Source organism: Motacilla alba, chromosome 7 (genome assembly GCF_015832195.1).
Source record: "Motacilla alba alba isolate MOTALB_02 chromosome 7, Motacilla_alba_V1.0_pri, whole genome shotgun sequence".
NCBI classification, from domain to species: Eukaryota; Metazoa; Chordata; class Aves; order Passeriformes; family Motacillidae; genus Motacilla; species Motacilla alba.
Genome location: NC_052022.1, coordinates 28,825,739 through 28,897,827, shown reverse-complemented (window position 1 = coordinate 28,897,827; position 72,089 = coordinate 28,825,739). Strand labels below are relative to the sequence as shown.

General features: G+C 39.5%; 1 long non-coding RNA gene across 2 annotated transcripts; it reads left to right on the top strand.

Moving 5' to 3' along the window:
• The first annotated feature begins 31,047 nt into the window (after positions 1-31,047).
• On the top strand, positions 31,048-63,839 carry LOC119703149. 2 transcript variants are annotated; one of them, XR_005257563.1, is made up of 3 exons: positions 31,048-31,259; positions 47,822-47,913; positions 63,413-63,839. It is a non-coding gene; the product is annotated as an uncharacterized LOC119703149 (long non-coding RNA). The 2 variants fall into 2 exon arrangements; XR_005257562.1 differs by lacking the exon at positions 31,048-31,259 and adding an exon at positions 47,226-47,338.
• The last annotated feature ends 8,250 nt before the right edge of the window (positions 63,840-72,089 follow it).

The following is a 72,089-nucleotide window of genomic DNA, read 5'->3' as shown; positions in this document are numbered from 1 at the left end:
GTCTCTGCAGAGTTAAATTAAATGCCAGGTTTAGGATGCGTCTTCAGAGCAATTGATCATTCTTTAGAGATATGGCAAAGGCAATATCCAGGACCGTGCAAGCTCAACGCAGTTTTCCTGCATGTTAGGCTTGTGTGGGGCCCCTCAGCTGAAAACAGCATTTCTTGGGCATATCTTGCTGCCAAGCAAATCTGCCTTTTGCAGTTGAGCCTTGTTTTCCCTGCCCACTGTATTGCCCCTGGCAGCCACAGCAATCAGGCACCAGCAGAAATCTCCTCACTGAGGGGAAAATAATTAACAGAACAAGCAGAACCATCCATGCACATGGCTGCACCCTAGGAAGATGCTCACAAAGGTGATTCACAATAATGTTCTTAAAACAAAACAGGCACTCTAACAGTAGCCAAAACCAGTGTAAGCACAGGATACTTTCCAGCATTAGCCTAACCCTGTGGTGATAGCGATAAACGATGCTCCATGTTTTTAATCAAGAGACAATATTCTTGCTGGCTGATTGAAGTGTTTTTATTGGAAATAGCTTCCAAGAAGAACCTGTCTTGTTAGTACTCTAAATTCTGCAGGCTAAAATCCTTTGATTCTCATTAAATTAACTAATTACTGTCTCGCTGGATCAATGGATTTAGGAGCACTGACATAATCTTGCTAGGAAAGGAAAGCTGCCAAATTCCATGACTTTGCTTAAACCTATTACCCTGGTATCTGTGCACTGAAAGAAATTTATCACCATGTAATTAATGGTCTTAGTTGGTTGATTGTCATATCAAAAGGAGGCAAAGATTTAAGGTTTAAGCTAAGCAAACAAAAGAAAAGGCTTTTTTTTCTTTCCCAGAAGAACTGCATTTGCAGTTTGCTTATTTAGGGTGCTTTTTTTTACAAATATTAAAAATTATTTATGGGGAACAAACTACCTACATAGGGTTCTGCCCAGCACTGGAAGGCAGATGCTGTTCAGGGTGCTCAGCAGCACTGTTGAGCTGGCTGTGGGCAGCAAAGACTGGGTGGGAGCTGCTGGGGTGTGGGTGCTGGCTGGCAGCCACCAGCTCTGGAGAGCAGGGATTTGCACCCTTGGCACTATCCTAGGGATGCCTCTGCTTGGCACAGCCAGGCCTATGACAGGGGAGGACCCCGTGCATCAGGATAGGGCTTAGCCAATGCTCGGGGCCTTCAGCCCCACAGCTATTGTCTGTGGCACTATTAAAATTCCATTTATGTGCTTTTTTTTGCCTAGCTTTGCAGTGGACTATTTAGGCTCTTGTCCTATGTGAGAAATAAAAAATAGGATTTTATGGCATTAGCAAGCCAATTAATCTCTAAAACAGTTGATCCATAAGGTAGGAGGACTAAATTTTAGAAAGTTAATGGTGCAAATAGGCAAAGCCCTTTCTCAGCTGCAAGCGCTGCATTCTATCCAACTCCTAGCTTAGCTGTCCAAGTGGGTTTATTATGTTTGCTCAGCTTTAATCTATACATGTTTTAACATACTCTAAGCTGTTTTTAATTTTAAACTAAGAAACCCTGGCAAATCTCTTTCAATATAATTAGAATTTTTCCTTTAGTTTGCTGTTTAGCCATTATTTTCTTATTTCCGCTTTATTTTCTGGTAGATAAATCCTCTTATTCATTTGTTTCAATGAAGCTTGAGTAAAGGTCATTTAAATTGATTCACCTTTCTTATCTCCCTTGCATTTATTCTATAATCCTGCTTTCCATTGTGTGGAGGAGAATAGCTTTCTTTTCTCTGATTGTTTCTGCTAGAAGAAAAATGGTAACCCTTTATTAAATAAATCTGGGAAAGCTGTGCTCTAAATCCATATTATCACTAGCTTGGGGAAACAAATTATTTCACAAACTTAAAAAAAGAAAACATACAGCACTTTTAGCAGTTTGCTGTTAGATGGCCTGAGTTTATTACCTCAAGCCTTCTAAGTGAACGAGGGTAACACTTTGGTATAATTTGCAAAAGCAAAAAGAAAATCTCAGGCAGCCAAATTCAATTTTGAAGCCTTGTGGGGGTGCAGAGCACCAGGGACCTGGGTGGTGTGGGTGCTGGGGCACAGAGCCACTCAGCCTTTTCCCATTTGTCCCAGGTATCTCCATGTTTAGAAGCACTGTCCAGGCTCACCAGCTTGTATCTTAGCACACAGCTTTTCTTCTGGAGCTACCCGAGGCTTCAGCTTTGAAGGGAATGTTCCTCTTTTGATTCCTACCCTGAAATGCATGCCTTTGCAGGGGATAGAGCAAGTTTAGAGATTCTCTAAAAGCTAAGATATGAAAATAAAATGAGTGACTACTCAGTTTGCCTTGAAAAATCACCTGAGTGCATACTGTTATTTTCTGTTTGTAGTCAGTTGACAAGAATGTCTGTGGGCTCCTGCACCATTTTCTGAAGCTGTTCCAGAGAGATGTTTGTTGTTTTTTGGGTTTTTTTCCTGATCAGGTGATGTTCTGTAATGTAGGACAAATTTTAGATGAATAAAATGTGGTGTTTCCTAATACTGGAATGTTTAAGGAAGCCATACAATTAAAAAAATAGGAACATAAACCAATCTGTTAACAATATGTTCACAAATGTAAGGGTGTATGTTCCCCATTTTAAACAACTAAATCAGAATTTCTTTTTATTTTGTTGCCAAGGTTACTGAATTTTGAATAGTCTCTAGAGAGTGGTAGTTTTAACTCGTTGAATGGCATCATTGTTTAATATTAAGGATATTCTGATAAAAGCTATCTGAGCTGTGGAAAATCACTTCTTCCTTCAAAAACACCTAAAATTAAGTTGCCACAAGGCTGGTAGGGATGCCCCAGATGCAGTTCAGGTAACTCTGAAGTGAGCTGGTCAGTGCCTGGCATGGGTTCAAGCCATGTCAGACACAGTCACTTGGCACAGTCAAGAGCGGGGAAGGAGATGTCCAGAGGAGAAGAAACAATCTTTCTGATCAGTGTCACAGGAAGAATACAGGTAAGGTACAGAAACTGTCTCCAGGACCACAGCAGTGATAGGGATACGATAAAATCTTACCTTGGAATTGCTGCGATAAAAGGTGAGGGACCCTGACTGCAGTACAGAGGCAGCCAATCCCACAGAGCAGAGAAGATAAAAGCTGACAAGAAAGAGAGGAAAAAACACTCAGGACCCAGACTTGATCCTCCATTCCAAAATGAGAGCTAGATACCAACATGGGGCAGGATTCCTCCAGAAGCTGCCAGGTCCTAGAAGGGCAGTGGGAATGAGATGCCCACTCACACCCTAGTAGTCCCAGACTGCATACAAGGGACCCACTGCCATTTTTTTTTCCTGTTTTCACTTGCTTCTGTAGCTACCTGCAGGAAAATGTGTTGCAGCATTAGATGTTACTCCTCTTGAGGCACAAATATGTGAGAATGGGAGGAAATGGGCTTCTCTGTACTGGGGGATAGGAATGCTCTCCTTTGTCTCAGCGTATTGTTCTTGACTCTCATACATTCATGGACATTTGAATCTAATGAGTCAAACTAATGCTTTGGCAAAACAGTTGATAAGAAATTGATATTCAGTTTGTGGCACTGAAATCCACTGGTTATACATTTACTGCCACTCACTCATCCAAACACACCTTACAGTTATATACATTGATGTAAGTAAAGCTAAAGTAATTTGAATTAAATGCTTAATTGAAATATTTTAAAGTATGCCTGTTTGAATGCTAGAAACATTTTATGTAACATGTATTAGTCTTTAACTAATCTGCATATGGTTTTACTATCATAAAACTATAAATCACTTGAAAAATTGTTTTATACTGCACTGAGAGTACAAATAGAGTGATGTGAGGTAGGGAACTGAAAGGTAGCTGGGTTTTTTTTGGTATTTGAGAAAGGTCATTTACAGGAGGGATGCTGTAATTTTGCATTTGGATGTGCTTGCCTTTGGGGCCAGTGGACAGGTTGGGGTAACTCCAGTACATGCAGAGTTCCTTCAAGCTCAGGTGCCCTGAGGAAGTCTCCAAGAGCTTCCTCTAAAATCTCAGCTCTGCATCTAATTGTTACTCAAAGATCATTTAGCTGCTAGTTTGTCTTAGGCCAAATTTTTTTTGATGTCATCAAGTTTGTTACTAACATCTGGAGTGGTCACAGACCACAGCTGTAGAAGAACAAACCTGATCCTTGCACCGTTTTTCAGCCCACTCTTCTCTGAAATTTGGTGACCAGGCTCTTTGAATCCTTGAGATCTGTCCCACTGTCCCTACTTGCCCTGTGCAGCACTCTTCTAGCAGTTGAAAAACACAGGTATGCAACACCTGCCAGAGCACTCTCCAGGCAAAACCTTTTTAAAATCTCTAGGAAGACAGACACAAATAAGTTCAAAAGCTCTTTTCCCCCTGGTAGTCCAATAATGTAGGTGAAAACTTTTTTGGTTTCATTAGGTTTCAGGCTATTGCTTTCTCCTGCCTGCTGAGCTTCTGTGGGTTTGGTTGTTGAGCGCCGAGTGCCGCTGCTCTAAACTAGAGCCACACTACTGGGTGCTGCTATAATGACCTTTCTCATGAATATGTATTGCCAGATAAGTGAAGCAGAATAAAAGATTAGAAACTTTTAACACTCAAGACTCTCCAGAGCTTCAGCCCTGGAGATTGCAAAGGTATTCTGCTTCTTCAAGAGCACAGCAGTGAGAGAGCTTAGGGAATCTTTGTGGTCCATTGTTGTGGTTTCTTGGCCTCTAACAAAAAAAGGTAGAATAGAGGATCCATTTGTTGCTCTGTTAAATATTTTCCATGCAAAAAAGCAGTAATGTAAAATGCAATAAGAGTTTTGTACAAAATTTACAAAATTAACCATCAAGGAGTCATGGACTAATTACCAAGAAAAATCTGATTCCAGGATGCACCTGGGTATTAGGAGTTTGAATTCATTTCAGAATTAGATCAAATTTAATTCTGCACAAAATGGATAGTATTTGATATAATCATAATGAACATTATTATATACTGTGCAGTGAGGGAACTCAGCTGAGCTTGCCAAAATTCACTCCTGAAATCACCGCCAACACACAAAAAATAGCTTCCCCCCACAGGCACAATATTGAGGAGTTTTAAAAATACTTCAGGGTGATTTTAGAGTTATGCTTCAAAAGTACCTATTTAAGTTTGGGAAACTATGCCATGTTACTCGTTGCCTGGACCAGAGTCCTTTCCAGGATCTCTGATGTTATGACTTTGTGTGGTCATTCAGTGACCATCTGTCACTTATCTTGTTTGGCTCCAAATGCCCTCTGCTCTGCTCATCATTGATTTTATTTTACTTTTTTTGAAAAAGGGAATCATAAAATAAATGTAGCAATTACTGCATTCAGGTCAGGGAAAAAAAAAAAAAGCCTTTTGTTGCTGTCAAGTGTTTATGTTTTTCTAAGCTGTTGGTTAGAAGCAGCCAACAAAAGGAGAAATCATTTTATAGGTGCCCTTTCACACTGGGATCATTAAATTCAACTCCACAGTTTCATTATCAGCTTCTATTTTCAGAGAGGTAAAAGTCATCTGCAAAAATTTCCATGTAAAGTTTTAGTACCACAGAGAAGGGTTGACTTTGCTGCCTTAAGTTCCTCGACTTTTCTGAGCTCCCTTTGGCTCTCACAAAACCTGCACATTTCCCCTGAAAACCACATTGTCAGCAAGTCAGCTGCTCTTCTCTCCCTTTCAAGACTGACTTAATCCCCTGTCATTGGTCACATTCCAGGATTTGGGCTCCCAGTCCCATCCCCGGGCTCTCAGGGAGTGCACCCCAACCCCTGCCCCAGGCTCTGTGCATGGCCCCACACCAGGCTGATCAAACAGCCTGTTTGCCGTGCTACTTCTCCCTGTATTCCAACCAAATAAAGAATTTGGAACAATACAGTGTTAAAAATGGCAGCCTTGGATTTTCATCTACTATTTGACAAAAAAAATATCTTCAAGTGCTTTGTAAAACCACCTTGAGCAATTTACTTTTTACATCATCCAGTAAATTTCAGGCATAGAAATGTTTCTGTTCATTAACAGCTCAGCTACCTCTTGAATAAATTACATTTAGCATGGTATTAGCATTTCATCAGTAATCAATAATTCCCTTCATCAGGCTAGTTCTAAATCTGGGAGGAAATTTACCTTTATGCAGTTGCCTTCATCTTAAAAAGATTGTACTAAATCCTACCCTGAGGCAAAAAGTTTCAATAAATACCCTAGGTGCAGCGTGTCTTCACCTTGGGGAAATCAGGAACTGACATCAGTCTCAATGGGATTCTTGAGATATTGCCCTCAATATTGTGGCACCTAAGATCCATAAAAGTGAGATTTGTGCCTTGCTTTCTCTGCACGTTGAAGAGGGAGGAACCTGTTAATACACCAAGAGATTTCTTCAAGGCCAGGTTGGATGAGGCCCTGAGTAACTTGGTCTAGAGGGTGGCATCCCTGCCCATGGCAGGAGTTAGAATTGCATGGAATTAGATGTCGTTTAAGGTCCCGTCCAACCCAGGCAATTCTGGAATTCTATGTTTTGCAACATTCAGGACCATGTGCAGACAACTAGGTTTGGAAAGCAACATCAAGGGCACCTATGCAGTGCCAACAGCTATCTGATCCACAAAATATTTTACTGTACCACCTGCTTTTATTTTTTCAGCTTTTGTGTGCTAATGGAAGTAGTAGCTCCAAGCACTTCTAAAGCGCAGTGGAAAAATCCTAAATTCATTTTGGTTTTGCGAAGACATTTTCCTAAGATAAGAGTGTCTCTGGAAAATGCATGCAAAAATTACACTCATCTACAGAATCCAGCTATTTTTTGCCTCTTGAAGTCCCCAAACCATTGTGATCCTACTATTTTTTCTGAGGAAGCCTGTATTTTCTGATGGTTTTAGATTATCACGTCAAAGATTTCAAAACACCCAATTAGTACCCTAGCTGAACTAGTTCTTTTGAATCCATCATTTCTCTAAGAAAACAGAAGAATGAATTCTTGGCTGATCTGTATGAAGTTTTACTGTGAGGGTAGCTAGAAGAATCTCAAGGTACATCTTGTGTGAAGTATGCTGCTTTTCCTCTACTATGCTTGAACTACTATTCATGCTTAACTGTGAAAGCAGGCTTGGAGGAGATAACCCTATCAGTTGTGGGAACTTATGAAAAATAAATGCTCACTGGCAATGCTTTTTGCAATATTTATGATTTACCAAACTAGTAGCTTCTGTGTTGCTGACTGATCTCCTGGAAAGATCTTGCTGCTGCAAGATCACACAGCAATTGAGGACAAAATGGGGCCTGACCACTTTTTTTCCAAAAGTCAGTGTGTCTGCCCTAATTAAAGGGCTTTCCTCCACCCCCCTTGCAGACTGTTCTTTAGACTAGCTCTCTCATATTTTCAGATGCCATCTTCTCACTGCCGACTGGCCAGACATACACATATTTTGCTGGACATTCTTCCTTTCACCAATGACTTTAAACCCAAGAGATAGTTAACTTTGTTCTGCCAACTGTCACATTGAGAAACAGAACTGGTCTCAGTGCACTTCTGTGATTTTTCCTAATATTTTTCAAGACAAGACCTTGCTCAGGTCATCTGCAATTACCTTTGTGTGAAGTGAGTCAGCAGCTGCAGGATTTCCTTAATTTGTCACCCAAACTCTTGAACTCCCAGACCGCTGCTACTGAGACTGCTTGGGTGGTGACTCCCCAGAGGAGGTCGAGTTTCTTTTAAGAAAAATTATATGCACAGGTTTACAACTGTGAAGTAATGTGGTAATGGAAGTCTTTATTGGTTTTCTATTGGTAGCACTTCGAAATGTTTTGCTTGAAACATACTTTCAAAGTGTTTTCCTTTCTCTTTATTTATCTCTGCTCTGCCAGCTTTAAAATGTTCTCTCTCAAACTTCTGGGAATTATAGCTTAGTGTCATTTGTTTCTTTTTTTTCTGCCCTAGTAAAAGTTTGCACTAAGAATTCTATTTGCTTTCCAATATTAGAATGTGTTGAATCCCTAATTACAGCAATTGGACTAGCACCTTGTTACCAGAGTAAAAGATAAAAACAGCCTTGTGTGAGGCTGCCCTGGTATCCGTGCAGTCAAAACCTCATTTTAAGGGAAATGTTGTTCTACACCATCATGCCCAAGCACTTTTGGAGAGGGAAAGTTGTAGGAGACATTTTAATGTGTCAAATTAATTTGAGCTGCAGCTTTTCACATGAAAATCTCCACTGCTCCTAAACTACATGGATTTTTGAAGCACATATACATTTATTTGGTTGTTTCCTATTAATTTCTTGGAAAGCACAAAGTACAGGCACAAATTCTGAGCCAGAATCCTTAATTTGGAAACAGTTTCTGAATAAAAAATCAGCAAAATGTGTTGAGGCTTCCAATCACCACAGAAAAACAATTAATTGCATGGCTAGAAGTTTGAGGCTAGACTTCTTCCAAGGATTGTTTGAGTTTGTGGGAATAAGAAACTATTTATAAATGTGAATTTCATGTGTCAGCTATGTCCTTGTGTTTAATAGAAATTTATATTCAAGAAAAAATAATCAAGAACTCTCCTACAGACACACTGAAACTAAGATCAAATCTAAGAGTATAAACTACTGTACTATTGTTTTCTACATCAAAGTTATTATAAGAGTTATTGTCTTTGAAGGTAATTTAGCAAGAAGATAGTTTGGTTTTGGATTTATGGTGTTAGATAGAGAATATCCTTTCAGCTTGCACATTGCTCAAACAACAATTACTTGCTGCTTTTGTACACTCTTTCCTTAATGTAGGGTCTTCCAGCTGCGCATGTTTTGCTACTGTTTTCCTTGGTAACCCTATAATCATTTTTCCTTTATTTAAATACCTTGCTAATTCCAGCCCTAGCAGTTAAAGCAAGTTCTAACTCTTGGCTTACACAGATGGAGTGTACTCAGGTTCATAATCTGGTATTTAGATTTAAAATATATTCAGTGTACTTGATGCCAATAAGAGTAGTTTGAGAAAACACAAAATTAAGTAAATGACAGGAAAAACACTCCACTATCTCTTCTTCAATATGTTGAATAATCTCTGGGCCTGATTCTGACCTAATTTGGGATAATTTAATGTTGGTTAAGCTTAACTGACAGGATGGGAGTTATTTTTCATTTACTAGAAATAACGTGACACCAGAGATTCATTTTTATAAATCATGTCTTTACATTTCCTAATACAGGCTAATGAAGCTGAGCACCTGCTCAGAAAGTGATTGCTCCTTATGATGATTCCCATTATGTTAAACTATCACCTGGGAAAAAAAAAAAAAAGTCATTGTTTCCTTTTAAAAAGCAAGTTTAGAAAGCAAATGTCTGTTAAAACATGCCTTTAATCTTTGTTACATAAACAGGCACGTGGCATTATGAAAACCAAGCTCGTATCTGCAAGGATGAGCAGAGTTTACCAGGAATAGCTGCAAAGTGGCTGCAGTGACCAGCCCTTTCCCTTCTCCTTTTCTTAGGGCCTCACTCATTCTCATGCTATGAGACAGAATGGAATTAGAGAATGCCAATGCATTCACCTCCTTAGGTTGGATAATGAACCCCATATCCAAGTTTTTAAATGTTACCACCAGCAGAGAGGAAGCAGAAGTGAACATGCAGATTCTACCTGCTTATCACACCAAGTCTCTGGTGGGTGCTCTCAGTTTCAAGATCTGTGGGTCCTGGAAACTTGATTCTGCTGTAACTCTGTAAGACTGAAAGGACAAGATAAAAAATTCAGTCTAGTCACAATGTACACTGACAGTAATATTTTTCGTGACCTTCATGAGCTATGTAGAGAAAATAACATTTTTAAAGTGGAAAACAAGAGAATTATGTGGGAAATAAGGGAATCAAGAAAAATGAAGTAATAATCGCAGGTTTGGCACGCTACTCAACGGTTCAATATGGGCATGACTTGCCTCATTGTGTAGTTTATATATAGCTTCATTACAAGCAAAAGTACATTTTAGTGTAGAATTATTTTCTGGAAGGCCTGTTTTATGCATCATCTACTTTCCTGGCACCTTACAACCATGCTTAACCTGTATAAAATTAACTATATTTATAGGGGGTATCTGAGTGAGCCAAACATGATTTTTTTTTCTCCAGCTCATTTCCTAAATCAGATACAGTAGCTTAACTCAGAATAGAAGAAACATGATGAATTTTAGCTTTGGTGAGATGTCTGCAGCCCAGCTCAGTTTCTCTCAAGTTATAAGATAGATCACCCACAGAAATTTCCTTTCGACTTGAAAGTGAGCCCTATGGCTCAGCTGGGATGTGATCCATACCTCAGACTGAAAGGATTTTGTATGAGAGGAGAGTATAAGGACAAATAGCTTTTACTTATAAAAAAAGAAAGAGTGAGTAATTTTGAGGGTATTTTACCTCCACTGGAACTCCTTTTCTGTATAATGCAAAAGATGAATGATAATAATCAAACAAGTAATGTTATTGTAAAGTGGTTAAGGTGGGGAGAGTTTTCTGCTGTGTAGGAAATCAGAAATCTTAGCTGTTGTCAAAGTCCGTGTGCATTTATCTTGTAGAATTATGCCTTCAGGTGGTAGCTAACCATCCCAGTGTTCAGTAATTACTCTTTGGCTTATTTATCAGAATGATTGTGTTACTGCCAGCATTTGAAGAGTTCTGTGTAAAAGAAATTCACCCAGGTGAAGGTATAGCTCACCTTCAGTCTTCTATGCCATCTATTACCTGGCATTTCTTAACACCACAGAGCCTCTTCTTCAGGACACATATTGCCCTGAAGAATAAATAAATAGGTAATTTAACTTTTTCTTATCCTTAAATAGAAGCTATTTTACCTACATCAAATACTGAAAAACTTCAATCAATATACAATATAGGCCCCTGGCTTACCAAGATTCACTTTAATTTTCATTTCAATTCAAGTCAGACATCTTATACACTAAGTATCCATTTATACTTTGAAAGGGAGACATGGGGTACACAAAGTTGTCAGTTAGGGGCCATTATATACAGCTTAGAACAACCATATTTGGTTGTTCTTTATCATTGTTACATAATCTATTTTAGGGGGGGAAAAGCAAAAAAAAAAAAAAACCTGTTTCTCTCTTAAATCACTTTTACCCAGATAGCGTCCATATAGGGTGCTCGTTAAAAAGTAAATAAACTTTTGAGGATGTGGGAAGGAGAGTATCTCAAAAAAAAATTAAAGAGGAAGATGTGAGAGTTTAAATGTCACCCTTCTCAATGAAGTCAGCACTAGAAAGTCACAGGGAAAGGACGCAGTGTTGCAGTCTATTGTGTGATAAAGATGCAGCACGGCTGATAAAGGGAAGGTTCCCTGGCTGCCCATGCTCACAGTACACAGCCCCTCACTGAAATGCTGCCCCCAGCCTCTCCCTGCAGATCCTTGGTGATGGCACTGCAGTCTGAGAGAGCTGCTGGGCTCCAGTTCAGGATCAGAAAAGCTGGTAATTCATTACCATTTAATGACCTTCCAGAGTGGGAGCTCATCTCAATAGCATATTAAAGCAATCCATTCAGGTATAACAGAACAGATAGGCCAAACTAGATCAAAAATCCCTGAGCCATACACTATTTATTCCCAACTGAAAGATAAGCTTCACAGGAGAAGCTACTGTATATTTGCCTTCTGGTATAAAACTATTTTTAAATCTGCAAAGATATATTTAAAAACCCATTCAAAGCTACCTGTCACTCTAAGGTCTGTGGGAAGAATGGACTTCTAGCTCAAATTTTCAAACACTCTGGATAGCATTAGTTCTCAGCATAACATTTTAGGTTTTCATATATTTAATTTTTATATATGTATAAATATAGATAGAAGATATATAATGTATAGATATATATAGAAGAAATATATAGATAGATATATACATATATAGACATTGGCATGGCAAGAGAACTCATTGATAATAAAATTAAGGAAATTAGGGAACATTTCCCAAAGCAACAAGTAAATAATTCTCTACCTTATTTATGAGTATGGTTTGCTCATAAATAGACCTGAGACATATTTTGGACATATGCCACCTTCCTGTTACCACCTTGGGAAAGCAATAGTTAAATTTAGGACCTGAAGCTATGGTCAGAGGTGAGCAATAAGTCAGGGACAAACAGGCATGTATTATTATAATCCCAATATATGTTAAAAAAAAAAGCATTTGTGCTGTCTCGTGGAGCAAGAGAAAGAACAAATTGCAGAGCAGTACTAGTGGCTCTGCTTATTCACTTGCACGCAGCTGAATGCAAACCAACCTTCACCTTTGTTCAGAAAAATTATGTATCTGCAAAACACTGGCTAGAGCTCTCCTGTGTTCCTTCAGCTGAGCCTGCTGCTGGAGATGAGTTACAGAATTTAAAACCAGCTTTTGCATATCCAGTCATTATAAAGAGAACTGGAGAGCATTGTTTGAATTTGTTTTTTACTGAAACAAAACAGAGATTTCTCTCTCATTATATTTTAAAAAACAATTCCACAGGTCTTGTAAAATGTCTTTAGAATTTAAGCACTAAATGACTGGGTGGCATAGAGAAGAACAGGTTGATTAAATGCAGAAATGTCTAGGAATGAATGTAGAAATCCATATTTGTTACAGCTTATATTTTGGGAGACATCCTGCAATTTGCCCATATTGTGTTTGAATGAATAGTCTTGAGGTATAGCATAAATTTTAGGAATATGTAGTAGAAATCTTTCTTCATACAAATCCCCAGCACTTTGAGGCAACACTGCTATCTACTGGGACGCTTGTTCAAACCACACTGAAGCCCTTAGAAATGTCAGGGAATAAAAGTGTCTTGGCAGCAAACCTGGCAACAACTCCAAGGTAATGCCTGGATGGGTGAGAGCCTGACCCCACAGAGGGCTGTGTACCAGAACCCCCCAAAAATTGTGTAAAAAACCAAACCCTGCACTTGCAGCCAACCAACAGGTGAAAAACTGCTTGAAGGCAATGGGAACAAATACTTTGAAGTAAGGAGGTTTTTCCAAGTTCTATCAACAGTGATAGGTGACTGGACCAGCACAAGGGCACAACCAGTGACAAAAGTTGTAAAACTCATCTGAACTGAAAAACTTAAATGCTCATGGTTTTGAGTGAAATGAAATCACTTCAACAGCAGAGCCAGATTCAGGATATCTAGGAGGTAATTCAGTCTTTCTAGGAGGTAGTTTTTTTCTGCAAGCCCAAACTTGCTCAAGATACCTTAGATGGGGTTTGTTTTGTAAAAATCAGTTACCTGCAGAAGTAAATCCACTGTTATGAAAAGCTGGACATCTTTTCAAGATCCCACCTTACAAGTGCTTTCAGAATAATTTTATTCACTTTACAGACAATCATAAAAGCTGGAAGCGTTAAAAGTAGGACCCTTTAAAGAGAATATTGATTTAAATGAAAGCTACAAATTCTGTAAAGTAAGAGTATGCTATCCATGCTTAAAAGCACTTTAAATTGCAAACTTAATCTAACTTACAGAGAGAAAGACCTTGTTCCCTTTCATTTGGGGCTGGGAAGAAGAGTGGGCTTGAGCTGCAGAGCTTGCACATACATTTTCAATTACTCTAATGGGTAAACACTAGTACTAGACTGCCTATATCAAATCAGCTGCACAACAGTGGCTATAAAAGCAGCATTCTCTTGCCTAGATGATTATACCTGTTAACACAAAAACTTGTTTGATGTATATGTGAAGAATTCCAGCAGTTGTCTTTTTGATGTTGAGTATGAAAGGGAATATACCTCATTAAATGGCACATCAAAAGGATGAAAATGCAATCATTAATCTATGTTTTATGACATTCTCCTAACAATGTGTTGTAGAAACCTATATTGCATCAAATAGCAGAAGGGTCCTGAAAAATTCCTGGAGTGATGGAAGGACTCTCATACTCTTAATTTTTTCTGTCTTTTAAATTTCCCGAGCCCTCAATTTTTTTACCTGAAGATAGCCCTACTCAACCTCTTCTCACTGATGCAATTTTAAAGTCTGCACAACAGAGGCAAGGTTAGAGGTGTAAAACATAAACACATATCCACCGTGCTTAAATCCTGCATCTTGGCAATAAATTGCTGCATTTAATCTATTTGGCTCTGAGCATACTAAGCTGTTGGTGCAGTGTGAATACCCAGCCCTAATTTAAAGCAGGCTAATTTCTTCTCTGGCTCACCCAACTCCTCCTTCTAATGTACTAAGGAATGCCTCTCTGTCTGGTGACACCACCCCAATGTCAGATTTAAATTGCATTAGATATTGTTTCTAATCAGGGAGGAAATCCATAGCTGGCAAGTAGGGCACAACTCCATCCTCACTAGGAAGAGAGAAATGAGCTGGAGCTTTGGGTCAAGATCTCCAGCCCTGACTTGAGCAAGAAGTGGTGTAGTTGTGGGTAATTTACCTGACAGGACTAAGCCCTGTAGCACTCAGCTGATCATCTCTGCTGCTTGTGGAAAGGAAAAGGAGTTATCTGAAGCTTGAAGGTATTTGGAAAAAATCTGCCAAAACAGGAAAAAATTCCCCCCAGGTAATACCAATGCAGGCAGTTAAAGCTCTGAGTTAATGCAGTGCTGGATCCCTCACCTGCTTTCCTTGCTCCATCTTTGTGTCAGGTCCAGATGAGACACTGGGGGCCCTCACTCCCCTGTGCCAACCTGCTGTATGTGCCCACAGACATCCAACCTCCTTTGCAGTATCTGAGCATTGCAGTGCCTGGAGAACAGCAAATTAGGTGGGGTTTGTTTTTAAGGAAATCCCCTATTCTTTGAGGGGTTGCTCTTTAAAGTTCAGAAGCAAGAATTTTATTTTCATATGGTTCAATAGACTAGAGCAAATAAAACTTCCCTGAATATTTTATTGACAAGTTTTCTAGCAAGGATTTTCACTTAAACAGAAGCTGAAAACAAATTTTGCAGGAAGTTCACAGAAGATTCCTCCTTCTCTAACCTGTAAATGAGAATATAAAGACTGGAAATACACTTCCACAGTATAATATTTATCCAGTAACAATAATGTTACCTATTTATGCTACTAAAACCAATAAATACCGTTGTAAATAAACATGTAGATGTTCATTAGACTAGAGAAGATGCTCTTCTGAAAATATTTTCTTGCTAGCTACTGAAAGTAAATACAAAAGATGAAAAACAAGTCTTAAATATGTGCTGCCATAGGGGAATTAGGAGAATTTAAGGTTTCAGGCTGCAGGAATTGTCAAAGCAAATTTTGTCATTTAGAAATACTCCTGTATTACCTACTTACAGGGATATACATCATTCAGTCATGACACAAAAGTGATATCACATGATTTAACAGGATAATTAGCTATCCATATATCCATTAGCAGATGCTAAGAATAATCATGCAATATTTCTGAGATACCTGTCGTAGTTGAAAACTTAAAAAGAAAAATGTTAGTAATTCTGGATGAAGGATAAATTCAACATTTATCTAGTTTTTATGAGAGCTTTTGAAGAAGCAAAACACAGTTTTCTATGTAATATATGCTCTTGCTAGCAACCATTTACATATCCTTACTACAAATAAAAAGTAGAGGGCATCAAGGTCTTTCCAGGCCCACGTGGGCTCCTCCTGGTGAGCCTGGGGTTGCTTGACACTGAACTGTCCCTGAGACACAGAGATTCCTTTCCCTCATGCTTTCAAGGTTTTGCTACCCAGCAGGTCACTATAATCTTGCCTTCTGCATTGACTTTGACACAAGCCAGAGCCCCGTGATGTGTTTAAACCTGCAGCTGGCTGCACACCCCCACAGAACAGTGGGGTGGCAGGAGGGATGTCTAGAGATGAGAGGAAAGACTTGCACTGTCAAGGATCCAGAGGCTTTTGTGATTTAAAAAAGTGCAAAGCAAAGATAAGGGAGAGCCTCAAAATGATGGACTTTTTTGGGAAATGAAATCCCATGGCAACAACTCAAGAATACACTTTGAGTTCTATTAAGGGTTGGTCTCCAGGCCAAATGTTCACCTATATTTGGAACCTCAAAGTGTTAATTGTATTAATTGATTGTGGGGAAATAATGCAAGTGGGTTTTGTTTGCTTGCTAGGCTGGCAATGAGAGGTGACTTCCTGCTTGCTCTTTTTAATCTGACAGGGCATAGGCAGAGGTGTTTGTCCCAGGGCTGTCCTCAGGTGTGCTTCACACACAAGCACCCCAGGAAGCTTTCTCTAGCAGTCAACAAGTCAGAAAAGCACCAGCACGTTGGCTTTTGCCAGGGCAGTGGACATGGCTTCCGGTCTTAGCATTTTTCCACACAAGTCTCAGTGCTCTGTGGAACAGACCTCACTCCTCATGCAGAAGAATGAGTTGAATTAAACCCTGACATACGTACATGTAACGGCAATTTTGTTTATTAAACTCAAGCTGAATTCATCCTACACTGCTTTAGGAGAGCAGCTGATGTTAAATCATGTGTGCAGGCGTGCAGCAGCTCCTGTATGAGCCCACTGCTGTGTGTGTGAACTATTGCTCCCTTCACTGTCACAGCAAACATGAGCTACCAATGGCCAGGTGCCTTGAGCCGTGTCCAGCCCTTGCAGCTTGCTCAGCTTTGCTCCTGCTGCACCCCTGACTACTGTTTATTTGCATTCAAAAGCCATGCACATCAGATTATGCATTAAAACAGGCTTTGGCTCAACTAAGACCTGTTTGAAAGCCTGAGAAGGAGGTTCTATCCAGTTCTTTCACAGGCAGGGAAGGATAAGCTTTAATATCCTCTGCCAAGCTTCACAAAGGTGAGATTTTGTCTGCCATCACCATAAACTGCTTCCAATCTTTATCTCTCCTCCACGTAGGAAATAGCACAAACAGTAATATAGCTGTCAACAAACCAGCTGAATCAAAACAGAATTGTTCTGAGTCACTTCTTAAATAATGGTAATAGAAGAGAAAAGAGTACTTCAAAGTTTGTGCTCAGACTTCTCAGCATTCAGCTAGGAAAACATCTCTGAACATCCCCCTTTTCACTCAGGTTTTTTTTCCTTTTACTCTGAAGGTCAAAGGTTTAATTTGTATGCTCGTCGCTCTCTTTCACTTTCCAGCATATCCCTAATTGAAATTTGACACATATACCCATTAGCTGAATTTATTCTTTTTCCATGCTTCATTAACAATGCTCTTTGCTATATTACAACACTAATGCTCATCATAAAATGCTCTCCTATGCAATGTGGCTTACAAAGGATGGTGATTGATGGTATCGCAGGTAACATGGAACCTAGAAGGTATAACTTTAGGCGCTGAAATTGCAAGCTGTGGCAGGAATCTCAACAGCTATGGATGGATCCTGACTTTGCAAAGTCTATTAGAGGTGTAAAATGTCAATAACTTCTCTGATGCTGCAGCATAAGCCCAGCTAAAGCAGAATCCGTCCACACCTGTGTTCTCTGAACCTGAGTCTGCCACCACAAACTTCTGGCTGAGCTAGATTGTAATCTACATTATTCCCCTGAAATGTTGAATATAATTTTTACTACTAAATTGTCTACAATTGGGTCTTGTAACTAGAAAATGAAACTGAAAACCATAAATGCAAATGAGTTTTTCACTTAAATCTGCAATTTCCTTTCTGATGTACTGTACCTCTTGTCCATGAAGTTCTGTCTTTTTTGGAAAATGACATTTTCCTACGGTGTATAAGTTTCATTGGGTTGTCATGGAAACTGGCTCTCTCTTTTTCTTTCTTTCTCTCTGTCTCCAAGTCTTTCACCTTGAGAGTAAAATGGTTGTCATTTACAGCGCATAATTTTGCGGGTTAAACTTTCTATGATCACTCAGATAGTGATGAAATACCATCCCAGAGCTCGAGGAGAGGGGAAATGGGGAGAGTTCTCCTGTGTTTCCAAAGGGGATAGTCCAATCCTTCAGTGTTTTTACCCCCACTTCAGCAGCAGGGGCAAAGGGTGCAACAGGCTGGGTGTGCTCCAGGCTCTGTGCTTTGTGTTCACACGGCTGGCAAACAGGCACTGGCTCCTCCTGCCCTTGCTCCAACAGGGGATGGGCTGGGCTACACCTGCCCCAGGAGCCTGGCTTGGTGCCCCTCAGCAAACCCACACATCTCCCCAGGAGCCAGCCTGGCCCTGCACACGTGGGAGGTTGTCCTGAGGGAGGAAAAGGTGACTGCTGGCCACAGTGACCCTGAGGGCTGAGGAAAACACGAGGGCAGGGAGCACACAAAGAGGCTCAGAGAGCAGAGAAATGCCTTTTAGCTCAGGAAACTGGGCTCAGTTTTACTTCATGGTGGCTGAGGTGAAAGCAAACTGTTGTAAGGCAAGGAGAGAACACCATCTCAGGAAACAAAACATGGTTTGGAATGATTTTCTGGGTATTCAGTCCAGCCAAAGGAATATGCAGGAGGAAATGGGGGCTTGTTCTTTTGTTCAAATCTTTAGAACCTTCCCTTGCCTAAGACTGGCTTGGTTTAGTCCCCATGCAGGGCTTGTGTGTCACAAGCTGTATCCTGCAAGGAAAATATCCATAAGCCCAGGACCAACACTGAGTGATGCTTTTGCAGTGGCTACACTCAGAGGATCAGGATCTAGTGGCAGTGTGCACACCCAGGGGTGCCTTGCCATGGCCACATCACATGGCTGCATAAACAAGTCCAGAAGATGATGCCCTAAGCCCAGGACCCAAAGCCATTCCCAGTCTGCCATCCATTTAGGTAGATTCTTCACCCACATAATCTGAAATGTGTGAAAGAAACATTTGTCTGTATAGAAAGGGTCTTAAGGAAAACTGGAAGGCAGCAGCTCGAGCAAAAGACTCGCTGCTTTTTATGGCCAACCTGAAACAATAAAAAATGGCAATCCTCACTGAGCTTTTAGCCAGAGGAGGCTGAGATGAGTTTGGGTAAATTTTGGATAATCATCTGAATCTCTGAATGATGCCAGCATTATCTGAGGTTTACCAACCACTTGCTTTAACCCCTGCAAACCAATTAGCTAATGTGTTTGAATGCTTGAGGAATGATTAGTCAGGTGGAGTCATTATAGTAGCACATATTTAGCAGGGTGAAAAATGGATGCTAAAAAGGAGGTTATTTAGCAAATGAGTGCTTGAAAGCTAAAAGTAGTAGAAAAAAAAAGGTTCATTGGGTGTTTTCTTTTTCTTTTTTGCACTACTAATTTCACCTATGGGCACCTTATGTTCTATGTTAGAATAGTCAGGCCAATAGAGGATTTTTTTTTCAGCTTTTAATGAATAGCACTTCTGTGTGATGCATGATGTGAAAAGAAGGGGTTTGAAAAAAGCTTTGCAGGAGCGCTACTCTGTACTTTTACCTGAAGAAGCATGTGATAGGTTTTCCAGCTGTTTCCTACAGATGTTGTGCATATGCTTAAAGGTCAGTGTTCTTTTGAGAGCATTCATAGCCCCACTTGCGTTTAGATAACAAACAAACACCTGGTGCCAAGAAAAAGTGTTTAAATAAATAACGTTAAAAAAAATTCTAATCGTCAGATGAGGAATGAAAATCAGACCTCTGAAGGAAAACTTGACTAATATTTTGGCTGCTCTCTCAGATTTAGAATGCTGGGGCTGGTTCCACAGGAAAAGACCTCGGAGATGGCACATTAGGAGCAGGAGAAGCTGCACTGCCACATGATTCTTGCTTCTCCAGCCACCCTGTCACTGACAAAGTTACCTAAATTTGTTGTCCTGCCAAGGCTGAATGCCTGGTCCCACGCAGCCTGCTCCAAGAAAACAATCAGCCTTGTAAGCTACCATGAAATGGGAAAACAGTCACTCTCTCAGAAGAATAATGACACTTTGAGACATCAAATTTTAGGATTGCTATGATCTTGGGGGAGGTGGGTGGGAGGAGAGTGGAGAGGAGATGAAGAAAAAAAATCAGATTGGGATCATTATCGAATTTCTGAGAAACCTAGAATGCAACAGGTGCTCGATTCAGTGCTGGTTCCTTTAGGAGACAGGGAGGAGAAATACAGCATGGTCTGGCTCTAACATGCTGTCTGCTCTGAGAATTACTACAAATGATTACAAGTTATAGGTTTCACTGTGGGATATTTTTTTAATTATGAAATTTGTCCTAATTGATAGCAGTATCTTTTAAAACATAATCATGTAAAACTGAATAGTAAGACTTTCACATTTAGATGTTTGAGTTAGCAACAAATAGTTCTTCAGGTCGGCCTCTAAATTACCTCTAAGAAAATTGGTGAGGAAAGTTATAGCTTTAGTAGTCCTGGATTAATTACTGAAAAATTGCAACTCACAGGGTTTTACCTTGGCATATTTGGCATATTTGATCTTCATATTCTGGTGCAGCCTACGTAAACTTCTGTCATGAAACTAAGTGCAGTTTTCCTTGAGCCTCTGTGTCTGCCTGTGATCTCTGATCAGGTCACCTACAGGCCTGCTCAGGAACAGCTTGTACAAAGACAAACCTGAGCAAGTTAAATACCCCTTACCCACCTGCCAGTTTGAGAAGTTTCATCAACGTATTTACTTCAGGTATTTATTCGAATACTAGGGGTACATTAGCAAGCTGTTGCAGTACTTAAAGGTATCTATCAGCTGCATATAAAGGAAGTGCACATAATTACCATTCCTTTCTTTATGGTGTCTTATTACAAGAAAGTAGCACAAATTGTCCTGGGTTCTGTTGCAGAATACAAATTCTTCTCAATATCCTGGTGAGTTAGTCAGAAATGTTTTATAAGTCCGGTCTCTCGGTGTGCCCATTAAACATTTTCAGGAATGTTTTTCTTCCCTAATGAAGATATCTAGTTCTCTTTAACGCCTCCTGCTCTTTAGATTAAGTACATTCATTTTTCTGCCCAAATTTGTCCACATATGCACAGACTTGTCTGACCATCACATCTAGGTTATTCTTTTAGCCTGCTTTCTACAGGCTCAGGGTGACTTTGGGTTTGTCCTTTCATCTTTCCCTGTCTCCTGCAGAGACTCAGGTTGTCCAGGCTTCTTGTCACTAATGAGGTGTCACTCTACTGTATTTGCAATACAACTTTCCTTCCTGGATGTGTTGGTACAGAAAAATGAGGCCATCCTCTTAGTTAAGATTTCTCAGAACTAGCAGGATATCAAGAAAGGAACAAACTGCTGTGTGTTGCTCCAAGGGGGTCTAATTGACAAGACTTCTGCATTTGAATTCTGGTGCTCCCTCAAACGAGGCTGTGTTGTTTTGTTTTGCCTTTCAAAACAACAACAATGACAACAAACCACAGGCAAGCTCCCCTCCCCCAAAGGAGCAAGCTGCATTTGTGTATTAGTGGAGTTTTCTGCAGTCCTCCTTTCCCTGAGCTGAAAGATGAGGGCATGGGAAGTGGTGGGTGCATCCTACCAGACCAGAGAGATCCCTCGTGTTGCTGATCTGCTGCTGCCCCAGCAGGGCTCCATCCTTCGATAAAAGTGAATGGAAAGCCATCTCACACAATTACTATGAGCTGAAACAGAAGGGATCTTAGACTGGGAGTGAAGTGATAAAATGTCCGAACCTTCTAGTAGTCGTAAAGAAAAGCAGCTAAATGCAGTCAGCCAAGAGCAGATAGTAAAAAGGACTCTGAATGTCATGCAAAAGCCTGTGGTTTTGCAATATATCTCACATGGAGAAGCATTCTTTCAGGTTTTAAGACAAGATAATTTAGGAAAAATGCTGTAAAATTTCCTATTAGCTTCCGACTTTAAATACATATTCAAAAGAACAGGGAATATTCACTGGACAGAGGAAATTTTCATAGCTACTTCTGGGTCATCATTTCTCAGAGAAATACAACAAAAAAGAGTTTGTGGACATTGATGTTCTAGTGCAGTACCTGCTACTAGCTCTTTGGGACCCTGAAGCAACCTGGAGCTTCAGTCTGCCTGAAGAATGAGCACAGGGTACTGGGGCAGTAGAGTTCCCTTTGTCTGCTGCATTGATACTGAGCCTGCATCAGGGGAAAGGAAATTGAGTAGACCATTGCTTCAGGCTGCCTGCAGACCATATAAATCAGTCTTGTTCACATGAAGCGCACTAAATATTGTGATAATTGCCAAAGTCACTGCACTGATTTCTGCTGTTCTTCCATACTGAGCTGCAACATCCCAAGATGAAAGGATAAATGAATGGAGACATTAGCTCTGCTCAAGCTATCAACCCCATGTACAGGGTGATTAAATTTTCAATGAGAAGGCACTGTCCATTTGCAAAATTCCCTTGACTTGTATTTTAAAAATGCACTCTAGTGGCACAGTTGTAATTCTTGCCTTCCCTTCAAAAGCACCTCTCTGTGGGCATGGTGAGTTAATGAACCATAAAACAAAGGTTTAATTACAGGGAAAAAAATAAAAGTTGGCTGTGATTGGGAGGCTTATATACCTAACGTGTTCATTTTGGTGTTGTCCATGTACTACTGATCCTAAAACTCCCTCCATCTTAATTCAGTTTTGTTTGTAGATTTAGGCAGTGGTGCCCAGGCCACTGGGTTTAGCTTCACTCCAAATCAAACCCAAATCCATTCCCAGTTTTGGTCAGTGTAAATTGATGCTGAAAGCTCCCCTTCTCTTGTCAATATTTTATCCATACCAGTATTACTGTGATCATGACTCTCTCCATCTGTAGATGGGGAAAATGGAACATACCAATTGCAATTCTATGAATAACAGTAAATCTTCATTTTCTCTGAGTTTTTAGAATGCTTTTGGAAGCATTTTGTTTACTGCCTTCAAAAACATTTTTAATATGGCAAGAAGTTACTATCTTGGGAAGAATATTTCCAAGCCTCAAAGTTCTTGCTAAATACTCAGTGTAGGGATAAAACAATGACTGAAATTATGATTATTTGATTACCTCTAGCTCCGTTTTTAAGGTTACACAGCAGTTTAGCAGAAGTGTTCCCCTTCTGCTAGCAGTAAAGACATTTGCTTGGGGTGTAGGCAAGCAAACTTTGGGACTCATCAGAGGATGAGGCAAGGCACAAAAGCTAAGCCACCGCAGCAGGGAGCTGACAAGCCAGGACTGTACATGCTTAAACAAGTTTGACTTATTAAAAGAAAAATGTAAGCTCCTTTCCTGTGACTTGTACTGCACAGACAGAGCCCTGTGATTACGTGGTGTGCCAGTGTACCCTAATCTCCTCCAGCAAAAGGGAACAGGTCAGCAGAACAAGTGGCACCAAAGCAGTGTGCAGCCTCCTCAGCTGGAATTCCTCACGTGACACCGGCAGATTGCTTGAGCTTCAGGCACAGGGAGGGCAGGCTCTCACCACAGTGCAAGGAAAGGTGGATCTGAGATACTTCCCAACAAAATTCCAAGCTACTACCTGCCAGTTTGCAGCATTTTACTGACTGTGACATTCTTGGCTATTGCTCAGAAAAGAAAACAACTTGCTCTTTTTTCACTGGCCATAGCCTATAGCTATCAGCATGGTTATGGAGATGCTTATTTGGCCTTCATCTCCACTGAAGAACAAATATTTGACTTTTCGTACACTCCTGATTTTAATACTCAAAGGAAATCACATATGTAGTTTATAATATGACATATTAATATATAGACAAGGAGAAAGCCAGGTGAATTTTCTTGTATTGAAGATATGACAGTTGAGAAACCACAGGAGTGCAAGTATGGACTGATGACATGAAAGCAGGGAATAATATGAAGGTGCAAACTAGCAGATAGAGTTAAATAGCTAAACCAGATTGTTCAATAGCTAAAAGCCACCAATGATATGATAATTTGAGTGGGAAAGGAGACTTTGATGATCTCTTAATTTAAAAAAAATGAATTTTCTTTACATGGCAAAAACTGATAAGGGGGAAAAGGGGAAAAGGAAATTTTAGGAGTTCTATTTAGACTTTTATTGCAACTTTGTGTATATGTATAATCCTCCTAATCCTCCTCTTCTAACTTCTTACAGGGTAATTCTGTTAACTAAAGATCCCTATCTCTGTTAGCCTTGAGATAACAATCTGTCTTCTATTAAGCAAATATTCCAGCAGAAACGTTGGTGCTTTCTGGATGGCCCCTCCCACTAAAGGCAGAATATTAAATATTTTAGTAACTTTTGTTATGCTGAAAGAGTTGGTCATGGTTGCTGTCAAATGGATATTCGTACAGAAGCTGAGTTCACTGAGGCTGATAAGCATACTGGCTGCCTATCAGTCATGCTAAAATAAAAAAGGCCATTCTGCTCCTAGAATGGCAATGACAGGTTAAACAAAAAGAGCTACTCACCAAGGCATGAGACCTCTGCAGACAATGACTCGGGGTTTGGAGTGTTGGGTGCTCCCAACCATACGAGGAGGAAAACATTTTTCTTGTCTGAGCTAGTTTCTGGTGTAGGGGCCTGACAATCATACTTGTAAAAGGTGCAGCTGAGAGGTGCTTCTGTGTGCAGTGCTGAGAAGTGGCACACACCCCTTGAGGCTGATGATGAGTGGGCTGCAGGGAGCACCAGCCAGGCCCTGAAGGCTGGAGCTGCACGGAAGGGAAAGCCAGGGTTACTGCTGCACTATTGATGTACTCCTGACAGAGACCATCTAAAATGCTTTGAAAACAGGGAGGCATAAAGGGAAGATATGTCTGAAATAACAACGAGAAGAAATATAAAATGGGAGAATAGTGAAAGTGTGTGAGCAAACAAAACAAGTGGAATTATCAGAGTAAAAGGAGACCAACCAGAACTTTCCTTTGGAAGCTGTGCCATCAGGATCTCCTTATACCCTCCAATGACAAAATGGAGTCCAGCTGCTTAATTATCTCTTATGATCTGGATGCAAACCATTCCTAATTCTTTCCTTTTTGATCTGGCACCTTTATTACTTCTGTATTTATTATTATTATTATTATTATTATTATTATTATTATTATTACTAGAACTTTAAGCTCCTTGGCAATGAAAGGTAAATATTTGCCACCACCCAGAAAGGCTTCCTTACCTTGCAGAATTAGTCCCTCTTTAATTGCTAAGAGGCAGAAGGTTGGAGAAGTTAACTACTAATGCTTTCTCAGTCTGCTTAATCAGGAAAGGGTCATATTACAGCTGAAATAAGATGTCCTTCTCATTAAGGCAATAAATTTCAGACTGAGATTAAACTATTGATCCAGGCACAGATTTGTCACAGAGGGCAAATCAATTAAAATTTTTGTTACCCACCAGAAAATGAGATAATTATTTGTTCTCCAGACCTTTTTGTATTTGCCAATTAACCCATGTTTATTTAGCCTACAAAACTCTTGAGGAGAATGCTTGTGCTTAGCCTGAGCACATCTAGGATGCTGGGGCCTTTGTGCCATTCAAGATTAAACTATAGTTAATGCTTTTAGAATGTGCCAGACAGCAGCAGAATATTTGAGCAAAATTAATGTCCTCAGCTATTCCTCATTATATTTATAACAGCCAAAGAACAGAAATCAGGCTAATTACAGGGAAAAGCAAATCAGAAATAAAGGTAATATTCTGCTGATGACTCATGTCAGTGCTCTAGATTATAACTGCAACTATAACAGGCAGTACATGAAAAGAACAGAAACCAATTAATTTTTAATCTATTTCGTCTTAAATTGTTAAACTATTTCATAAAAGCAGATTTCATTATTGAATTAGAGCAGGAAAAGGATAATGACAAGATAAAACAAATACAGAGTCTCTAATTTGAGTTCAATAATCTGACATCATCTGAGTAGCAAAAACATGGAAGAGTTTTTAAAAAGGATGTCACAAAACTACTGAGTTTAGTACAGAAGGCAAAATCTTTCACTGCAGATCCAGGTTCTGTGACAAAGCTGAAAGAAGGTAAATTCTCCTAATCAAAGGTAAAAAATTGATCTAATTAATTTTATCATTAACCTTTATAATTGAAAGGAAAAGGGTCACCTTCACTGAGTTTGTTCAGTGTTTACTTTCAGACTATAAGCAAACTCATTCCTGTTAATAAAGCAACTACTCCCAAATGTTGATGCAATAAAATAGAAATTAATTAGCACATGCAAATGAAGATTACTTTTATTATAATGTACCATAGTTATTAATTTATTATTCCAAAACACACAGCTATTTTAATATTAATTTTTGAAAATTCTGTGTCTTAGTCACGTGCAAGAAGTAGACTTCTATGAGAAAGCCTAAATAAAGACATTTCTAATAAGATTAGTATTTAGTTGGAACGTGTTTCATACAAAATTAGGGTTACTCTGTTTTTATTTGCCAAAGCTGTGAATAATTATTACTCAAAACACACTATGTTATATACTTTGGCTTTCCTGAAAGGTGGGGAACAGCTTCAGCTTTCGTGCTAAACCCACTGGAACGGGAGAAGCTGGCACCTTACTTGTTTAAATCCTTAAACTACAAAGGCGGTAGCTTATTTACTTTATCAGCAAAATTGTATTCACAACACTTCCATGTCACTCACCTGGGTAAGGTTCTGTCAGTTAGTAACACCCCTGGGAGTTGGAAGTTAGGTTTTATTCTTAAGATTGCATAATACTATTTTGACTTCCTACAATAACTAGTTTCACACAAAGACCTCAAAGTCTCTGAGCAACCTTTAATGTAGACAAATACAACCGTACCTATAAAGTAGAAGCTCAGAGGGATTTGCTCAACACGCAGGGAGAACTTGCCTGTGATCACATAAGATGTATTTTATCATTACGATGGCCAGCTGCAGTAGAGCACCTTTACAGGCTCTATAAACCAGGGAGGTTTTACTGTTTCCTGGGACTGTAACTAAACATATTCTATATCTTTTTTTTCCTTCACACCCTGCGTACCAATTACAATACCCACACAGAATCCATTACATTTTCTTTAATTCTCCAGTACAAGGGATCTCAGAGAAAAGCTATATCAAATCTGGTAGTATTGTGTCAAGGACCTGTGCAATTTTCTTGGTTAGACTGCTCAGGGAATTATCTTGGCTTGTGCTATAGAAATTTAGAATTATCCTCTACCTTTTTCAAAAATACTTTAAAATTATCTACCTGCAGCCAACAGCTGCTTCCCAATGTGACTGCCAGTTTCAATGAAGAATCTCTTCAACAGCCTGCAGAACCCATTTGTGCTATCACTACATCCAGCTTTACTGAAGCAAATGCAATAGTTTTAAGATCTATGTCTGTTCATCACTGAAGGCTCATGGAACGAGAAAAGGGAAAGTACAGTGCATTCTACCCCATGCACGACAGCAATACCTATCCTATGAGGAATCTGGAGACCTGCTCCTTATTTCAATTTATGGTGTATTTTAGCTCTTCCCCTGTTACCTTTGACAGAAAAGAAACTAAAGCTCATGATTATCTGTAATAGGGAGAAACTTTACAAGTCACAAACCCCATCCTTTGAAAACTGACTGCCCCGTTCCTTCCAATGGCTCCTTCCCAACACTCTTGGCAAACTCAGTCCCTTCAGACAACATCTGGGTGTCAGCCCAGGACCCAGGAGCAGAGCACAGGCTCGTGGTCTGACAGCTGTGGCTGGCCAGGAGCTGTCTGCAGCCTGTGTCTGCCCCAGCAGCACAGCTGGCAAGGAGGCAGAATCATCCTGACTTACCCTGCTGGCAGAGTAACAAGTCACAGCGAGTAAAATTCCCCAAAAAGAAGCAGAAGCTTAGGAGGGTTTGATGCTGTTTTACTTTATTTCTACTTTATTTCACCCCTTTTGCATGATCCTTATTTTACTCTTTGGTTTGGCAAGGAGCTGGTGTGGCCAACTGTGCTGTGTTTTCTTTGATAGGGACTTGTGATGACAACAGGGCTCACCTCTGAGGGAGCCAGTCCTTCAAGCATTCATCTGATGGGTTGCTGCAGAGCTGGTATGACTCCTGAGTTCAAAATTACCCTGAGCAATGGCTTAAAATATGGCTTAAAATGGTTTAAATCACGACACAGAAATTATTTGATAACACTCATTAAGTAACAGTTGGAGATTACTGAGGAAGCAGAATTAATGAAAATAGGAAGCTGGTTCTTTTATTTATCACACAAGAGTGAGAAGTAAATGTTTTAACTCTATCCAGAAGCAAAATACGGTGATCTATAAAAAGGGAAACAGAAAGAATGCAGTCTGTTCACAAAGCAGCTTGGTATGAAAGACTAAAATTTGAATATTTCCAAAGATTTATTTTTTATTTTCTGGGATAGTATGTAGGCTTCTCATCTGCTTCCCCAAGATTTATTTTCAAATAAACGAAAATATTCCTGATGGAAAACCGAATTTCGGTGAACCAAAATTTTCCTAAGTTACTTGGAAACACCAGCAAAAATGGTTGTACAACATCCAGCCTCTTGTAATCAGAACGTGTCAGGTTTTTTAACCTCTCTGCTTATGTTATGCATTCATTTGAGGAAATTGTTATGAGCTTGAGAAACCCTTAGAAATGTATTATTCTTTGATCCAGGTCAGCCTGTGTTTTTCTGAGTTTGAATTATATATGTACCTAACTTTAAAGTATTCAGAAAGTCAAGAAAATACAAGAATATGCTTCAAGAACAATGGTCAAAAATACAAACAAATACCAAAGATGGGAGCCACTGATCAACCTACTCTGATATTTAGCTGTAGAATTGAATACTGTGCTCTTTGGATTGAGGGCATTAAAAGTATATTCACAGATTCCTGCCAGATTTTTGTAAAGCTTTGTTTCATCCAAGACTGGCTGTGTGTCCCACTAAAGAGGAACAGCAGATTTGCTTGCAATAGCACAGATGTATGGAAATGGAAAGCTGGAATAGGTGCACTGTGTTATGAATGGGATTGCTCTTCTTTACCACAAATCCCACTCTGAAGGAAAGGGTGCAGATCTTCAGTAAACCTGCAATGGGACTTGCTGTGTTCCAGAAGACAGTGTCACTGCATGGGACTGGGACTTATTTCTACAACCCATTAGCAAGTTAAAATCCTCTGCCAGACTTGTTGCTTCATTTAGAACTATGTCTACAGGATTGCAATGTCAACACAGTTCATGAGTTGACATTGAAATTATATAAAAATACATTAATTTATTACTATCTCTTAATTACTTAACAAAGATGTCCAGGACATTTGCAAACATTTTCTTTTATTAAAAATAACTTTTTAAGTGTAGGAAAACTGGAGGATGCAATGGGAGATGAATAGGGGAACGTGACAACTTTTAGAAAATGGTTGCATGAAGAATACATTTTAATTGAAGAAACATGACTCATCTATAGCGGATGTATCTGCAGAAATTTTGATATATTTTAATCTATATATCATAGGAATTGCCTTGAGGCAAAATTATATAAATCATCATTTATGGAAAACCCTAGAAGGAATTACTTCCTTCTTAAAATTCATCTCAAGAGCAAAGAAATGCCATAAAAAAATTGCCCAAGATTTTCTCTCCTGTACATATGCAAATATTCATACACTCATTTTTCTCCCTTTACTTGACATTTACTTTGTTCACATCAATAGTATGCCCTCTCTTCTCTGTTGGAGAGGGGAGACATGAAGCCCAACACATTAACAGTTTATGTTCCTAATCTGTAGTTCTTGCATCTTTTTCCATTTATAATCATTGTTTATATTGACATGGGAAGGAAATGGCCTGTCAAGCTCAGCACAGTACTACTAATAATCCCAAATCTTTCAAAACAATTGTTTTGGCTATTCTCTTCCCTTTGGACAAACAGAGGGAGCACAACTCTGGGTGTGAGTCTCCTTTTGCAGAGTTTGGGTCTTTACTGCTAAACAATCGTGTCCCTGGCTGAGAATCATCCAGAAAAGTCCTGGGAAATAAAAATTCCCAACCTTAGAAGGCAGCCTTACACCCATTAATGCAAAGAGTGCCCCAGCTTGGTATTATCTCCCCCAACATCAGCTTTCACTCCAGAGAGTTAGTGCTAGTCTTGAAGGCAGCCACCAGGATAACAAAGTGTTGTGAGTCCCAGCAGTAAAAAGGAAATGCTGCCCCAAATCTATCTCATATAATTTTGCACACACTCAGAAGCAGCACACACCCCCTGCAAACCCCTTCAAGTGGCTCATAATCCTCATAACATGCTGGTTAGGAGAGGCAGACTTTCCAATACTTGATGAATTGGTATTTAAAACACCAATTTTAACACCTGCAAAGGTGTTTAGAACAAAATTTGAATTTCTGTTTTAAGATAAATGCAAATTCCTGACACAGTAAAAGGAAGCAGTAGTGTCTTACTGTGGATAAGTATCCAGGATTAAAATGAGATTGCATGGTTATGCAACTTAAAACAACTACAAAACTGTGATGGAAGCACAGACTACACAGATAATGTAACTTTGCCCTTCCCCTGCCTGCATCTTGTATAAAAATGATCTGATAGCAGTGGCTGGGTTCCTTACTAGACAGCTGCTGAGGGAAGGGGAGCGTCTTTGTTTGCATGCAGACACACAGACACACAGCCCCGTCCAACCCAACGCACCCTCAGCCCTGGGCAGCACCATCCCTCCAAAGCAGCCCATTCATGCAGGGCTTCAAAAGGAGGAGAAAATTCCCACCTTGCTTCCCTGTCCCCTTTTTCACTGTCTTTCACAGCACATGCAGGCTGTGGTTAAAAGCACAGGTAAAAGTCCCTGGTTAAAAGCATACTTTTAGCATATGTGTAAAAGTCCTTCCAAGAATTGTGATTTTTGGCTCACAGTTTAAAAGAAAATGGAGAGCAACTGAAGGGAAACAGGAGATATATTGTGGATTGAAGCTGCATCAGACACAATTCACTGCAGGAGGCTGGAGGCTATGCCAAAGCGCCAGCAATGGAACACAGAATTTTTAGTGTGAGCTGTAGCAAAATACTCTTTAAAAAAAAAAAAAAAAAAAAAAGAAAAAAAAAAAAGAAAAATAAGAAGAACAAGAAGAAAAAGACCTGAAAGTGAATAGGCACAGAACTGATGTAAAAACCTGATTCACCAAGGGCACAGGCTCAGAAGCAGCACTTTGGTTTATATTCCCACCACTTGCTGCTCACAAAGAGCAGGGAACATACCAACACAATGACTGATAACTGAGAACATAAAAAGGAATCCAGGAACTGGATGTTGTTAAGGAATTGCTTCAGCAAAATGGCTGACCAAAAGGCTTACTGCTGTCAATGCTCCTTTTACACTTGCAGGTTGGTCTCTCCAATGCCAGCAGATGAAAGGACGTTCAGTTCCTGCTCTGAGCAGCATTTCCATTTCCTCTGGGTCTTGTGGAGCTCCTGCAGCTGACCAAATCACTCTGCAGCCATGCTGCCTCGTCTTTTGGCCTCTCAGACACCCACAGGTCAGTGGATTGTGGAGTATTCTTTGAGAAAAGTTGTTGTTGGTTTTCTATCATACAGCAGGCTTTTGTCTAGATGGTGGGGATTACAGCATTCCTTACATCCCCTTTAGGGTCTGTGAAATGGGTCTCAAAGAGTGGGACTGTAGGCAAGAAGTAAAATGTACAGCAGCTACTGCAGCCATCCCATAGTATTTTGCATCAGCACTTTACCAAAATTCCCTGCTCTCTTTGGCATGCTAGGGCAATGATGAACCCTATGATGTTTCAGAGACCTTTTAGGACATTTGCACAGGCAAGGTAGACCTCCCCTGTGTCAGGTTTGCATGGCCTGGTTCTTTGTATTGGGGAGGGCCACAGAGGTGTTATTCTCCCCTTTGGTAACATTTTTTTTCTGAGATCATGTCAGAGTTACTTGGAAATACAGCTGCACATTACCAAAAAACATGCCATCACTCCTTCTTTTTCCCTTTGGTACAGAAAAGGAAACACATTAACATTTTACAAAGTCACTGGCTCTCAGCAGTGTTTCCCATCTGATTACAAAAGCCAGTGTTTGTTACTCGAGAACTCCTAGACTGATAAGTGGTCAATTGGGAATTAACTTTTTCTGATAGAAGAAGCTGGTGCCAAACTAAAGGCTTTTGAGTTTCCTTATCATTAGAATCAGAGCTACCTCAGTTGCTATTTTGCTTGCAACCTTTATCATTTTACTAGGCAGATCAAGATAGCCTGAACTCTGTAGAGCTTAAAATCCAAGCCCAAATCCAAATACCACAGCTTCTGCTTGTCTCTGTTTCTTGTGAGTTTGAAGTCATCAACGTTTGAGATAATTTTTCATGGCAGAGGCAAAGTGAAGCATCAGAGCTGGCCTTTGCAGGAAAGCAGAACAGATCTGACTGGAGCCAGTAGAGACTGGCAGAAGTGCTAAGGAGAGCCTGTCACAGCTCACAGCATCTGCTGGGACAGATAAAGCAAACCCACTTGCATGAAAAGGTGGGGAGGGAGGGAGGAAGACATAAGAAAAGGATTAAAAACTAAGCAGAAGTATATTTATACATGTAAGAATAATGCTGGTGTGTGCAATGCACATATGAAAGCTAACAATACAGCATTTAATCATTTTGTTAAAAGCTTTGGGGAGGTCAGCTCAGGTCACAGAGCAAAGATATCGTGAGCACAGAATGGAGAAGAAAAGCTTGTAGGAAAGGGAAATGAGAAAGTCAAGTGAAAAGAGGGCATTTAACTTTTGGGGGAGGAATTCTTAAAAGAGATGGATAAGATAAGAAAACTAATGCAACCTGACTTCTTCATTTCTTATTAATGTGGAGCAAAAAGTGTAATGAGGATATGTGAGAGATTACAACAAACATATTGCAGGGGCACCTAGGAGAGAGAGAAAATCCCTGAATCACTTGCCAAGTAGATAAGGAAGCTTTGATATAAAAATAGCAATGACTATCAGCTACAGATTCTTAGTACCTTTATTCCTCTACCAAAGAAAAGCCCATCAAGTGAGAGCTGGTATTTCCAGTTTCATGTCTGATAAAAGATCTACCTTAAAATGAGACCTCAGGCTCTGGGGCACAGCTCACTGTACAGGATTTTTCCCGCACTCCCAGCCTTCATTTTAATACCCTACACTTTAACAGCTGCAGAATAAAATAAAAACCTATCAAATGGAAAGTTAACAAAAGAAACTCAGTCAAAAACTCTGGTTTTGGCAATGTACTTCAGCTGTGGCCACATGCCAAAAGGATTAATACCTGGGATGCTGTGCCCTGCGCTGGGGTGGCACTGCTTGGCAGGAGCAGAGGGCAGAGCAGGACTGCTCTGTTTCTGACAGCCTGGGACACCCAGGGCTTCATCCCAGCTCACAGGGAAACCCAGAAAAGACCAAGAGAGAAACTGCCAGCAGACAGAAAAGGAAAGCTCTTGGAGGTTTTTTCAGTAGCAGCAATCTCCTCTGGACTGTCCCAGGGGCACTAACCTGACCTCCAGCTTTCCCCATATTTAGCTGTGCCAGCCTGTCCCCTCCAGGAATCTCCATGGCTGACGAAGAGGAGGTAGCACATGGTGCTCCAGCAGCCCTGTGGTGTCTCTGACCTCTCTGACAGCCAACACTGAAGAATTCCATTTTCCCCATTGTGCTATCATGTCAAAATGAGAGAGAATCATGTGTGGAACTGCTCCTGCAGCCATGTTACCCTGGCAAAAGTCAACAAAAAGCTTCTTCTGAGTGTTCAACACAACAGGGCTGAGCTTTAAGATTATAAGTAATATGGTATTAACATTTCCATGATGTGTTTTCAGAACTTTCACTTTAATAAAACAATATGTTCCCCAGAGCACAAGACAACAGTTTTTAAGCCAAATAGAATTAATGAGGCTGAGTGATGTTTGCATCTTTCAATATTCTCAATCCTGTGAGCAGATATGTTTATGTTCAGCAATCTGAATACTACACAAAACATTCATTTTTACCATACCACTTCAGCTGAGCTTGAGTTAAAGACTAAAAAATTTAGTGCTTTGCTTTATTATAACTAATATTACAGCTGGAAAAGGACTTTACAGGAAAAGAACTTTAGTTTCGTGTTCCCAGTTTCTTCATTTTTGTGCACTTTTAAACACATATACATGTGCCAGCATATTTCACAGGCTTTTTGATGTTTTATTATCTCTGTATGTGGGTGGTTTGTTTCCAGCTATAGTTTGAAGTGCAAATTTCCCTCTCCGTTTTCCTATGTGAAGGTTAAAAATACAGTCATGAAATATCTGCACATGTTTTCTTTCCTGGATTTCTGAAGTAGACATCTAAAATAGGGTACTTCTCTTCAAATAATTGCATTATTAAAAAGAAATACTCCAACAAATAATTAAATAACAACCAGCTGTTAAATAAACAGAAAGACATTTGAGGCCCACTGTCCCTAGATATTTCTCCATATCCCTGAAGAATTAACTGTAATGTCTGCCCTGATAAAAATCTCTTGGGACCAACAAGCATAGCAGCAAAAGGAATCACAACGGGTTGGAGATTAACTCAGCATCTGCTGTTTGCAGCCCACTGTGTGCTTCTGGGGCTTTGCATCTTATTGTGACTCATATGGAAATGAGTAGAAGGATTTGCTTTCAAAATCAGACATAAAATCATCTCTTTCTCAAATGAGCATTTCTCTCTGTCATACTGAAAATGAACATGAAAGTGTTAGCTATGAGTTATTCTTCATTTTTTTATTCAGTGTGCTTGCAAAGCAGGACAGCATTTTCCCAAATCTGTTGGTCCATTGGTCAATGGCAGAAGCAAAACACTATAACATGGCTCCTTGGAATTTTGCTGTCTAGAGGACTTTCTAAATCATATCAGCTGTGCTGTACATGCCCGTGAAGAAAGGAGGAGGCAGCAGGTTAAGCATTATGTTCTGTATGTCTGAAAAACAGGAGTGTTTTCTGTGGAAATTAATGTTTAAAAGTAATCCCAGTGCCCTTAAGCTTTAAGTACTGTCACAAAGATTAGAAAGGGCCAACTGGGGCTCGCTGACTTTTGAAATTAGCACTTTTTCAAAAGACAAAAAGTTGCATAAGGGTCTTTTCAGCAAGCAGGTGTGAGCAGGGTGGTGCTGCCCCTGGGCCAGCCAGGCTGAGCCAGCTCGGGGCAGCCTGGCAAACATTGCTGCTGGTGCAGGGCAGCTGTCAGTGACCACTTCTGCCTAGCAAAGGGAGCAGGGACAAAAGTGGGGTTTGCTTGGTCCGATTTTCTCCCTGTAACAATCTTGAGGCACTTTGTGCCCTTTATTGCTGCAGTAGCCTTGTGAAGGAATTGTGCCTCTCATTGAAACAGTCAGACATTGAGAGAAAACAACTAAGAGGTAGATTTTTATTCTCAATTTCTTTAACTTCTCGACTATGAAGGTGATCCCTTTTAAGTTTCATGAGAACAGAGAGAAATATGACTTTCAGGTTGTAAATGCTCCTTTTAATGCTGCCAGCAGAACAGAGCTGCAGCAGCAGCTGCAGAGGGCTGGTTCTGAGTGACCTGACCCAGCACTCCTGATGTGCTGCTCCTTCTCCAGGAGGTGGCTGCTCTGCTGCTGCCAAGCATAAGCAAAAGAGGTGCAACACTGATGATGATAAGGTGGGGTTTTTTAAATCCATGCTGGCCAATGGTAACAGGATTCTTAATCCAGCAAATGCTAAGATGACAGAAGTGAATTCAATCTGAAGATTAGTCTTTCCTCTACACCTTTGGATTCCTTTTGCTTTGCTAATAATCGTAACACTTTCCCCACTGACAGACTTTCTTTTCCAGTTTTGTGACTGCTTTTCCTTTCCTTACCTATGACTTTCAATATCCTTTAGCCACTGTTCTGTAGCTAATTTATTGACACCTTTCTCTCTCCCTTCTCTACCATCTCTTCCAGCATGATGTGAACTGTGCATTTTCCAGCTAGGCCAAACTGTAAGAGTGTGTCTTTTCATTTGTGGGAGACATGAAATATTAAAACAAACATTTCCCTGCTTCACTCTCAGTAAGAGCTTAAAGGAGCTATTACAGGGATTATTTTTCCTCTACTTACTGGAAAACAAAGATAAAAATGTAGCTTTCAAGTAGGTCATTTAATCTTGGAACATTTAATTGTGAGGTTGCCAGCCATGATTTGATTTCTCATCTTCTATTATTCCAAGGTTGCAAACCTTCCAATTCATTTATATTTATAAACAATGTTCCCACTATATTACATGCATGGATTATTAGGAACACCTCCCAGTGGAGTACTGTCAACTTTTTGTACATAATTAATTAGAAGCCTCAAAGCTACCTTTTATCAAACTTTCACAGAGATTTAGCATATCAGAGATCTCAAAATGAAAGAACTCTGTTTAGACCAAAGGGCTATCCAGCTTACCCAAGTAAGGAAATATTTTATATTTCATGAGACTTTAAAAAAAATTTAAAAATAATTAAAGCCAAAGTGGAAATCACCTAGGGAAGAATGTGGTTGCAGTGATAACAGAATTGTATTTCACAGTAAAGGGAGCCAAACCCTGCCTCCAATTAACAGTCCAGTTCTGATAAAATAAGTCAAAGGAGAAAACAGCCTGACCAAAATTATGATCCCGCCTGCAAAAGAATTGAGATGGGAGTAAGAACTGACCCCTAACAGTTAAACTGCTTATAAATCATCCACAAGGTGGGAAAAGACAGCAAATGCAGCACTCTGCCTACTTGCATGGCTTCTGATTTTTACAGTAGCTCCTCAGAAGCAAATCGAACCTTTCAGCGTCAAATTAACTTGCAAAACTTTGGCTGGGAGGCCAGGCCAACCTCACACAGACCCCTTGCACATGGGAGCCCACACACTATCATCATCCTCCTTTGGTACTTGCCACATGCAGCCCGTGTGAGCAGGTCTGGGATAGCTCTGCAGCACCAGGGGTGAGCTGGCTAAGAGGAGAAACACTCATTTTTCTTTGCATGCCCATTTCCTTGCCATCCTAACATATTCTGGATCACTAACTGTGAGCTCCCTGCCAGGGGAAGTGCCATGGTGAACATGATTTATAGGCAGCAAACATCCCTTTGATTTGGACATCACTGGCGTGTAAAAATCAAATGCAAATTTCTCAAGAGCCAGTTCTAATTAGCATTTTACTGGGAATTTTGGGGCAGGACTTATCACCTGTAAGAGCAGTTAATACTTTACATAAATTTTGCTATGAAAGATAAAATACCTGTAGAATTTAAAGACTTATTCCTCTTCTTTCCCTTACACAAATTACCCTGGGAACCAAGGTGGCATTGCAACAGGGGATACTGCTCATGATTTCACAAATTAGTGGCCTGGGCCCTCTCACAGAGCTGGATTATCTGGAATACAATGGTTACATTCCTGCCATCAGAGTGATGGCCAGGAGATAACATGAGCTCTGTATGTGAGACAAGCAAATCTTTCAGCCACACTGAAAGATCATAATTATATCATATAATTGTTAACAGCAGATTGGAACCATTTCCCAGGATCAACAACAACTTTGTGTTTTTGAAATGCTATATAAAGCAGCTTGGCAGCAAGGCTAAGAGCTGAGTTTTCCTTCTCCTGGTAGGTCACTGCTGATGCAGCAGCACTTGAACTGAACAGACAGCTTCTCTCTAGAGAAAGTCGTATATTTAGTGTTCCAAATGGTAGGTTAGATGTCAGATTTAATTTGAAACCTGAGATATTGTAATTCCAGAGAAACTGTTGGCAAAATGTTTGTGTTTAAACAAGAGGACATAGGTTTAATTGAGTTAACTCTTTCTTCTTGGTATTAATGATATTTAATGAATAATGATTTACCTAAAAAAAAATAAATTACGGAGTCAAAGACTAGCAGGCTGAAGAGAAAGTTCCCTGTGGTACTAAAAGACAGTAAAATTCAAAGATCCTGCTGATAGAATCTTAATTCTTATCTGTCCTCTAAACACTACCCAGGGTGCCATTACACTGTCCACAACAAAGAAAATTTCCTCTTCCCAGGGACTGAAACTGGAATTTTGATTTAATAAGATAGGAATGCAAACAACACACCTTGCAGCATTCTGAATGAGTAATTTACTGCATGAACCTTGGACACAGTGATGCATTTTATATTGCACCTATCCTAAAATGCATCTCTGCATCTCTTCTACACACAAAAGCCAAAATCCACGTGACTGTTCTAAAAGAAATATCTTGGCCAGCTTAGAATCTTATGCTTGTTTTACATCAGTGAATCAGCTCACTATATTTTATGCATTCCCATCATACATTTCTACAACTAGAGTCCTCATCCTGGGCTTCATTTATATTCAGTGGAGATCTAGTAAATGAGTCTAGAACACAGGCTAAAATCCTTTGACTGTTAGTGATCTATAGCCTTCCATCAAAGCGGTGAAAATTTTCTATCTTTGTAAGTAGCAGAAGTAGGTAGAAAAGGCTTGGACATTGCCAACTTCTTTAATAATTTTCATAAAACATTGAGATTGTCTGAACTGCAGTAAAAAAAACACTGATTGCCACTTCAAGGCTTCTAGTTGAAAGCAGAGGACATTGCTATCTTTCTTTGTCCTGTGTAATGACTTGCAGAAATTCTGTAAAGCCATTTCCTTTAAGAAAAAAAAAAAAATCATTGCCATTAGTGTCTTTTGGGACACCTCCTATAAATAGTTAAAATTGCCTTGCGTTACTCAGTTTAATTATTTATTTGGAGAATAATTACTTTAGATGTCAGTTCCATTATCATGGAAGTTGTAAATGATCCTGAAACTGAAACAAATACTGTCTTCTTGAGATCAGCAACCTTAGCATTACAGACACTATTTTAATTGTTGTTTCATTGCAGATCCCATATATAATATGAATGAATGTGACTCTTAGACTGTCCTAAGATTTATTTTAGAAGAGTTAACAAAACCTACAGATAACAAGAGGTAAAGGATTTCCCATTGAAGATGCTTGTCTGTGCCTTTCAAAGTCTTTTAGAAAATAATGTGTGCCTTAGCAGCAGTGGAATGGGTAAAAGAAATAGCATTAATGGGCAGTCAGCATAAAATGTGAATATTATGATAGATTATTATTATTGAGGCTAGAGTCAATGAGTTTGAATTAATTTCTTTCCATCTAATCCTAGTGCCCTCCTACATATATGTGCAAAGTACATGCCTACCAAAACCAACACTGAAAATGCTCCTATCCATTAAAAAAAAGGTAAATTTATTTATTAAATTTATTATATACTCAATTGATTTCCTAAGGGATTGCACACATCTGCCCAGTTCTGTGAAACATCAACCTTGCCCTCCTCCCAGAAAGACACCCAAGTTTTCACTAAATATATTGTTTCTGTTAAGGACTTTCACAACATTCATCTCCTGTCACTGGACAGGAGAAAAAGTGAACTGGGTCAGACCCAGGATCTGTCCAAGCCAGCAGCCAATCCCCAGCAGCAGCTGAAGGCAGATGGCCAGAGGGAAAACTGAGGACCATGGCATGAAGTCTGACACTTGTCCTTGCAGTCCCTCAGCTGCCAACCATCCACAGCCTGCTGTGAGCTGGGTGCACTCTTTGCTGGGTGCAACCATCCACAGGCTGCTGGAGCTGGGTGCACTCTTTGCTCTCAATCACTTCCACTGGACATCCCACAATGGGCTGAGTCTCCCCCTAGAGCCAAGGAAGCATTCAGCTTTCAGGTCTTTTAGCCCAAGAGATTGCAGGTAGATCCATCCTCTCCAGTAACTGTGTTCTGTCCAGGCAGATTTTCCAGTTGTGCCTATTTAACCATTACAGTCTTCATTTCTAATTCTGTGCCACTCTTCCTTGACACATCCTCCTCCATGCACAGCATATTTGCACTCACAAATTTATGCTTTGTTATTCAGTGTTCTCTGGTTCTGTGTTTTGGTGCTTATGAACTGGGAGCGACTCTTTATTCCTGGAATACTAATTCAGAACTGCTGAATTGAAAGTGTCCAGGCATAAAACTGGCTTGTTCCATAAGCTAAAAGCAGGTATTTCCTTTTACCAAGGAAATCAACATTGTCACCATCTTAATATTATTCCTCAAAATATCCTTCCATAACACAGAGAATGAGAAGGATACCTTTAGGCAAAAACTAAGGGGTTTATTTTGTTACTCAGCAAAGAGCCTACTATCTGCCCTCACTTATGTAAGGTTCACTTCCACACCTACCCTGAGTATCTTTAGCTCACTTTGGCAGATTAAAACATTTAAGGCCAGGTTTTGGGCTATTTCTGTCAGAAGCAAACTTTCTAATTTCTCAACACATCAAGTGTTGTTTTTCCAACCATCTTTCAAGACTTACTATATTGGATTTGAAATCTTCTCTACTCATTTACTATATGCCATTTTTCTTTTATTGCAACCACAATACCATCTGTGCTGAGATTTGTTACATGAGGTTTTAGCTTTGGATATCAACTATTTCTATAAAATATCACTTGAAATCAATTAGTCACTTTGGACATAAAGATAAACTAAACAGTTCCATCTATCTTCCTATGCTTTTTTCCCCCTTTGGCTTTATGGTATTTTGAGAAGCACCAGATTTGCTTGATGAATGGTTGCCCATTTAATGATAAAAGATAAAAATTCTGTAACAGCAGTTGGGGAGAAAATACAGGGCAAAAATAGATGGCTCTGCTCATCATCATCATCCCAAATGAAGGAAAATATCCTGAAGCCTGGACTAGTGACTAAGAGTCAGCTCTGCATCTGTCTGTGAGGGTGCTGTCAGCCACAGGACTGATGGGGATCCCATCCCATTCAGCAAGCTGGTCTGGGGGCAGGCCCAGGTCCCAGCCAGGAGACACTCCTGGGGCAGGGATGAGAACACAAAGTTACAGACACAGCTTAGCCAAGGGGGAGAACTGGGGAGGTAGCTCAGGGTCTGCATTTGTATGCAGGCAGGAATACAAATTACAGAGGCCAAAGATAAGTCTTTTCCTTCAATCAAGTTAAAGATTGTCTTTTCTCTCCGCTTCCAACCTAAACGTTCAAAAATCATAAATCAGGGCCCCAAGCATGACAAGTCTGACTTCAAAAAGCAGGAACTTAAAAGTATTGGCCATCTTTGACCCTGAACACCATCACAATAAGGTTTCTGAGCCCCTCAGGAACATCAGCATTACATGTCTGAACTCCTATGGCTGCAACAGCTACAGATTTCACTGGAATTCATTTGGGCTTTTTTCCACACTCATATTATTGGACATATCCACAAAGTGGGCCTTCAATATCACACAATGCCTTGACACCAGACTCCCAGGGACCCCTGTGACATTTGATAGCCATTCTAGGGTCTGTGAACTTCTCTGACCTTCACTGGGCTACAAAATTAGCCAAGGAACCCTCCTCCCTCTGCTCCTGCCAAAAACCTCTCCATGAAGTCCCTGTCAGTATTTGCTCTGAGTTGGATACTGCCTGTATGTGAAATGAGAGCTCCACCTGCATACTCACAATCAGAATTATCTCATTTAAGCACAGATTGCTGCACTAGGAAGGGAGCTCCAACCTCCCAAGTCCTGGCCACGGTGCAGAGCAGACATTGTGACTGCAGAGGAAGCTGGGCCAGGGAAGTGGTCTGGTTGAAACAGTGACCTGACACAAAATTCCCAGATCGTTTACAGCAGTGGCTCGTGAGGTGGCTCCCTGTACAATCCTTCAGCCATTAATGCCAGCACAAAGGAGAGCTCAGGGACACAGAGACATCCCTTTAGTCTGCACTTAAGACGCAGTTAAATTGCAGTCATGGAAACAAACATCAATTCCCTGAGGTCATTTGACAGTCCTGCAAGTTTTTCTGCCATGGTTAGAGCTCAAGCTGTTTTTTAAGAAGCCACAAATATGGGATGGGGAAATATGGATATTATACTTTTTTCTTTCGTGTTTTTTCAGTTAGGTCTTCAGATGGCAAAACCTTCAGGGCAGGACTCACCCATCTTCCTGCCTCTTCAGAAAGAGCCTTACTTGGCCTTTCAAATAAACACACTGGGTACTAGGAAAAACAGAAAGGATGGTGTTGCTGTCATCTCTGGCAGAGATCCAAATAAAGTTTGCTCCTCTTATCATAATGAATAACTGCATTTTGCACAAATGGGAGCTAGAAATGGCCCTTCTTAACCCATGGACAATTATACAAAATGAATCCAAAACCACGCCTATCAGCAATCATGAAGGATCCTTCCTGACTAAATCAGCTTCATCTCACTGTCCCCTGACAGAAAGTTTGTGTAGCCTGCAAGTCACCTCCATGCTAGTTCTTCTTCTTTCTCCCTGAGTACATGTAGTTTAGATTACTGATATGAACTTTACAGGATTGCAGATTTTAGGGCATACCACTAAAAAATAAGGATTTGGGAAGTAAAAGACCAACCTGTTAGAGTATAACAGTTTACATTCACCTATTAATTCTCAAAAATGACAAAGCATTGCCTTGAGAAGATAGAGTCCCAAACCAAGTACACTCTGTGGACCAGCTTTTACTAAATGCCAGGAAAACAAAGATGTTGTTTTAAGAAACTTGGTGCATATAATGAAACAGAACCTAACCTTAAAGGGGTTTGGGGTTGTTTTTTTCTGAAATCTGACAGGAGATGTTAAGAGTTTTAGTGAGAAAGCCTCAATCTGGGGTTTTCCCAGTATGATTTTTAAGCCACTAAGTATGAATGAAAGGAAATTGTAGCCTCAGCTGGGTCCCCCTTGGTCATCCCGAGACCCCAGGCAGGGCCAGAGCGGGTGTGTTCACGGTGTGCTCACAGCCATGGTGCACCATGGCTGTCCACAGGTACATCAGGTACAACTTTCCTTTAGGCAAGGACCTGGATTTGTGCTTCAGGACCAAAGCAAATCAGCAGAGGTCTCTGGGTGTCAGTGAAATGATAACAACATAACCACCAAGCCTGTGGTAGTTACTTTTTGCTATCTATCTTACATAAATGAAGATTAAAACTTATAGACCCTTGAAGCCTAGGTCTTCATTTCAAACCAATGCAATGTCATATTTTGAAAAATAATTCAATATTTTAAGATTAATTTGATGGTTAGAAGTAGTTTAGTAGATATTTTTCTTGAGAAATCTCACCAAGTGGCATCTACTCACAAAAGCAGCACAAGGCAATGTAACCACATCTTTAATTTGCTGCTACTACTGAGCGGGTTGGCTTGCCCTGTGCTTTTATTTTACAGTAGCTTTGATTACACTTTTCTCTATAAAGTCTGCATCTGACAGCGTGGAACACATTTATCTGAAGTATGGAAAGAAAGAGCAGTAATAGGATCTCCTGCTTGTATGTGAGAGGGTGGATGAGAACATAACAAATTCACCTATGGCATTACCTCTCTGAAAAAAAAGTCAGAATTTCAGCTGCAGCGACCTTGTGGTCACAGAGATCACAAACTGCAAGACAGAAGACGTGGAAAGGAAAGGGCTGCAGTTAGACAGGTGTACACTGTTACAATACATCCTGCAGTTGTTATATATCCAGAAGTAGTTCTCTTAAGACAGAAATCAGGCTTCCTCTCATGTTATTCAATAGTTTACCAAATACAACTGACAATAATTCGCACTGTTTTCAATGGCAGAAAGGGAAATTGTTCTTCATTTAAAGACCTAGACCCCAGGAAGAAAATAAAGAAAGTGCCAAAAATACAGGCATTACCAGCTTGCCCAGATGAATTTTGCACAGCCCTGCAAAACATACAAGAAAAGTCTTTTTTTAAGGGAGTTGCAGCTGAAGCCAAACAGAATTTAGTAATAGTGACAGGAATGGTATGATAAACTTGATAGTAAGGAAATCAAGATTCTAGCATATGTAGAGAAATACGCTTTGTGAACTAAAGTAATAGAAATGTTCCCATATAACAAATTAGTAATACATCCAATTTTGTTTGCTTTTTTCATTATAAACCAAGTTATACCCTGTCTGGACTGACCTGTGTGACTCCTAAGAGAGATCCCTGTTTTGTAGGGATTCCTAAGATCCAAAATAGATCACAATCACATTTAGGTTCTTTCCAGGCTGCAAAGGCACAGATGTTTCCCCACAGTTTTGAAACTCACAGCTCAGACCTCCAGCTGTGGAATACCACATAGTCATCAACAACATCAGAACTAAAAAATTTATATCACTGCTCTGAGCACCAGAGTCTAGATCTGTGCTGCTCCTCATATCTAACTTTTCATGCCACCTTGTTAAGGACTATGTGAGTCTATAATGTAATTTAGAAGAGCTTTTCTGTTCATGGAGCTATGGCATCTCTTGAGGAGTTAATATTTGTTCTGAGGATCAACAGGCACTATAACTGAAATTAAAGATGACTTTTTCATCTAAAAAATCCTTTCTAAGCCTCATTGACTTAGTGCCCTATTCACAGTCTAGAGTTTGGAGCTAAAACAGAGAACACAGAGCCATGGTTCTGCTGACAGAAAAAGACAGTTATGGGATGATTTTATCCAATTTGATCCTACTCACAGTATATCTCAATTTCACACCATGTTTTAATCAAAGTAAGCTTTTGTGAATATCCACTACTACTTACCCTAATAGATCCTAGGACTGAGAAACCCTCATGCTAGGAAGCAGGACCTAGGTATTAAAATAATTCTCATTAAGCAACATAAAATTCAGAGAAACATATTTCAAGGCCCACTGAGTTTAAAGAACTAGGACACAGTAGCAGTAGTTAGGTATTTATTAATTTCCCTCAGGTAACAGCAGTCACTTTCACAAACAGGTTACAAAGAGCACCATTCTGCAGAACCAGATCAGGCAGATGTATAGGCTGTGTGTGATTTGGCCACTTAAGCACCAGAAGTGCCATGAACAGTGTAAAAACTGACACCAAAGTGGGAAGGCATCAGCCATCCTCATGCTGTACCCTGCCCCTCCCAGGAACAGTGTTTTGAGGTTGGCTGTTTTGAATGGTAATTTTTTCAAAAGCCTCCAGATCCCATCTCCAGATGCTGTGTTTCATTTCTCTGAGGACATTAGACTGAGGGAAAATCCAGAACACAGGACTACTTACTAAACTTGTCTTTATGCAACTTCATATTTCAAAGAATTAACAAAAAATGCCAAAAGCTCTCTTGTAAGGATGAGAAAAGTATCTCAGGAAGTCTTTCTACTTTGCAAGGCTAAGCAATGCAAAATTTTAGGTATGCTACCCAGACCACAATCCCATCTTATGCTGAAAGGAAAGAAAGAAGCATGAGAGATAGAATGGTGTTTTCGTTACAGTTGAACTGTTTCAAACAGTTTAACTGTTTAACTTTTTTTTTTTTTAACATGGTCTGTAGTCCAAATCTGATAAATCAGAATACAATTAGATAGTGCAGGAATCATCACTACAAACCTAGCCAACAGGACAGAGGTTTTTTTTTCAGGGATTATTTCTCAGCAAAGGATCAAAATCCCAGGCCCATTAAATTAGGGGAAAAAACTCATTGTGTGAAAGTGAGGAGGGCTGGATTTGTCTGGCCCATACAATACTGCAAACACGACCACAAACAATGAGTGCCTGCCTTGGGATAAAAAAAGATATTGAGCTTACAAAAGCCATCTATCTCCCTGTGAAAGCAAATACCACAAAGGCTGTTCCACTCCATGATTCACTGTTGAATGTTTTGATTCAGGTGGGCTCTGGCTCTCTGATGTCACTCCTTCACACATGTGCTTAATTTGACATACAGAGCCAAAGACTAGTTCCACTGAAGTCCTGTGACTTGCTTGGTGGTAGGATGAAAAAACTCCCACTGGCTTCAAGTGTGAAAGATCAGAGACTGAAGGATCAAACTTTATAGCAAGTAGGGTCAAGCAGCAAGTTCCCCATCCACAATATGAGCACTGGTTTTTATTATCTATCACTGCTCTGCTCTGGAGGACTCTTTCCAGCGTGACACTTCCTCGTTTTTTCTGAATGGCTGCTATCAGATCACAGCTTTACACTGGAGCTGTTTATAAATGTTCCTTATGATATTGCCTTTTTTTTTTTTTTAAATCAAGCCATTCTTCCTCCATGAAACAGGACATTTATTGTTCATGTATAAGAGGCAATGAACCTGCAAAAGCAGCGTTCATAAAACCTGGAAACCTTCTCAACAAGCAAAATGACTAACTGTGATGGACATTCATAAATCATTCCATATCATTCATCATAATTCCTGCAGTTTCATTAATTCCTAGAGGAAGACATAAATCTAATGTGCATCTTAAGAAGCCAGCAGGCTGGCTTGCTCTCCAGGCATAAAATAAATATGAAGCTCTCTTCCCTGCTGAGGAGATGCAGGTTTTGCATGTGTGCACAGCAGGAAATCGATGTCACTCAAAGTGTGGGGATATCCTGGGCAGCCCTACAGGCATCACTTTTGTTTTCAGAATGTGCAAATGCTCCATCCTAATCCTGCTCCCACTGAACTCAGTAGACCCTTTTCCCTATAACTATTTGTATAAAGCCTTTAATCTACCTCTGCTTTTCAACAATCAGGTTAAGAGTACAGATTTTGTTTCCAGAACCAGGGGCCACCAGTGCCTGGGCCAGTGCTGCAGGTATCATCTTGGAAGGGTCCTGGGCAGCTACAAAGGGTCTGGCTAACCTGCAACAGCTTGGAGGATCACAGAGAATACATACATCCAGCAGAATCCATAAAAAAAGGACAGCAACAACATCTTTTCTTTTAAAGCAGGCAAGCTGTGATAAACAGAAAAAATAAAGCCTTTACAGTGAAGCCTAGTGCTATGCAAATTGCTCCCTGAAAATGCTAAAGCAAGTTTGACATCCTGTGGCCAGAGTCAGCATGGGAATAACTCACCCTTTCAAACCCTGGGTTTGCTCACTCAGGAGATTATCCTGCTCCTGAGGGCACATATTTTTGTTTGAGGTGGGTATGACAGTCTTGTGAGTGAGTATCCTGCAGGAAAGAATATAAATGTGCACACTAAATATTTCTGTCAGGGGACGATTAGGGGCTGCAAGACAGCAACAGCACTTGAAAGCCCACATGACATCAGAGGGTAAGCACAGGACGGCTCCCAGAAAATCTGTGTGTGGCCCCTCTGCTTGAGGTTATCCCCTGCCCTAAAAGAGGAATACAAATATAAATGGGGGCCAGAGACAGGGGGAAGAAAAACAAAAGAAAAGAAACTAGAGCATGGAAAGACTAGTTTCTCCTAAGAAAAACAAGTTCAGGCTGAAATGTAAATATCTCTGAAAAGATAATTTAGTCTTAATCATAAGGTCTGTTTAAAAGTCTGCTGCTTCTTTTTCCAGCCCACATTTTCCAAAAGAAAGAAAAGCTGTCTTTAAAATATCTGTGATAATTGTTATGAAACAATCACATGTAGCAATCTTGGCTTTTTGGTGCACATCCAACGCACCACATCAATCTCTGTAAGCCTTTCCAAAGGTTTGTGCCTGCAGTTTCGAACAACTGATTGTACAGCAAAGATAACAAGGCAATTTGTTAGAACTTAATTTGTAACAAATTATTTCTGTGGAAAGAGCAAATGATAACAAAAGGATAACTCTAGATTTATGGAATTGAGGTAAGACCCAGCATTTCAGCTGCACAATGTCTTGGGATAAGTAATGTCTGCACAATTTTTTAGAAGAGTGGCTTTGAACTTTCAAGATCGTTGCCAAACTTTTACACAGAATAGATTTATTGATAGGTTTATTAAGATGGAATGAGTATTTATTTACTCTTGTTTTCTTTTCCAGAGCAAACAAAATTCATAAAAGGTAGCCAACATATAGTATATGCTCAACCATTACAATCTTTTCAGTTACACAAACAGCCTTTGAATCAGGCTACAAAATGGTTATGTAGGTAAAATAACCCATATCCTCATAATCTTCAAAATATTCCCCCACTGTGAGCTGCTTTCTAGTGTTTTTCTGGGGACAGATAGAAAACTTCCCACCATTTTTGAATGGTAGTATGTTTGAATGTACAAAGCAAATGTTTTTATTTTTCAACAACCATTATTTCAACCTTTTAAAAACCACTCTATTTTACTCTGCCTTAGAATATTTGGAAGAAGGCTAAAAATGAGAGACAAATTCCAATACTGAGGACACAAAGCAATGAAGCACTTTGAGGATTGGACTGCTTTATCATGTAAGTAGGTCTTGTGGGGTTGATTGTTTGTTTGTTTGTTGTGACTTTTCCCAGTTGATTTCAGAATATCGTGTGTCTGTTCATCTTTTCCTTATCACTCTCTACAACTTCCTGAAAGGTGGGTCTCGGCCTCCTCTCTCAGGACTAGCAACAGGACAGGAGGAAAAGGCATCAAACTCTGCTAGAGGAGGTTCAGGCTGGACATCAGGAAGAATTTCTTCACCGAAAGGGTGGTCAGGAATTAGGATGGACTGGACAGAGAGCAGGACTGGTGGTGGTGAAATCACCATCCCTGGAAGGGTAGCTCAGTGTGGCACTTGGTGCCGTGGTTTAGTTGACAAGCTGGTGTTTGGTCAAAGGTTGGACAGGACGATCTTGGAGGTTCTTTCCCAACCCTAATGATTCAGATGTCCAGCCCAAAGCAAATTCCTAATTAGAAGTTTTAACTGTCAGAAGAAAGTCATTAAAGATAGGAAAGGATCTGCCCAACTCTATTCCAGCCCAGCATAAAATAAAGAGGCTTTAACTCCTCACATGGAAGAAAGAACAGCACAGCTCTTTGTGCTTAGTTTACTCATTGAAACAATACTTTAAATAGGGAATTAATCTACACAAAAACATGTAATATATGTTAGAGACAGAGAGATGCTCTGGATGTAACAACACTTGTGAAAACAAAATCTGCCTCTTTGTAAGGTTTTTAACTTATTTAATTTTTAAAATAATTTTTAGTTATTCCATATTAGAAAATTATTATGTGCACATCTTTACCATTATCCCTACAGTTGAAAATGTGGGTTGGGGCAGTCAGTGGAGACAGGTGAGTCTTGTCCTACCCAGCAAGACTCAGTCACTGCTGCTCCAGCCTGTGCAATGATGAATTATTTACACCCTCTGTAGTTAAGTAGAGCTTCAGCTGTGCAGTTGATCATCAGACCACTATCAGAGCCTGGGTTTCTTTATCAGGTGTGCAAACACACAGGCACATGCTCTTCACTTTACAAAGGTAGTCAGTGGCAATTGCAATCAGAGAGGGGGTTGCTGTGCCACTCCAAATTTGTGAGCTGTTATTCATCAATACTTGCCCTAGGAAACATTCGATTATTCTGCAAGATGCTGAATGTTCCTGTTGATTGAAACTGTTTAAGGGTGTCAAATCAAGGCTTTTCTTTCTGCTGTACCACAGCTGTTCAATTTCTCTTTCATTGTTATCACAACTGCAACAAAATAAGCACGATCATGTACAAAAGGCCCCACTAACACTTTCAAAGATGAGAATTTGGTTTGCAAACTACTCCTTGATTGGTGGAGTAAAAATCTCAAGGGTACTTATATGTAACCTACAAACAGCACCTTAGAACCACCTTACACAGCTGAACAGCAATTTAGAACAAAAATTTTGATGGGGTGTAGGCAAAATTTTAGATAAAGTGAGATCTTTAAGAAGCAGCCTTGCATCAAATACACATTGTTCAAATATGTGACCATAAAAGCCACATGTCCGAAAAGGACACTATCCTGTTGCATGCCATTGTCATTTCTGCTCTCCTTCACATTCCCTCTAAAGTACTGCCCCAGCCTTCCACGATGAGCACATCTCTGCCACAGAGAACACACATTGGCAGGTGCCCTTCTCATTCTGCACCTTTCTTCAGGACAAAAAAAGTATGAGCAGCAACTGTCGGACAAGCCAGCTAGCAAAACTGGGTGTGAGGCAAGTGGGGTGGCTGAGGGGTCTGTTTTGGAGGGCAATCCCCTTGCAGCTGTAGTGGTTATGGTTTAAGTGTCTTCTGTAGGAGCACAAAGATCTTTGAAGGCACAATGCAGCCTGTGCCCATTTTGAGAGGCCTGGCTTTATCTATGCATAAAGCACACTGTGCAAATGGATGTTTAGCTTGTGAGAGACTATTTCTGCTCCCTGGCTGGGTGACTGAAATTTTATAATTACACCGGTGATCACATGCAGTATAAATAACAAATACCTCTCCAGATGCATACTGAGGCCTGCATGCATTTATGCAATCGAAGTACAACATTGAGCACAAAAAAAAAATCAATAAAAGCTTAGGAACAATGAAAAACCTGGGCTCCAAATTAAGAGAACCATTGCTGTAGTAATAGATATTTTCCAGGAGGTGGAATCTTGATATTATATCATACCTAAAATACAGCAGGAATTGTTTCACTGCTGACATCTGGCTGTAACAGCATGACCTCTGATACCATGCAGGACATAACATCAGTGCAGGCTCAGAAGAAATTGGGAAAATGATTTCACAGAAAATAGGAGTAATATTCATTGGCTTCTGGAATGGGAGTGAAGGGTGATTTAAATGCAGATTCAAAATATCAGCAGTGAATTCTTGGTGTATTTAGAGTTGGCCTATTTAGCTATTTAACTGACAGCTGGTGATTAATGTCGATATAAAACTTTGAAATGTCTTTCTCTTGGAATACAAAGTTGATAGTGGTTTATGCTTCAGTTTTTTGGTTGCTTTCTCAAATGAATTTCTAGAAGCTGAAGACCATGAATGGGAATGCTGAAATACAGCAGTTTTCAAAGCTTTCAGAATAATCATGATGAGAAGTTGTTTTAGACTTTAATTTAATTGATAGTAATAGTGTGGAACAATTGTTTTGATTTGTTATTCACCATATTTTGCACAACTTCTGTAACTGAATGACAGATTTGAGTGCATTTTAAAAGTTAATTACCTGTTCTGTCCATGGTGCTGCATTTTATACATTTTATTTTTTTTTAATTTTTCTTGCACCTAGTACAGTTTTCTAGTTGAACCACTGGGTCTCTTATTCAAATTACTATTTTTTTTATTGACACATAAAAATTATTGACACATAAAAAAATCAAGTATGATGCCCCTCAGCAATAAATTAGCATCCCATTAAAGGGAAATAATCTGAGCATGTTCACTGATGTTGTTAGCTGGTGACTTACTAACAAGACTTCAGTCTGCACCATTATGGCTGTTGAAATAACCAGTCCGGGTTTTCCAGCAGTTTGCAGGCCAGTTCAACCACAAAGAAAGGTGACCAAACACTCTAAGATGAGGATTGGTCTCCTTTCAGGGTCCAGTCCAAGGCTCATTTAGGCAAGAGGGAGCTTCATTTGTACCTCCACAGGCAATGGATCAGGGCCTTACTAAGGGATTTAGAGAAGCCATCCTTTTCTTGACCACTGAAAGAACTTCCAGTGGAGGACAATAAGGATGATGGCATTGTTTAAATCTGTGACAAGTTACAGGATAAACTGAAAATAAAGCAAAGTTACTAGGCTGGAGACATGCTGACTTGAGTGCATCCCTTTGAACCTTGCCCCAAAACATCAGCATTAGGGGTTAATCTCCCCACTGATAAACATGCAGAGCCAGGGTACTGACTGGCCTGCCTTACACATGCACACAACTTCTAGGGCAGGCTACCTGCACAGCTTTTACAATACTGACCATTCTTTTCTAGAGAAATGAAGGGGATATAAGAGAATTAGGAGATGAGCAGACAGGCTCTGACCTCAGTGGAGCAGACACATCAGCAGAGCGCAGCTATGCCAGAATAAAAAGAGGAAATGGGCCAGGCTCTTTCAGTGTTGCAAGCACTAACAAGCACAAGCTGGGTACCAGCAGTGAGTGTTGACACACAGCACTCTGCACTGGGTCAAGGCTTTTATCTGCTTGCTAAGACAAAACCCTTGAAAGGCATTTGCTGTGTGTGATAAGACAACCCAAGATTGTGTGCTCTCTCATATTACAGGCAAACTCTCAGAAAGATGATACATCAGAGCATTCTATACAGGGATTTCCACTGAAAATGTGTCCTCATGAAATATGCAGGTCTTTGCTGTGTGTTTTTTTCTTCATGACTTCTATTGCCACTCCACTTTGGCAGAGTGTCACGGCAGCTGAGAGCTGTGCCAGGACACTCCCCTGATCTGCCAAGACCCTGATGCAGCTGCAGTCTTGGTAGGTCAACACTTTTACAGCCACTCTGAGAAGGAAGTTATAATGTGTTTGTTGCATCTCAAATGTTAATGTTTTCTCCCCGTGTTTTTCAATCATAAACAATTATCTATGAAAAAAAAATTAGGTATGAGATTTCTCTCACCCTTCTGCTCTGTTTTGAAATTCCTTCTGCATTATCTTTTGGTTTTCTGCTCCATCTTCTGCTCTTCCAACTGCTGCTTGGCAACACAGATTGCTGTGCAAAACATGAGCTCCTGAAGATTGCTCACTTCAATAAAATTTTAACCAGAGGCAAGCATGAAAAGTAATTGAGCTGCAGTGTTTCAATGGCATAATTGTGGGTTTGGTTTGATTTTTTTGTTGCGAGTGAAAGATTCTGTCTTAGTAAGACAACACATCTTCTGCCCAAGTAGACCAAGTCAGCCATGTGCAAGAACATGCAAGATGAAAGCCTTGTTGGTCTGGGGTCTGTTGTGACATCTCCATTGCAAAAGGACACAATTCACTGTTTGCCTTGCACAGTGCCTCCTAAATCCCATCCTGTACCCTGCATGGTGTGGCATGAACTAATTCACTCTGTTTAATACTGAGCATTAGGGAATGTAGAGACCAGCTACTAGCTAAAAATCAGGATACATGAACAGTCTCCTGCAATACTCCTGGCAACTTAATTTGGCCTGGGGAAATTTTTGTCACCATTAGAGAACACAAATTGTGTTGGTCTCACAGAGTCATCACTACTCCTTCTGTGATACAAATTTTTTCCCTTGGCATGATCAGCTTTTTATTTTCCCTAAGAAATCAGTTTTTCATTCCACCTAATGAATTACTTTCCAGAAAAAGCTGCTTTTCCCCTTATTTTCATGATGTAATTTGCCTTTCAAATAGAGCTGGCATTAAAAAATAACCAGGCTTCATATGGGATAAAATAGCTGAGAAGTTTTTTTCTTAGATTTTTACATTTTTTCTCCACATATTCTCATATATTCATTTGTCATTTTGTTGTTTTGTTGTTTTTTTGGGTTTTTTTACAGACTTTATTTTCCACATTCTCAAATTATCTCATGTCTTCCTTCTGATGTTTTTATATTGTTGCCCTGAGCTCTACAATACAGTGTGTGCTAACCGGACCCCAAGTAGGTGAACTGTACTTTCCAGGTTGGAGTTATGAGAGGGTTTCTAGCAGAGTCTCTCTCCCTCTCTTGCCTCTCTCTCTCTTTTTATTAATCTTTGATAACCCTCTTTTTGATCTGCACACTACACCCTCCTAATTTACGGATGCTTTTAAACCTCAGGCATGGGATTACTTCATTTGATTCATGGAAGGCCATGAGCAGTTCAAATTAACCTTTTGCTTCCTTGAGGGGAAAAAAAAAATTACTTTGGGGATTTGGTTCACCTGTTGAGAAAGAAGCTGTCTCTTCTTATTTACTGAGATTGCCTCAGCACCACAGAGATGACTCATGCATACCCTGAAGGGTTTAGGTGGCACCATAAATTCACTGCTGGACACCATGGACCCTGTCCAGAGCAAACTGAGGTCAAAAAAATCATTCCAGTTGACTCCAGTGCCAAAGCTACATTACACTGAGTACCCTTTGTTCCCAAGGAAATTAATGGAAGATGGTGTTTGGTGTATCAAAGAACCATCAAGAGGTGACACCTTACTGGTTTGTCTGCAGAAAAACAAGAGCAGAAAGTGACATCATCACACTAGTGACAATTGTATCCTCTGACTTTTCCATCTGTTTACCATCATTTTTTCAAAAAGATGTCCAGAAATAGATGAGATCTGCATCTAAAATATGTGTTAAGCCCTGCTTTTCTACCAGCCCACTAAGCAGGCACAAAATTTACCACAGCAAAATGAGGAAAAGGATAACTCCCTACTGGAAAAAGGCATAGAGACCTCCTGAAAGGAAAGCCTACCCAGGAAGGTAAAGGTCCACAAGATTGATCTTCTGTTTCTCACTTACTTTTAAGAATGCAAGGGACCACTTTGTTGGGGTCTGCAGAAAAGAGCTAAAGAAAGCATTCACACAAATATTACTGAAAGGCTGAAAGAGTTTGCCCAATAGGAAAACCAATATGAGGACTCCATTTCCTGATACATATATCAGAACGGATATCAGTCTGCAAGCTCTCAAGCACTGGATGTGCTTGCTGTGTTTCAGAAACAGCTAAATGGCAGGTTTTTCATCCCTGTCTCTGTCTGTCACACCATAGTGCTGACAAAATAAAACAAGGCAAGGGGTGTAAGAAGAGCAAACACTGAATTTTGTTTCTGCTTTTCTAAGCATTTTACAACAAGAACATGGCAATTAGAAAATGAAGCTAGAAACTGGGTTAGTATTAGCTTAATGCTATTTCTTTCTTCATTAATTTCTCCTCTGTTCCTCTTAGCATTCAGAGACAAATCTGATTCTTTAAATCTGGTCCAGAGCCCTGGCCTAATTGCTTGACTGCAAACTATTTTACATAACTTGATTGTAATGTTCAAAAACTATCCCTGTGCATACCATTTTATAAGCCTGCAAAAGAAGCCAGAGATCTAGGAGGGCAACAGCACTTTGTAAGGGTTTAATACAATGCCCCATTGTGTGCACCCAGCAGGGCAGATCACAGCCATAGCAGAAGCTCTTTCTTTCACAGCTTTTCCACTCAGACCATCCATTTTCTGCCTCCAACAGCATAGGTTGCTACTATATTAAAAAAAATCAGAAAGCATGAGAAATGTCAGGATGAATGTTGTCTTTTAATCTTCACAGAAACTGCTTCCTGGCATTAAATTTGAGTGCTATCCCCTGCATGGCTTATCCTACTTCGTTGCTGTAGCCTACCTGCCTCTTAATGAATCAGGACTCAATAAATCCTGGCTCAGTCCATTGTACTTGTTCACTTGTAGCTGATAAAAATACACAATTGTTGCCATATATGCATATATGTAGCAGGAGTTTTATACTATCATCTTTTTATTACAAAAGTTTCGTATCTTTTCGGTGTTTTCTGGTGACCAGCTCCTCCAAGCACACCCTTTCTCCCTCACCAGGTAACCAAATGACTCCAGTTCCCTTCCTACTTCAGGGCATGTCCTCTTAACAAACCAACCCACTCTTTTATAGCTCTTGTGGTTCTTATTCATTATAGCTGTGGCCTGTTGAAGTTAAGCCTTCTCCTCACTTTGCTAATTAGCCCAGCTGCAACTCCTCAGGGGTAAGATTACTTTCTATACCATCTCCATTCTATCCCCACACACACAGGGAATACCTTCACCAGGGGCTTCTTGTGCCAAGTCACAGTGCAGATCAGTAGTTCGTCCAAGTCTATATAAGATATTTTGGTCATCTCAGTTGAGCACTATTTTCTTGCTCTTGACCCCCGAGGGTGTGGGTGTTTTGCAGCAGGAAGTGCTGGTCTGTTAAGGTGCTTGCAGTAAGAAATCCTCTGAGGCTTTGTGGAGGACAACTTTATGCCATTTATTAGACCTGGCATTACAAGGAGAGATTAGCATAGAAAATCTTGTGTCCTTCTAGACAGCAGGAACCGTCAGCAGTTAAACACCCATGAGGCCTCTGCTGTGTGTGCAGCACACCATGTCCATAAAATAGATTCTACCCTTTGTCATTCAACTTCTTGTGACTTTCCCCCATGAAAACAACTCTGTTCATGCCTTCCACTGTCAAACAGCAAGGATGCTCACGTGACAGCTCCTTGCTGCACCCCTGGCTAAAGGCAAGGCCACAGAGGTGAGGCAGTGGTGGAACAGAGCAGGACCTGCCACAGACTCCTCTGCTCACTGAGCTGGGTGTGTTTACCCTGGGGCTGAGAGGTTTGGGCAGCACAGCACAAGCCTGAAGGTCACAGTGAGTATGCAGCACAGCAGGGCACAGCAATACTGGCAATCCACAGACTCTCATATTCAGAGCTGTCTAGGACACAGAAACAATCCTCTTCCTCCCTTGCTTCCGTTTGTTTTGCTTCTCTGCAGAAGCCAAATGCCCTGATAAATCAGTCTGCACAAGTTCTTCAGGAAATGACTCAAATTGCTGAAGGGATTGAAAAAACAGCAGCAGCTACTGACACCAAAAGCCACACCTGGACCTGCACTAGCAGCAAAACGTGCAAGATTTATAGACATTACTGAGCCAATGCAGAAAACACAGCTGAAGTCATCAGCCCAGGGTGAAGCAAACATACTGTGCTATGGAGCTGGTGGAAGATTTTCCTTCAAGGTCATATGATCCCAGAGGTTCCAGAGCTTTTGGAAGAAGAAGAAAATGTCTGTAACATACATGTACAGTCCTAGTTTAATGCTGCTTTTCTTTATCTCCCTACCAGCCTAGTGAGAATAACTAGTGTGTCGAGACACATGAATGGATTATACACAGCCTTAAACTGCCAAGCACTTGAAAAGCATAAAATTTCAGCATGGTGCAGAATGGATATAAGAAGAAAAAGGAAAAGGAGGGGAAAGAATGAGGTATCAGGGTGGCTCCTCCTCTTCTGCATAATTTGAGTGGCTGCAGAAGAAGACGTGTCCTACTGTCACCCTTGCTACCTACATTAGCTCTTTAGGTTTAGCATGCATCCCAGCCAGCAAAATCAAACTCAAGGCCAGTGCAGCTAAAGAAGTGGAGAAGAGTAGAGATCCCCTCCGTATTCGCAGTCAGATGCATTAAAGATACACAAAGTTCATTTGTTCCTAGCAAAGGTGGAACCCACCAGATGTCTGGTATAAAAGTGTTTAGTTGTGGCTGACCTCCTTTACAAAATGCTACACAGCTATGGTTTATGGGATAGCTGTGGTTCAACCTTGTGAGTCATGATTTCATTCATTTTTGATGAACAACTGCTGTCTTTTCGAAAATTATTTCAGGAAATGGAAAAACACCATCTCTCTTATAATCAGAAAGCAGACAGTAGTGGAAGTCACATGTAGTCTCATTTTACAGTAAAAAGACCAGAAAATATGAAAGAATAACATGAATATTGCCATGTGCAAACATAGAAAATTTCTCATTTTCAGAATTGTGTAACATTACTAGAGAAATCAAGGCCAGCATCATATAAATCCTCCAAATCTGTGGTAATTCGATATTACCACTTTCTGAGAACAGTGTGACATTATATACAGGTATCCCAGCAGGAGAGACAAAGCAGCCAGACAAGGAAGCTGCTGGTGAGCAAAACTGCCTTTATCTTCCACTTAAATGACATTTAGCAATGAATAAGTCAAAATGCCTCTGCTGGCAGTGTGCTTCAGTGCAAACACAAGCACAAGCTGAACAAGAAATGGACTCTGTTGCAGTATTTACAGCTCTTAGCACAGGCTGCTTTGCATGAGCACTTATTAATTACCTGCAAAATCAGGGGAATATGTTCTCTGTGTGTCAGCTCAGCATATACTGTACATAATTGCACATTTGAGCCACACGGTTGTTTATGTCACTTTGTAATCACACTAATAATTACCAAACAACTAAGTAATTCAATGAACAGTAAATGTAACATTTAATTACTTTATTAATTTCCACATAACGTGGAAGAGGGAAAATAGCCAGCTCAATCTATAATTTCACTGTGCTCACAAACCCTATCTTTATGCAGATATATGGGAGAAATTATCAAAACACAACACAGGAGATGCACAAACATAACTCAATGTTTGCTTGATGTTTTTCATGTTGGCATCTCTCCTGCATGGAGCTTTGAAAATTTATCCTATAACGTCAGGCAACTTCAAGGCATCCTGAACTTTGAAAATTAAAAGAAAAAAAAAAATCTGTACTGAGATACAAATTCCACCTTCTGTCAGGAACTTACTGATTAAAAAACTCTTTATAGGTTAAGCCAACCATTACATTTTTATGTTGCTATATATTTCACAACATAAAAAATAAAATATTTTCTCCATAAAACCTTTCAAAACCGTAAATACTAGCACACTCCACAGCTCCAGACGAAGTTGCAATTTATTATTTATCTGTTTTTATATTCTGCTATGGTATCTTTTCCTTTTATAAGCCTGGCAAGTTTCCCACTGAAGTTTCTTTGTCAGCAGTTATTTTAAACTATAGCCCTTCATACACCATGCTACTCTTGTGCTGAACCAGTCCTCAAGAACTAAGTGGTTTTTAGGGGCAACATGTCGTGGTTTGGGGAGACACAACAAACTCTCTGCAGTTAATGAGCATTAAGCTTTCTAAAATTCAACTGCATCATTCTAAACCACACCTGAATTTGTGCTGAGCCTGATTTTTCCACAAGCTTTTCTTCATTCACACTGTATTTGGTAAATAGGCACAAGACAAAGCTCAAGTTTTCAGGGGCAAATTTTGCCAGACAGTTGCATACACTCTCAGAGGAGAGCATAAAATCCTGTACTCAAGGTTCTCTACCTGGAGCCTCTCTCAGGTAGAACACGAGCCAAAGAATGGGCTATGACACCTGAAGTGCATTGAAATTTCTGTAACGTGGAAACACAGAGGCAGCCCCTAATGTCCTTAAGGCTGTTTCTCCTGGAAAGTGGCCCTGGATGTACCTGAGCCCTGCCAGAACATGCAGTTTTTCCTAGTGAGTGATGGCTGCCTGTCTCCAATCAGTCACCACGTCCAATCAGTCATGTGTTTGACTGTCAGTGACAGTGGCAAAAGGCCCAGGCCAGCTCTCACAGACCGTAGAATTAGAAAATAGGCTGTATTGGTCAAAGGAGTCAACCAAACTCTCCTTTGTCCTGGCCTGCAAGGACAGGACTGATTAATTGTGCTTTCTGGAAATTGCACAGTGATGGTCTTCAAAATGTAATCTTTTCTTGAGGTTGCTATTTAATAATAGGGGAAATTGTGTCAGCACCTCTTGAACTACAGCCTAGATCTACTGTGAAAATGATACACCCCAATCAGAGCTGAGGCCCACCTGGGCCCACACCAGAAAAGTTACTGCAGACAAGCCTAGAAGCTCTCTCTTCTCAAAATTAATTTCTAGCTTATCTGTTCATTTATAAAAAGAGTTTGCACTTGGTTTATAGTTTTACTGAACTTTCAGACATTCATCGGCAATTGACCAGCTGGATACTTGTAGGCACAGGGTTTGTGGTGATTGGGAGTGGGGCTGGGCCCAGCCTCATCCCCAGTGGGTGCAGCTGTGAAGCAGGTGAGCAGCACTGACAGCAATGAGCCATGGAGTGCCCAGGGGCATTGCCCAACCACCAAAGGGAGCAGAGGCACACAGGTGCATCAGCATGAGGGGATAAAAGGTTGGGCTGAAGCACAAGGGCAGGCAGCTGAAGCCTTTTGCAGAGGTGTGTTGTTACTCTGTGTGGGTTGAAGCCTTCTGAAATTGTGTGATGGTATTCTGTGTATTGTGGCCCTCTCAACTGTGACAGATACTTTAGCAATAGATGGAATGAGAAAGTAGGGTTTTGAACATAAAAAATGTATTAGAGAAAAATGTAAATGCTCAGATTTTCCTGATATTTAATAATTATATCTCTCAATTTCTCTGTTTATTGGAATAATAGTTTATATATATAATAATTTATATATTAGTATAATAGTTTATAATAGTATAATAGCTTATATATTAGTTTGTATAATAGTTTATATATTAGTATAATAGTTTATTAGTATTAGTATGTTTATTAGTATAATAAACACATACTATTTACTCTACTATTTCTCCATGCTATTTCTCTACTATTAGACCTCCCTCACCATTGCTTTGACAGTAAAAACTTCTTGTTCATCAAGAGGTGTGACTTTGTGCTGTATATTGAATAGCACTCATGCTGCAGTTGCATAACTTGCCGAGGGACTTGGAGCTGGAGAAAATGCTTCTGAGAGAAGAATCTGAGGATTTTGTGCTGTTACCAACAGCCATTCAGCTGACTTCAGGTTTTAAGAGCTAGTTTTCAAAGTTCTTTGGTAATGTATGTAAAAATACTTTACTGCTGATCTAAAACCAAAGCTGAAACAAAAATCCCAATAATTTCCTGAAAGAGAGAACAAGAAGGGTCTCTAGAACTGAGACAGTTAATAATAAGTACTGCTACTCCTATGAAAAAGAAAAAGTAATGAAAAGATAATAATTTGACTAAGACAGGGTGTTGAAATGTTGATAGAAATCTAACTTACATAATACAAAGACAAATGCAAAGGATTAAAATACCATATAATTTTGAAACCATTACAATATGCCTGAGTGATTCTTTATTAGGGAGCCTCAAAAAAGCATGTAATTTCTTCTTCTACAAAAGCTGTAATCTCTCTGCTGGGTGTGTTAAAAATGACATTTCAACCTCCCCTGTGAAAGTCTTTGATTTTGTGAGTTTCTGTCAGGCTGGTCTCATTACTTTAATGCATTTTGTGTATATTGTAATAACATAAATGTTTTAATGCATTTCTTCTCAGATCAATCTGGGCAGTTATCTTTAAATCAGCCTCGTGTAACGTTAGGTAAAGAAGTTATAATTGGATCAAGGGGAACTATTGGCAATGAAGAAGCATTTAAACTTTATTTTGTTCATTTCCCTGTAGAAGAACTTGCAGTAATAGACTTCTGAAAACTACTCCTAGTTATATTTTTTAGTTCTTGACTTTTAGAAAACACTTATGTGAGATAAATGAATTTGGAAATGAACATGAAGTGCAAGTTATAATGCATATCTGCCTCACAAATCACTTGCAACCCATTTTTATAAAACGCAATTAGCCATGTACAATGATGGCAAGAGACATACTTTTGAACAACTGGAAGCCATCATACTCTACCTGTCAAGAAGTAGCCTCCAGAGAGCATGGAGCTGCAGAAGAGAAACCTGCTCTTTAAAAAGTGAGGCTGATTTCCTAGAATTATTAGAATGAGGAATTTTGTTTGACAGGTGGCATCACTACCCTTTGTACAAAATTCCCAACCCAGTATGAAGGAATGGATATAGTCAGAAAGATAAAACTCTGTGAGGTCTTGGGAAGCCTCAAACCCGCAGATTTTGTTATCAAAGTCCAGCCCCCTCCACTGAGGTTGCTAAAATGTGTCACTGAGTACCAGAGTAGGTGTTGCAAGCATAAGTTTGGTCTTGAAAACAGCTCATCCAGCACAGTGGCCATTAGCACTATGTGGAAGTAAATATCACCATTAAAAAGGTCTCTCCAATTTATATGTACTCTTGTATATAAAGGTGATGGCAGCTTGGCAATATTTAACCTTCTGTTTTGAGCATATAATTGAAGGAATACTAATAAATTACTGAATATAAGAGGGATATCTTGAAGTGCCATTATAACCACTCACATGCCATTTTATTGCCATGTGAAAACTCTACTTCAATAAGCCTAGCATCATTCTAATGAAGTAAATAGCTTATTCATTAGAGAAGAATAAGAGCTTGAAGCTTTTAGAGTTCAGCTGGGCATAATTTACTGAGAGTAGCAAAAAAAAAAAAAAAATAGAAAAAGGTCAAATTTTCTACTTAAGCAGAACCATCAGCCAGTTACTTAGTGGTACATCAACCAATAGCACCAACATTGTCTCCAGAAACAGAAAGGTTTACAAGTTGTGTATATTAGCTAACACCTTTAAATTGGGTTGAAGATGTGTGAAAACAGCTGTGGGTTTGACTCTTAGTAGTTTCTGAAGCTCCTTATTCCAATGGCCACTACTTTCAGTGCTGTAATGAACTATTATTCACATTGAATACTCAAATCTGAATTTAGACCCCTGAATGCTTGATGCTCACACACACAAAGGTCCTTTTTGTGGATTTTTGCCAATCATTTGTGTAACCCCTTGACATGCCCTGAAGGGCTCTTGGACAAATGCTGATCAATAACCATAAAAGGATTTTAAAAGAGATAATTTAACACCAGCACTGTCTCAGAGCTGGCAGAGAAACCCAACACACATCAAGGCCAGTGTTCAACCTGATCTAACCACAGTAATGAGACACCTCAGCTGTGAGCCTCATACCTGTGGCCTCCTGCTCAGTAAGGACAAGTTTAGCCTTTGGTTTAACCTCTGGCTAAAACCAATCTGAAAACTGTCATTTAATTCCACAGATTCATATTTCCTATCCTTAGGGATATGCTGTATAATTTACAGGAAGTATCACTCACTGAATCTCTGTTGTTCTGACTTTAGGAGATTTCTAATGTTGCCAAAGAATTCTTCCTTTGTCTGGAGGCTGGCAATAGGTTATCAAACAAGAGATCTTTTGGACCTACTATTTAGCTCTGATGATTTGGCCATTTACACCATTTATTAGGACAAGGAACTGGGTTTTCCTTCACTTGAAAATTGGTTTATCCAAGTGAAAAATTGTACTATGGGTGCAAATGAACTCCTGTCCAGTTCTGTTGGGTTAAATTTACCAATCCTAATTGGGAAAAATTATTAGGAGATACCTATAGAGCCGAAGAAGAAAACTATCAGAAACCATAATTCAATATCAATGAGACAAAATCAAGAAAAAAAATAAGTGTGTTTGTGGCATTTATTGCTGTTGTAAAATGAAAGATATCAGGCTTGCAATGGCAAGCCTGAGACTCAGCTGAAGGGGCCCAGTGTTTAAACTGGGATAGTCTAGGAGATACACAAGTACAGGCAGATGCACAGGGAATTAGGTACCTTTAATACCCAATTTAAGCAACTGAGCTGGTCAGCAGAAAATTGTTTAAAATACTAGGTAAATTTTTTTTTTTAATATTTTAAAAGAGGAGGAAAAAAGGAGGCTAAAATACACGGTCTGCTTCTTATCTCTTTATTTAAGGCAAGAGTGCCAGGTAAAAGCTGTAGAAATTGTCTGGGTCAGATGTGCAGAGGTGTCTGCTCAGCTGCGATGCAGGAGGCAGCTCTGTGTGTGGTGCTCAGAGCTGGGCAAGAGTGACTGCATCTCTTCTGCACCTACTGGAGTCAGCACCTCCTCTGTTGGGGCCTTTTTAGAGCACCTTTTCCAAATTGCCACATATTTATGTATCTGGCCAATTTTGACTCCAAACTGCCTAAAGCTGTTGAGAATAGAAGCCAGCTCCTAAAGCATTAGGCATCCCTGAGTGAGCAAAGTTTTACTTTCCTATTGCTGAACACAAAGTGCTGATGGACTTGCCTTTGTAGTGTGGCCACTATGCTCATAGGTTCTCTGCCTAAAATCAAGCTAAAATTACTGCTAGTCAAGATGCTTTTTCTTCTTGTTGTATCTTAACACTTAGTGAAGATCATGACTCCTTTATATATGTGCTTTTATTTGCACAGCTGCTGGCATAGCAGGGAATCTGTAGGCGCTGCTGGTTTGTTGGTACATTTTCATGTACATTGTACCAATTTCATGTTCGTGTACCAATCCACAGGGGAGAAGATAATGGTTTTGGAGTTACATCACTTCTCCCTTCTATTTCTAATATGAATTGAAGTGAATTCATTGGAGAGAAACTGGGCTCAGAGCAATAAGTTATGGATCAGCAGAGCCAAGGGCCTAAAAGCAGATCACTGGGAAAAGTAGCCCATATAGAAGTTTTTATTTTCTTTTCTAGGCTAGACCATTTCCTGCATCTCCCTGGGTGGGAGAGATGCTGGAGGGGAAGAGGAAGAGAAGAAAGATCTTAGCAGATCCCCTAAACTCTCCATGAAACTGGTCTTAATTTTGCTGAATGCTTAAAAGGCCAAGATGTGATTGAACACAGAAGGAGGAAACATCACAGATTCTTTATGTGCACTTCCCCAAGAAAGTGGATACATGTATAGGTGAGATAATTTATTTTTAATGTTTACATAAATTAATAAAAAGAGCACCCTGGGTTCTAGCAGCTTGATAGGCAAAGCATTTTTCCTTTTGCCATGTATTAAACTGTGGCTTTCCGGACCTAGGGAATTTTTTCATTTTGCTGTATTTCACAAACAGTTTAAGAGTAAGCACACATTACTATCCTTTTAGAATAAAGATTGTAATTACAAGAAATTTAAACAGTCCTACTTGACCTTTAAAAACTGTATGCTTAACAGACATACTTGTGACTGCAGACACATCAAAAATTCTACACTTTGCAAGTATTTATGAAAACTGTGATCACACCAAAAATATTTTTTTTTCTTTCTGCTGTAAACTGGGACAATGCTAAAGTATGTGCATGAGCATTGCACAGATATGAAAGCTTTGCCTGGTTTCTTTTCAAGTGTCCATGTATCCTGCTACTGGACCAAAAGCAACTAAGACTATCAGTATGTAAGCTGTGACTAAGTACTATGTACTAAGTATGTACTAAGTATGTGTTATCTCAACTCATAAGACTATAAGTATGCAGCTGTTAGTGCTACCTAAAAGAGAAAGGTGGGAGTTTGGATAGATTTTTCTAACTTTCTTAGCCAACAAAGGCTTTCCTGTAGGGAAATAAAACCCCTGTGTCAATTCCCTGAGCAGAAGCTCATTCAGCGCATGCTATTCCTTTTCCATATGAACAAATCACTAACTCTGACTCCTGGGACAAAGAAGTGGGCCTTGGCAAGGTCCAATCCTTGGCAAAATGCAACATCCGAACAGAACTTCAGGGCGCAGAACTGCAGGGAGCTGTCATTCCTGTGAGTGTGCATTTTCAGTCTTCTTGGGAATACAGAAGACTCTTTCTTCATACTTTGAAATGCTGACATTGGCATAAATCCAGGATGAAAATTGCAGCACAAAAGGGAGATGTTTCATAAAGCTATAAGTGATTGAAAACAGGGAATTACAATGCTAACTACTTTTGGATGTTAATTATAGAAGCTGCTACCAGGCATATTCTATATATACCCACCCTCTTTTCTGGAAGTAACAAGAGCACTCTCTGTGATCCTGTTATCATACTGAAGCAGGAATTCTCATCATTTTGCATTGTTAACTGTATTTTGTTACAGAAATTTGTCTCACATAGGGAGCATTTACAATTCAACAGACCAGAAGAGGCTTTTTTCTCTTCATGATTGCATAACGTATCTGAAGTAGTGTAAATATAGCAGTGCTTTATTTATTTGACCACCTCTTAATAGCCAAAACTGGGACTAGTTATCTTTCTTGCACCACTTACCCACAACAGACCAAAGTTTGGGAAGCTGCACACATTTAAACTAATATTTTTCTGACTCTGGGGGAATTTCTTGCCCAGTTTCTTACTTTGATATGAAGAGGAAGCCGTGTTCTACATAAGCACAAGGACCCAGCAGCAGAACGAGAATACCAGCACACAGAGGTGGTACCTGTGCTGGTGTCAGACCATAGGCAGGGCTCTGAATTAACTGTCTGGAGTGAGTTTTCCTCTTTTCCTTTGTAGCCTTGGGCAGCTGGCTCCAGCAGAATCTGTACCTTCACTCAAGTCGCACTGCTATGATCACATCCAGGTGTGCTGTGGTAACAAGGGTGTGAGGGCAGCCCATGGCCTTCACAAAATAAATTCTTTTCATAGTTCTAGGAGCCCAAATGGCCAGTTCATTCCATGAATTTCACAAATCAAGAAAATAATCTTTTGTATGCTCTTGTTTTGTATTTCCAAGTACTTTGAGTATAAACATGGAAGAGTAATTTAGGAAAATGAAATTTTAATGGTATGCTGGTAAGTCCAATTTTAAAAATATGAAAAAGAAATATTAAGCTTACAGCAGGACTTCATTCTCTAATCTTTGGCAAGACATTCTGAGGTAAGTTATTTAACAGCTATCTTATTTAGACTCTTAATGAAAGCTCTATGTTCTGCATGTTGATTATATTCTCATTTTTCCATCTTCCTTCATACAATCCATTCAGTGTGATATATGTTGGCTGTAAATATCTTAATATCTTGGTACCAATGGAAAAACCAACATAAGGGTGATTGATCTAAAAACTGATGACCATTTCAGCCTGAAGACATGTTCTTTTCCCTCCCTTTATCATAAAAATCTATCTTTCCTTAAAACAGTAAGTGTGGTGGCTCCCATTGAGTTGGAGAACCCTATTTGAGAAAGTCATAATTAAATTTGTGAACCCTTCTCACATTGCACATTGCACTCTAAAAATGTCAAGAGATATTTCTGATCAGCCCATAATTGGTCTTTCAGATATTTCCTATGTCAAACATTTATAACCAGCATAAAGCTCTTTTGTAGACTACTTTTGCCAGAATTAATATGACACTTTTGAAACACTATAGCATAAAAACAAGATCTGTTTTTTACTGCATATTCTAATCTTACATAGCACAGAGGGGGGAAATCAGTTTAAATTACTGTGATTTAATGAAAATACATTGACACAGACACAAAAAGTTAAAGTCAGTATTAATTATGTTCTTTAGCCTCTTTATAGCTTTTTAAAGTTTTCTTCTCAACATGTAACTGTTTTACTGAGAAAATGTTAATAGCAACATGCTCTGAGAAACCTGCAGCTCTGGGATGTTGGACACAATCTCCCTGACTGGTATCAAAAATCTGACTAGAGATCAAAGCAGGTGCATACACTTTAAGTTTAAATATCAGTTAAAAACAAGGTTAATTGCTGTATCAGGCCTCTCATGAGGTGGGAGGCTAACCAGAATTGAACTAATTTTGTTTCATGGAGGGTTTACTTTTTAAGGGATTTATTAGAATGTTGCTCTCAGGTTACATATGAGAACAGTTTTCTGGTTGGACCTCCATAGTAGATGATGATTTTTCAGACAGCTCCAAAATTCACTGCTTTGAACAAAGCAATAACTTTTTTTTCTTCATAGAAGTGATTAAATGTGACCTAAAATTATTAGAACTCCCAAAATGTGCCATTTTTGAAATGCCAGTGAAGGAATACATGGAAGGAATATCATGCAGAACTTTCATGTTGTTTCCTTCTCCCCTTCCTAACTACTATGCTTTTACATTTAAAAAATTCTGCTTTCCATTTCTAAAGGGAGATAGTAGGGATGTACCTGATCATTTTTTCCAAGGAATTTTACTTTTTAAGCATTTCCATATGCTTGTAAAACTGAGAAAATGATAGAGTTAAAGTTACTGTATACTGCCAGAATAACCCCCAAAACCTATTTAAATCAATGTCTGTTCTGATTTCTCCCTAATCAGATTTTTTTTCTTTAACTTTAGGCTGTAGATCCATGAAGAAAAACATTAGCAATTGCTCCCTGGGGTTAATACAGTGCTTCAAAGAAGGAGCATTTAATTCCCATAAGTAGAGAGATGATTTAAAGAAATCCTGTAAATGATGAGCTGAAAAGAAAGAAGCATTTAACAGTGCAGAAATAACAGGTTTCATTGTTCTGGCACCAAGAAATTGTGCTGTGCAGTCTCGAGCTCCATCTCCTGGTGCTTGTCAAAGAACTAATATAATTTCCAAGAGTCCCCTAATCTAAACACAGGCACCTCTGTGCACCGAATCCATGTTGCAGGGGCAATTGTGAGCTCCCTCACCCCACAGCAAATCCAGATTTAGGTTTGTAACCTCTAACACAGATTTGAAAATGCCTTTCCAGATCACTCTGGACTCACTGGAGCAGTTCACCAGCTCCTTCGCTACGGGCTGTGCTTCAATAGAATTATCCTGCATTCAGTGAAAATCAGGGAGTTTGTGCACATCACCTCACTCACAAGTTTTGGGCAGGTGGAGACTGCAACTGTGCTGAGCACTGTGCAAAACAATGAAAATTAAGCACTCTAATTTATTTCTTTAGTTCTTTATTTGTGGGATGCTGAAGGAACTGTCATTTGAAGGTCACAGTTTTGTCTAGTAAATAATTATCTGAATTTCTCAGTTAAACTTTTTATTTAATGTCCTTTTTAAATAGATATATTAAAAATATGTATTAATGTATAATTCTACATACCACTTTTACCAGAATTTTCAAAACACGACCGCTACTTTACAAAATACCATGTGGCATGGGGAAATACCATACAGGTGAGCCAAATATATAATAAACAAGTGAATGTAATACAGGAGGGGAGAGATGGGTCAAGGTTAGGATGTCAGTTGGAACAATGTCACAATGGGAGGTTAAGTTAGCTAATTTTTTCTATGCATCACCCAAAGAAGCGTCCTTAATAGGAAAAACACTTCTAACAATTCATTTCAGGAATATTTCTGAATAGGAAAACTGACATTATTATGAGTATTGCTTATTTTATTAGAACCTTCCTCTGTCATCTGGCTGGTAAATGTACCCATTCTTGTTATGGTTGTATTAATTTTTCTTCATGAATAGATTCAGAAGTGAATATCTCATCATTTCTTGAGAAGGATCATTATGTAAGTCACTTAGGATGTTTTTGCTTCTATTTAAGTATTTACAAGTAAATAAGCTATTTTATTCAGCCAATCAAAAATACTGTAACTAAAACACATTACTGCTGCTGCATGGTAGGTGGATCATTAATCTAATATAATATCTTCATTTTAGATACAGGCTTTTTGTCAGCCAGCCTAGTCAATCCAATATTAAAGTTCACAACTCATCTATTTTTGTTTTATTTCTTCACCATTTGCTGGCTTACAGGAAAGCTAAATCTGTTCAAGAGAAGACTCTTATGAGAGAAACAGAACCTACAACGTGGGATGGAGCTTTCTTGGGGAATGAGTGGTACCTGTGAGCTGCATCTAGTTCAAGTACATGTCACTTGAGCACTGCTTGACCAAGTGCACATTGCCCTCCCCATTTCATTTGCTATGACAAATTATTGAATCCAAGTCCTGCTTTGCTATCCCAGTGCAAAAAGATATTGACATTACCAATTTGAGCTGGTTTCCTCCAGTTTTATCCCACTGTAAGAACAGATATTACCCTGTAATTTGGTATAGCTGCTCCCAGCTGCTCAGTAAAGTAAGGTGCTCCCATTTCTCTTTCAGAAGCTACTCTCAAATTTCATTGACTTAATAACACACCTGTTGAACATAAAGAGGAAAGAATAAATATGAAAGGAAAATAATAAAACCATGAACAAATATTATTAAAGAGCTTTTGAAATATTTCTTTAGAGTGGGAGTAGCATGCACTTGTATCTATTCTGAAATTTAATCACATGTTGTCTTGATCTTTAAAAAGACAGATAAGAATTGATTTGGGACTATGAACTGCCTTTCTTGTGCATCATTATAAGGCAAGTTCCAGTAATATATGTCCATCCTCCCACAAGGAGCAGAAAATACTAGAAATCACTGGCATTGTGTATGTGGTAATTCTCTTAGAAACCATCACTGCTACTCAAATTATTGCAGATTCTTATAACAAGGCACATGCCTGATAAATTAAAAACTTTTATTAGTTGCTTTACCAACCTTTCAACATATTAGACATGACTGATATTGTAACTTAAAACTTGTCAGGAGCAATAGAAGATATTCAAAGCATGAGTTTGGGTGGAAAAGTCTTCATAGCTGTTCTTTTTATTTCTTGCAACATTGTCTGACAATATTTTAATGAACTCCAGCCTTAAGCTCAGACTCTGACACCAAAACATAATAATTCTTGAGGGTGAGCTTGCAATTCAACCCAAATATTTCTGCAGGAATTTGTCTCTGGGACTTTGCATGGATCACATGCAGCCCAAGCGCTCACAGCTGCAGGTGACTGAGCATGGTGGCTGATCTTTGCCAGGTGAGTTACACAACCTGTAATGATGTTCTCATGTGATGGTATATTTACAATTTATTATTGTTATTTTTATAAATTATTACAGTGCCTGTATTATTTTGCCTGTTGGTGCAGCTATGAGAGAAATGCAAGATGTTTCAGATTTCCAGCTGAGATTTCCTACAGGAACACAATGAGCTGGACCTGAAGGTAATTAGGCCTGTACCCTAAAACTGAGAGCAGAGGGCTGGCTCTCTGTTCTTATTGAAGGAGAGCCTGCTAGTGCTGGTTCCCAGCAAGGATGTGCTGATCCTTGCAGTGGTAGCATGTGCTCACAGATCCACAGAGATCATCACAATCACCACCTTTTAAAATAACCTTGTGCTTCAAAATGCTAGAGCCAGTGCCCTTGTAGGTGTTCAGGATTCTGGTGCCTTTTCGCAATGTAAATACAACACAAAACTGAGCAGTCCTGAATGAGAAAATCATTTAGTTAAACTTTCCCTAGGAGGGATGAAATTCTCATAATACAGGATCTCCTAAGTGCTTTCCTTCTTGTCCTAACATTTACTTCCCATATCGATGAACATCTCCAGCTTCACCTCACAAGCAGTTTCAATAGCATGTTCTCATTTTCTGTCACACAATTGACGAAAGTATTGACTGATATCTAATGCCAGGTCAACCTTTTCACTAAGTCCTTTGCAACCTCATTATTCCCAGATTTTATGACGTATCATTAGCTTTCCATTAGCCAGAATCTTACCTTCCTTACCATCCTTGTGATGTTCTTCAGCTTAAACCACAAAATCTCATGAGATGGATCAGTTTCATTCACAGGACATGGAGAAGTTAGGTCTGTCATTTCCCCTAAACCCACAGACCAGTTCTTGTGCCCAAAGAAAGGCAGTGGCATGCTTTGCCACTAGTGCCCTTGGTGAATCAATGGTGTACTCCACTAATTACATGTCAGCAATTCTAATTTGTCATTCATTGAAACGGCTTTAAACCAACATGGTATTAAGACTCAATTCATATATCAGTATATGCACTGATGCTAAAAAACCTCCAGCCTTTCCTTCTTTTAGGTTCAAACTTCCAATGTCAGACTTGGGGAGAATCTAGAATTTCCACAAACTATGCAGTTCACCTGCAGACTTAACAAAACAAGTTTGTGTTGTGGGTTTTCTTCTTGTTCCTGTTAAATTGGCCTTTTGAAGAATAAGGGCTTGTGAGCTTTGCATGTTAAAGGCTAAACTCTTGTTATAGTGAAACTGATTCTTTTAGGGCTTGAGGGAGTTTGAAGGTAAATTGAAAAGGAGTGACAAGGAGTCCTTGTGCAAGTCATTCACCTTGTAGAGCTCTAGGCTGAGAGAGCTCAAATGCTACTCTACTTAACAAGCTCAAAACCAACTTATTTAAATAACAAGCACAAACTCCACTTGGGATCCACACTGAGGCATTTGTGCATTGTGCAGCCTGAACTCCCAAACAACATTATTTGAAACCAAAAAAAGGAGTAATTCCTTTTTTATAGTGGTAATTCAGGGATCAAGTCTCAAAAGCATTTGAACATTTCAAGGACTATTGCTATACTAAATTGTTCTTAACTACAAGTATTAAACTTTAAAAGGAAGTGAATACTGTTTTCAAATTCAAATTATTAGCGGCAAGTCTCACAAGGATAATAAATCTATGCATATTCTTGTCACTTTAGCAGAAAGTACAATATTTGTGCTTCAAAGCTGGAAAGTTAATTCTTGCTAACAAGTGATGGAGAAGATGTCTTGATGGCTCAGAAATTATACACAAGAACAAAATGTAAAACTCCTGTATCCAATACTGATCTAGTAAAAATATTTTGCAGAGTTAATACTCAAATTTCATGGACAAAAAAATGCAACTTGAATCATTAAATAAAAAGATATCATATCTGGCCAGTGAAGTCCTTTGGTTCAGATCTTTGCTAACTGGAATGTCCCACCAAGTGCTGCTATATATTTGTTCTATCATTGTAACTTTCTCAGGTCTTTTAAAATGCCATAGTTAAACTTCAGTGGAAGTGTTTGCAGCTGGTTTGGACACCTCTTCATATTTAAAAAGTTTATCATTACTAAAAGCCAATGCATTTTCAACAATGTGAAAGACTATTTGCTAATGTTCACAAAACTTTGCACTTAGAACAAAAATATTTATCCATAAGACCTTTTAACTTCCTGTTAGAAATTCAGGTACTTCACCTGATCACCATCAATTTTGAAGACTTTTAGTTCATAAAAAAAAGGCAAGATGCTAATTTTTTCTTCTTTAAAATGAAGAAAAATACATACTTTAGAATGCATCCTGTGTCCTCTAAGATGACCAGTTTTACAGAAGTCTCTCTTTTAAGTCAACTGAGTTCATAATTTTGTGGGTTTTAGCAGAATTTTTGATTTAAAAGCGATTTTAAAATCCATTTTTAGATCTGAATGGTATTCTCACTCCAAAACTAGATCATATTCAAGAAACAAAAACTTGAGCAAGATCTCCAGAGATATCGTAGCTCCTATGATGACTTTTAGAGAAGTTACGTTAAATTGAAATTTCATTACCTTAGAACTAGGCTCCTCTTTTTTAGCTGTTATACAGTGACGAGAGGTGCAAGAAATAT